The 66,480-nt window shown below is 37.3% G+C and overlaps 3 protein-coding genes across 4 annotated transcripts; 2 read left to right on the forward strand and 1 right to left on the reverse strand.

Moving 5' to 3' along the window:
• Positions 1-588: 588 nt before the first annotated feature.
• On the forward strand, positions 589-39,419 carry hpca (hippocalcin). Its single transcript, XM_084423323.1, has 5 exons — positions 589-921; positions 29,200-29,344; positions 33,311-33,592; positions 35,961-36,066; positions 37,439-39,419. Exons 2-5 carry the CDS (start codon positions 29,249-29,251, stop codon positions 37,534-37,536), a joined length of 582 nt encoding a protein of 193 aa, XP_084279449.1. The 5' UTR covers positions 589-921; positions 29,200-29,248; the 3' UTR covers positions 37,537-39,419.
• A 1,742-nt stretch (positions 39,420-41,161) lies between these two features.
• On the reverse strand, positions 41,162-46,669 carry tmem54b (transmembrane protein 54b). The gene is made up of 6 exons (XM_084423324.1): positions 46,445-46,669; positions 45,563-45,756; positions 45,094-45,153; positions 43,921-44,115; positions 41,914-42,060; positions 41,162-41,642 (listed from the first exon to the last, which is right to left on the reverse strand). The coding sequence occupies exons 1-6, from the start codon at positions 46,455-46,457 to the stop codon at positions 41,427-41,429; spliced, it is 825 nt and encodes a 274-aa protein (XP_084279450.1). The 5' UTR covers positions 46,458-46,669; the 3' UTR covers positions 41,162-41,426.
• Positions 46,670-51,009: 4,340 nt separating this feature from the next.
• Positions 51,010-62,550, forward strand: LOC311300051 (homeobox-containing protein 1). 2 transcript variants are annotated; one of them, XM_084424131.1, is made up of 11 exons: positions 51,023-51,249; positions 51,748-51,859; positions 53,324-53,735; positions 54,112-54,197; positions 55,551-55,661; positions 56,495-56,620; positions 58,024-58,174; positions 58,823-58,905; positions 59,059-59,154; positions 61,048-61,169; positions 61,245-62,550. In XM_084424131.1, exons 2-11 carry the CDS (start codon positions 51,781-51,783, stop codon positions 61,386-61,388), a joined length of 1,410 nt encoding a protein of 469 aa, XP_084280257.1. In that variant the 5' UTR covers positions 51,023-51,249; positions 51,748-51,780; the 3' UTR covers positions 61,389-62,550. The 2 variants fall into 2 exon arrangements, with proteins under 2 accessions (XP_084280258.1, XP_084280257.1); XM_084424132.1 differs by lacking the exon at positions 56,495-56,620 and having other exon boundaries at positions 51,010-51,249.
• The last annotated feature ends 3,930 nt before the right edge of the window (positions 62,551-66,480 follow it).

The following is a 66,480-nucleotide window of genomic DNA, read 5'->3' on the forward strand; positions in this document are numbered from 1 at the left end:
ATCCCTTCAACACGTTAACACAAAATGCCGCAAGTAGCTGCAAGTCATGATGTCAGAAAGAATGGAAGATTTTTGTCTTGATGTTTGCCTTCCTGGTGGGTCATCATGCATCTTGAGCAGATCCTGCTGGGAAGCTGTTAATTAGCTGGATCTCTGTCAAAGCTCTGCTTGGCTGCTATAGCCTTTAAGATCATGCATTAAGAAGTTTTAAAGCTACTTAGTCTCACACCAGAGAGATCTCATGGTTAGGATCCTCCTCGCTTTATTGTGTTTCATAGTCATTTAGTGAAAGGAAAATCTGTTTTCTACATTCTGAAATGTCTAATGACTTAACACTATTAGAGCCTCAGATTCCCAGTATCTTGTCACCGTGTTATTATCCACCTCTCAGCGGTTGTTACGAGATCCCCTCATAGGATCTATCTATCTATCTATCTATCTATCTATCTATCTATCTATCTATCTATCTATCTATCTATCTATCTAATCTGAACCATAATGCACTAGGTTATTGCAACTGCTGAATGTTTACAGTCAGCTATATCATTCATGTTTCCCATGTGAGCTTCTTTTTTTTTCCCAGAAGGTGTTGCTGTACCCCTCTAAAAGGGCCCAGACACAGTAGCAGAGGTCCCATTCGGCGTAGTGACATCTTATTAAAACGGCACCACGTAATCCTACCAACACCCTCCCTTGCTTTAAATCTGCTCGTCCGGTGCAGTTCCGTAGACGCACAGCACAGCCTCCTCCTCCAGCAGAGCAGCGCCGCGGCTCGTGTCTCTACGGTAACATGGTGTGCAGCGCGCGGCAGCAGTAGACAGTATCACTGGACCGTAAGAGAAGGCGCTCGCGCTGCTTATCCTGCTCTCCTTCCACAACATATCAACACATCGAGGGAAACTTCGCGTTTTTTTGGACACGGTAAGATGGCCAATCAACGCGTCCTGCGAATACTTACTGTAAAATATTAATATTTTTTAATTCTTAATGACGGGAACGTTGGCTCTCCTCTTGCAGTGAGTCTGTATTGTCAAATAGCATCCCATCCTAAGCACGCGTGAAATGACGAGGAAGAGATGGGGAACGATCCCAAATAAAGCCTAGTTTTAAAAAGCGACTAAACAAATGTAATTAGAATGGAATGACATAAAATTACGCGATTGCATTCTTTTTTTTGACCCAGTGATTAATAGTTCACAACACAGGATTTGGGTCATTGTACAGCCTCCGTGTCGTGTGAACAGTACTTTATGAATGAATTGATAGTTTTGTGATTATGACGGATGTAAGGAATGTTTTGGATGGGTCAGGGGTCGCGCTCGACGGATGTGCGCGCTTCCAGTAATTCTGTTTTTGGACAGTCACGCGATGCTATTGTTCGAACTGACGAGCTTCTGAAGAGCTCGAGGAAGCGGGACATGAATCCTGCGCAGGCAACACTAGGCTACTGGGATAAATCATTAGCCTGCTCTAAAAGTGACCAATGTAAAATGTATTTCGAAGCAATTATCTACAATGTTTATTGAATCATTATGAGCAGTAGCATACTGTAGCCTACCTGCATAGGCTTCAGTAGACTCCAAAAGCAGTTCGGCGTGCAGTTCGATCTTGGGGAAAAAAAGTGACATATTTACCTTTGTACTGCACAAGTGAGTGACAGAGTGAGTGTATATTTTATGAAGCATTTTTATGATGCTTTTAAAATAACCAGTTTTTTATTTAATCTTTTAGATTAAAGATGCAAAAAAAACATAGGCTATAGCTACCATATCTTTTTGCTTCACTGCTATTGTAGAAATCAATGAAAATAAACACATGGCCATGACATGGTCAATATTTTATTTTAATAGCCTGTTAATATGCACATAAAAATAACTCACACAATCTAAGGTCTTAGGGGTTTATACAAAAAACTCTAGACAAACCAATTAATGTATGCAGTTTTGTTCCTTTTATTAATCTGAGTGACACATCCAAATAGAACTTGCATATGAATGGATCTTCTCCATGCCATTGATGTTGGAGGCGAGGGAGACAGGCTCATCTGTAACAGTCTGTTTGTAATCAGGCTGTTGGTCCCACTGAATCCCTTCAGGACACACTTTATTCAAAGATGCACATTGATCTAGGCCTATGGAAGGGTTATGACATCAGGTCAGGGTGGGGTCAGGGACTTTTCATGCTTAAAGATGTGCTGATAAGTGTGTGAGATTAATGTTTGTGTATGTTCTCATGAGTTAGATGCGGGTGGGGGGCTGAGTTTTTAGAATTTCATTCTAAATTATATTAAACACCCATTTCTATTTTTGTGTTCCATGGAAAAAATAAAACCATATGTATTTGGAACAGTGATCATGGAGCATAATTTAGGTTTTTGGATGAAACATTTATTTCAAGAAAATGCTTTCTTAAGTGTAGGAGAAAATAGAAGATGACAATGACTCGAGTGCTCTGTCGTTTCTGCATGCCATTAAACTCCACCATTTAAAGTGGGATCAGTGCTTGAGACACATGATGCATTGCCTTTGTGAGGCCAGAATCTCCTGTCGGGGCTTTTTCTTGGATTTCTCTTAGAAATCTCGTGGTCTCATTAGCTGTCTTATTAGTTCTCACTGTGCTGTTTTCTTTAGTTCGTCAAATCATGTGATCCTCTTTGGCATTGGTAAAAGGCTCAATAGAACGTGGATCTCATCCACTCAGTATAGGGAAGCTGTGGTTTGCAGCACATAAAATGTAACTTAATGGCACACGTTATGGTGGAAACACTGGTCCATAAAACATCCACTATAGTAGCTGTGAGTTAATGGACATTTGTGATAATATTAGTCATGGCACTTAATCTGAGATAAAGATGACATTCATGGTCATTGTTAAAATACATTAAAGTGCAATTAAGTGCCTTTTGCAATTAAGATAATCAAGATATAAATATGGAAATCAAATCACAGTAAGTGGCATTATTTTCAGTGCAGCATTGAGACTTTTAGTGCTGTTACAATCAAAAAAGCCTACAAAGATTTTTTAGAGGCATTTAAAAATTCTAATAAATTCAGTTTTTCACTTTTTTGCTGTAATATGAGTCAGCGCTATGCCACTCATTTGAACACTGTGAGTAACCAAGCTCTGTGTGTGCCTTACCTGACCACTGCGTTCCACTCAGCCCGATTGTGGCTGCACTGTGGGATGTGATTGTGAGTGTGAGAACCTTTTCAAGGGAGGATATGGCTTTTGCACCCCACTGAGAAGTTCTTGCTTCCTTTTTTTTTATTGCATACCCAGATCCAGCCTTGCACTGAGCCTTCCATTAGACTGCAGAAAGGCAGGCCAATTACTCTCAGCAGCCGCACTGTGGTTGATTCTAAGGAGCTCTCTCAGAACTGCTATGTTGTTCTGCTAGGAAAGTGTGTGGTAGGATGTGAGTATTTGTGCGCTCAAGTGTTTCTAGGTTTGCCTTTGTCTGTGAGTAAATGCAATCGGTGTCATGCAGTTTTTAATGCCCGTTGGCTGCAGAGAAACTTAAGAGCAATAAAAAGTCTGTGGCTATAGCTGGAAATGCATGAGTGCCCTTCTTAAAGTCCCCATGAAATCAAAATAGTCAAAAAAAAAAATGTGTGGGGCTTTTAGTATGAATATGTTAGCCTTAGTGTTAACTATAAGCTAGTGTGCTCCAAACCAATGACAAAATTCGCATTTAGAAGATATAAGCATTTAAAACTAACAATCTCTCACTTCTGCCAATATGGATCAATGATGTTGATGACATCACTTTGCACATCACCGCCCCCTACGCTATAAATAGACGCTGAAGCTGTGGCTGAAATCAGTAACTTGTACATACATTTACTATTTTCTACATGGTGAATGAGACATAGTGCTCTATAGAGGGAATAGGGAATGATTCAGACAGTGTAAATATGGTTTACATTGGGGCGAATGAAGTCTGGTTTCGCATTAGTGTCACGCGAACCACAGCAGCGCGCACACAGGCTGCTCTGGTCCAGAGACACGATAACACAGAGCGGATCATATGTGCGAGCCGGCGCAGACCAGAAAACATATCGGACCCAGAATTCTGCACAGAATGTTATATTTTAAAGCGAGATGGAGGAGATTAGGAGGAGAAATGGTTAGAGATTAGGAGGAAACTACGTCTTTACCGAGCTCAACGGCTCATCACGAGCTGTGTTGTAAACTAAACGCTATTGGCTATTTTTAAAAAGGGTAGGGGCTGTTCGATATGTCCCGCCCTCTATTCCTGTTTCAGTGAAAGCACATTGAATAATGCTGCGCATTTCAAGGCACTTCAGTTTAAGTATAGTAACTTCCATACTTGCAACACTGAGATTAAGCTGCCCAAAATGTGAAGTTGTCTCAAGTACTTCTGTCTCCTTTTCTATGAGGTCATGCTGACCGACAGTGCTTCTGTACGTGGAGTTGAGAGAGCTCTTTCAGTGGATCTTCCCACTGTTCAGATGGGCTGGCTTATTTTCAATATGTACTGAGCCCTGGTGAGTCAGTTCCTTTTGCTGTCATATCTTGGACGACCTTTCATTGACACTGGGGAGTTAAGAGGACCTCTTGAACTTGATGAGAGTTGCACTTGGCATTTAGGGATGACTTTGCTGTAGACAAAGATAAGCAGAGGAAAGCAAATAGAAAGTCAGTTGCGTAGGGTTTTCCTAATTTGAGAAATACTGGTTCTTTGTGCAAACGGAGAAAAAGTAAGCAGTGTAGTGCATTCGACAGAAGAAAAAAAACTTGGTAAACCTTCGATTATTCACCATTTTAGCTTGTGGAATTAATGAATTATTTGTATATTTATTGGCAAAAAGGGTATTTTTACAATGTCATTTGTTACCCTGAAACCTTTTTTTAGGTTAAAAAAGAATCCTCTATTTTTAGGTGATACAGCATCCACTCCACAAGGTGTCAGTAAAAAGTTCAAGCCCAATGTTTTATCAGTTATTTAGGAAGATGAACGAAAGCCAGCGAAGCCAAAAGAAAAAGCGCACTTTAAAAATACACATGACAACTGGAATACTGATAGTAAATTATGCTTGAGCACTTACATATTACTTGCACAGCTGGACGTTTCTAACACTTCTAAAGAGCTTGATTACCTGGTTGAGGTGTGTTTAATTAAGGTTGGAGATAAACTCTGCAGGACGTTGGCCCTCCAGGAGCAGTATTGGGAATCCCTGCTCTAGAGTAAATCATAAGGACTCTAATAACTTTGACATACTATGAGAATCCTCTAAGGATTTGCGGATACTAATATACAAAATGAGAGCAACCGTTGAAGGTCAACGCACACAATTAGTCTTCAGACTCCCTTGGTCTGACACACTGATGTTGAGAGTCATGTCAAGATATGATAGTGGACAAAGGTCAACACAGTTTACACAGACACAACCATTATAGGATCAAAGTAAGCCAACCGCATGGCACATTTGTTCCCAGGCATGGGGATTGTGGGGCTTCTCTTCCTGCTCTGAGACTGTGTGCTGTGCGACATGATAGCGGTTGAAGGAGAAATTCGTGCTGAGGGGGCAATTTGCGTTCTGACGAAAGGGGATGTGTATTTTTAGTCTTGGCCTCATCACAACAGGAAATGGGATAGTAGGCTCCATAATGTCTCAACTAACATACTTTTTAAGACATTTCTGTTTCCCTTTCTCCCAACCCTTAACACAATTTTCCAAGCCCTCCTCCTAAACAATAGGTGGAATAGTTCATCCTTATTTGGGAAAGTCGTGGCAGTAGTGTGAAGTCCTCAAATAGTTTTAGCACATAGATTTGTGTATTGCCAATATGTCTTAGCCAGACTATATACCCTTGTAAATCACTCTGTATATTTATTAATCGAAAAATAATGTTTAATTGAATCCAAATTGGATTTGAATAATCATATTGAGTGATACACTCTCATTAACTCTTTCCCCGCCAGAGTTATATTTTTTTATCAACACTTGAATGTGGGTAAGTTTCATAAAAAAGCAGTAGGCCTATTTTGAACAAAAAGCTGATTTTCAAGACTACAACGTGCATAAGCAATGCTTTTATCGCTTGTTTCTGATTCTTTTTTGTCTTTGTTTTTAAATAATAGCGCCCCCTACCGTATAACAGTGAAAACATGGAAACACCAGAAAATTCTGTCAATGGCGGGAAAGCGTTGTCTCATAAATAACGGAAAATTCTGTAAATGTCGGGGAAAGAGTTCAAATGAATACTTAAGGCACCACCCACACACTACAAGATAATCGGGCCGATTTTGGTCCCAAATTCTCCCCTTCCGACAATCCTATAGGTAAAGTCCTGATTATCTTGATGATTCTGCAAATTATCTTATCAGATTTTCCTGTGGTGTAAGGTGTGTTAAGAGTGTAGTTAAGCACTCTGTAGATTGTCATGTGGAATGAAACGATACCAAATCAGAAAGCGAGAGATTTTGCGAGATTTCCCGTGTTCACAGCCGGGACTCACAGTCGGTTGTTTGTGAATGGAATAAGTTTTTGTGCGGTCTGTGGTGTGCTGTCTTGGTCACATCCCGGCACTCCACACACTACAGAAACAAAGCTGTAAAAACTATTATAATTTTTTCTATCATTAAGTTTGTGGTCTCTAATAATCTGATAAGATCTTTAAAATCTTTTAGTGTTGGCCAGCCTTTAGTCTATTGTACATTGTCGTTTCTCAACCATGAGTTTGCAGAGTTTGAATCCAAATCTCAGGCGTGATAGGAAAGAGTTACTTGTCTTGCTGTCCTGTTATGGGACATGCTGAGGTTGGCATACTGGGCTGATGTGTGGACAAGGGTCAGCACTTTGAAGATCTGGCTGAATCTGGCCGTTTTTGAAGCCTGTTTTGCTCATCGTTGGAGACCTACGAAGTGAGAGATCAGTTCTCCTTGACCTGAATACTATGGTGCCCTGGGCAATTAAGGTGTGGTGAGAATAATTACGATGTGGGATGGAGGGTGTCCTCTGAGTCTGGCACATTTCAGTGTGTAGTGTTAAAAATGGGAATGAGCTGCACTACATTCTGCTTCCAATAATGGAAACTTCCACAAAACCCGTTGCACCCTGTGGCATGAAAAAAAAAAAATTCACAGAACAAATTAAGACCTGATATCTCTGTGAACGTGAGGAGGATTTATTTTTTGCTGTTAATCCACATTATGTATTATTCGATGGGTGATACTTGGAAATCTAAGCCTGAGTTTTTGGCAATACCAATATGATAGTATTGTATATATAATAGTATAGTCAAATGATAGCAAATAAAATATCTTCCAGCATTATCAAATGCTGTTAATTGCTGTCAGTTGATGAATTTAGATGTAGTATTACACATTTCTAATCATAATTTGAAAACACCAATGCACTAGACTTTTTAAAGGCTGTCAGTAGATCAGCTTTTGGCTGATAATCTCAAATCAACCTGGTCAATATATCACTGCTAGATATATAAATAACTACTATTATATCTATATACTATTACTAGTATATACTATTATATACTATTATACGATATCTAAATGATATAGTTTAATGATGGGAAATGATGAAATAAAAAAATTGAAAAATCTGTTAAAATATACAAATATCGTCTGATTAATTGTTATGGATGATAAATTGGTGTATCAATTTCCACAAAAAATATTCTTAATTTTATATTCAAAATGACCAATATTTAACAAAAAAACTTACAAGCTAGCAGTGTTTATATTCTTTCAGCATCTCAAGTTGAAGTTAATGCAGTATGACACTGGACTAAGGGCCTTTATGAATTCTATCCAAAAGGAACAAAAAACAAAGCTAAATAAAGCTCCATAAAGATCACCTAAGCTTGTTCATTTAAACGTGCCAGCCTGAAGAAGTAAACTGAACTCCCCAGCTGAGTCTTGGTTCCTCCCAAGCTTTCTCACGAATCTAACCTAAATATGTTCGGGAGTTTTCCCTTGCTATTGTCACTGCTGTGAGTTTTTCCGCATGTGGATTTTAAGGCACTACTCTGTGTGTAGTTTGCTTTTAATGATTTGCATTGTCAAAATGGTTAAATATAGTTTCAAATGGCGTAAAAACCCTGATACGATGTAGTCGTAGCCTCAGAGACTACAGATGGTGCTCTTCTGCTCACGCTCTCCCCACTGCCTGCTTTCTCATTCCTCATTAGTGGATTCTGCAATGTTGGTAATGGAGGCTTAAGGAACATGTCAGTAGTCTGGCACAATATGGCAATTGGAACAAGCGTCTGTCGGAAGAACAGATGTGATTTGTAAGTCTATAGCAGTTGATGAGTGCCTGAAGACCACCAGAAACCAAGTTAGCAGAATTCACAAGCTCAGACAAGTGACTGCAGGCTGAACTGTAGAGCACAGAGATGTTCTAATCAGAGTTGGTGGTTTTATATGATTGTCAGCAGTAAGAGTTTTTAACCTGTTCTTTTGCCCCTGGGAAAACTGATCAACTTCTGAGCAGAAGGGGGAAAAAGAAAGAAAGAAAAACCCAATTTCATCTCTTTCTTAATACATAATAATAAAAACAACTGAAATTAATGAGCAGCTAAACCCCTTCACTTTAAACCTCTCTCCAATTTGCGTTGGGGTTCTGATCAACCTGTCAAGGTTTATTTTTCCTTGCATAACTAATGTTTTGCTCTTCCCTTGTAAAAAAGAAATGTTCTTAATTGCATTGAATGTGCACTTTCGTTGCGTACTTCAAATCCTAAAAGCATATTTTCACTTGCAGAAAAATAACATTAATGAAATAAAACCTCTCTAAAAGAGAGTACACTTTCACGACTGTTAAAAAGTGCACTTTGTTTGCTTTGTTATTATTATAATTGCTATTATTATTCTTTTATTTAATTATTTTATTTTGTATATACCATTACTGTTAATTAATATAATCTAAGGCAGTTTGTTCTAGGTTGGTGAGGGATTGAAAATGTAAAAAATGCAATCTCTCTACAAACAACAGCATTTGTCTTTGGAATAAAAAATAAAGAGAAAAAACGTGCACTTTCTAATAGATTGTAATATTTACCATGAATGCTTCTCAGTACATTTGGCTGTACACTTTAAGTTAATCATATGTCAAAAACAATAGAAGTTATTATGAAATTACATTTAAAGAGTCCCACTTAAGTGGGTCAAAAAATCACTCTAAAGTTCAACTAATTGCATTGAAAATAAATTCAAACTATAAAACATTTTCATTGAATTGTAAATAGCATGCAATCAAGGGTCAGGTTTACTAACAGCTTGCGCCAGCACAAACCCTCTGAACCCTCTTCAGGGTTTACTAAAGACACGCAGTGAAAAATTAGCGCTGAAAAGGTGTGGACACAGTTATTTTTGTGGCTGTATTGCATATGCATTTGTAGGAGTTTCCCATTCAGATGCCACATTTATGGGCGGAGAGTGTTTAAATTAATCATGCAACGCGATTTACTTGGGTTTGTGCTAGTCAATTTACTGGTATTTACGCCTTAATTAAATGCCCCCAAAAATTTCTTAAACCAGACACTAATTTGTGCTACTCCTGGTAGATTGCCTTGGTCATTATGGAAATGATCCGGCTGCGCCTGTTCTTAATATTTGATGTAGAAGACTTTGATGTGTCTTCCGATATTGACGGGATAATATCTTTGAATACTGAATTGCTCACAGCCCTTATCACCTCCTTCACTAATAAGATCAGACTCTCTGCGAAAAGCTATTTGTGTTCCTCGAGCTAGTACACTGAGAGCTGATGAGTGGGATTTACAGCTGCAGAAGGACTCGTGCAACAGGTAACTCCGCAGGGATGAATGATACGCTGCCTTCGCTTCACTCCACTGCGTTGCACGTCCCAGGGGAAGAATGGGAAATCCTAAGCAAAAAGTTACATTCTAATTACGTTACCTCCATAATTCATGTTCTCCTGAGCTAATGTGCAGACGGCAGAACAGGAAATTACAACAACCCAAACCCTTAAAAACATGGCCGCTGTTTTTAGAGAAACTGTGCCCTGAGTGCCCTGTGTGTTTCTCTACCCTGATCGTGACTAATGACCTTCAGGCACAGTTTGAGGAGACACTGTAGATATCAGGATTGGGCAGCAGCAGGCGGCTCCACAGCCCTTTGAAGTGATTTATGTGTTTGTGTCTTCTCCTGGCTGAACAGTCAGCCAGTGCTGGACTGGTTTGCAGGAGACCGCGAATCTGGCAGTAGGAACTCGATCCCTCAGCAGTTTCAAGCAGGCGGACGTTTGAGGCAAGATTTAATGGATTTGTTAAACATCAGTGGTTTTGCAGAAGTTCTGAAGTAACTCTCTGGGGTGAATCTAAATTGTGCTAATTGCAATATTTTGATAAGCGTTGCCATATATATTTAATCCATCAACGATAACAGAATATTAGATCTTCTGTGTGCGTTTGTGTAAGCAGGCTGTGCAGAGTAAGGTGTTATCTGAATTAATCTGTGCTTGTACAGCTGGGAGATTATCCAGTTGACATATCTCTATGTTGATGTTATGTTGGCATAAAATGCACATGGAGGTTAAACTAGGGTAACTGTGCTGTATTTTTGCCCCCAATTCTGTTATGTCTCTGTTATCTTGTCCACATTCATATTAGGAGCTGATAAGAGTAAAGTGGCATTTCAAATGGCTGAAAGTTATTAAATTGCACTGTGCAGTTTTTTAAAGTCAACATGAAATGACATTCACAAGCCATTTTTCTTATGTAATCTGACCTTTCTGGGTGAAATGGGATTAAAAAATGTTGAGAGAGAGAGTTGATTTAATTCATTGGGAATTTATTGGAAGTTGTGGAGAGGTTTTTATTGGCTGAACTTTAGCAACTTTAAGCAGCCTTGATTTACTGTATGTCAGCTGAATCAGAATCGTAAAAAGAAATGTTTTAGTTGTGAGATTGTAGTCTAAATTGAGAAAAAGGGTGATGTAAAAAAAAAAAAAATTTAAGATGTAAAAAAACTAAGGTACCGTTTTTTTTTTATGTTAAACCAACAATAATTTTTTATAGGGATGCACCGAAATGAAAATTCTGGATACACTTGGCCGAAAACCGATACCGAAACCAATTATATATAAATATTTTTTGTATAATTGTATTATTATAAGACTTTTTAATTAAAGACAAGAATTGAATGAATCTGAATTTAAAACTACAAGCCAATAAAATACAAAAATAAACACATTTATTTGAAGTAACATACAAAAATTGGACAGAAAATAGGCCTATATTAAAATAGTTTCAATATATCAATATATTATTCTTCATTCAGTTCTATGCAACATAACTATTTATGATAGTCAGATTTAACAGGATTATTTTTTGACCAATTATTAAAATAAAGTAGTCCTACAAATCTATTATTATCAGAGCATCAGCCACACACACGGAGCAGAATATTGAGTAGAGAGCGCACACAGAGCGACTGATTTGCTTTCTTAGTGTAGAAAAGGCCGCCTACTGATCTAATGCTTAAAAATGATGGGAAGTGCGCTAACCAGATGGGATTTAAACTTTAAATTTAAAGTTTGCGAGCTAATTTCATCCATTAGATCGAAAGATCTGAAAAGTTCATACATTTACCCAACCATAGGAATGCACAATATATTGGCCACCATCGGCCGATATATGTTCATTTTTAATGTTATCGTTATCGGCCCGATAAGAAAATCTGGCCGATATATTAAACCCGATAAATAATGGATGATTTCCTTCAGCTGAGACACATCAGATGCGCACTGTTTGCCATGATGGTTTTGAATCGCTTCAAAAAGGAAAATACGGTTCAGTGCAACATGTGCAGCGCAAGTCTGTCATATAGGCTATCAAAAATTATATAAACATTTGGATTTAGATTTTTTGGCTATATTGGTTATCGGCTTTCAAATATAAAGAATTATTGGTTATCGATATCTGCATCAGTATGGATGCATACCCTCCCCTAGAAGAAATCAGCACAGAAGTGTTCAAAAGTGGACAAAAGAGATGGATTAAAACACCAGGTGTGAACGGTTATGTGTCTCCCTCATCTACTTGTGATCCTATCGACCAAAATGCATCTTAATACCAGGTATAAACAGGGCCTAATTCACCATTACTCTCAGTCTGTCTTAAAAATTAAAGGTACATTGTGTAGGAAATTCTCCCATCTAGCGGTGAAATTGTAGCCTGGCAAGCCAAGATGTTTAACATCAAGATGTTAGGTCTGGCAACTCAACATAGACACGGCTCAATCCGAGGGGCGGGATAAACGGCTGTCTTTCAGATTCCCTCGGCACGCAATAGGACAGCGCTTCAACCAACCAGAGCGTTTTCCCAACAGCGGAGTTAACGTTAGTTGATAGATTAAACTTTTGAATCTGGCCGGCAAAACTACGAACACATCTTCCTTTTTTTGCCTCTGCGTTCTTTGCTCTTTTCTCAAAGAAAAACTTAACTCCAAGACCCAATTTAGGTTTTTAGAGCTCCGAAAGTCAACGGAGAGTTGCTAGACTACCCTGGCTGCATTTTGCTGCCGCTAGGGTGCGTCTAGATTTCTAGGCTAGTGAAATTGTATTTTGCATTCAAACGAATAGTGCTCTCTAGCGCCTCGCTTTTTCAAATGCGTGTTGCAACTACGGTAGCCGTTATGTACCAAGAAGCTATGACAACATGTCTTCCAATAGCACTTCATCGAGTTTAACTATACATGTTCTACTGTTATGCTGCCTATATAATGAATTACACAAAAAAAGCTTGTAATTTAGACTGTAACATTGACTTACCTGTCGAGAAGAAAGCAGGCAACTTCAGCGTCCCTTTCAAAGTCTTTCTCCTTCATTAGCTCTTTCCACTTAGGAAAAGCTATCCCGATATTTACCCTCATTTTTTTAATTTGCTGGTTTCGTTCGTTTTTTTGGCGAGGAGAATTCCTTCTCCTGTGGCTCGGCATAAGTATGATCCTGCATTATGAAATACCGTGCAGTGCAGCCTTTCAAATTTGCCGGGGCAGTGACAAGCGCCTCTCACTGATCTCCTTGTCAGTTTCAGCTGGCTCTGAGCGAAAACGCGTTGAGGTAGGCTAGTGCTTTTTGGTCCTCTCTGCTATTATAGTTTTTCAAATTGGCGGAACGACATGGAAGCCTCCTTGGACTTACCTGTCCAGTGTAAATAAAGATAAGAAATTCTTTGCTTACGAGGATAAGTCAGATCATTGGCAGAGGTAATTTTATACCAATGACATATATATGAATAAAGACATTGATTTTAGCTAATAAGATACTTAAAGGAATAAGGAATTTTCCATTGCATGAAAATTTCACTTTATGAGGTTTTTTAACCTTAATATGAGTTCCCCTAGCCTGCCTATGTTGCCCCAGTGGCTAGGCGTTTTGATGGGTGTAAACCAAGCCCTGGGTATTTTTGTGAAAATGAAAGCTCAGACGGGCGAATCTTCCCCTTATGTCGTCATAAGGGGAAAGGTTACCTCCCCTTTCTCTGCTGGCCCACCCATGAGAAAATGAGCTGCGCGATATTGGTTTTTCCTCGAGAGACATCATGGCTTGCAAACGAGCGAAGCATGGCAGTTGCTCAGTGTTTGGATGTACAAATGAACACAAAGGTATTGTTTTAGTTCCTTCATCCGAGCCTCTGAAGAACCAGTGGGTTATGTGAATTTCTGATGTGTAATTGTTCAAGTTCAGACAGATAATATTTCTCTCAAAGTCGTTCAATACTGTTTATGCATCAGTAAATCAAGCCAGTGACTAAACGATCAACTTCACGTCGTTTCTCTTAGTAGGATGAAAATAATCTTACTTAAACTGTGATTAATATATACAGAAAGCGATCAAAGAACAATCCCTTTCCAATCGCCCAAGCTGTCAATCACACAGCGCGAGTTTATCTGGACACTTGCCAAAACTCGTTATGAAATCAATGACGCTGTTACGCTGCACAACGAAGCTCTTACTGTACTTACCTCATGTTTGCATTGCTGAAATCATTAGTGAGAGTGCAGAAACTGCGTTGCCGTTACATCTTCATTCAACAGGCTGTCATCTGCTCAATGCTCATCACTGCAACCTTTTATGTGATGGGAATAGATCTAAATACTTAAACTTCTCACGATTCGTTAATCCCGATAGCTGTAATAGTAAAAACGTATAATAGCTGTAATTGTAAAAGTTTTCGAGAGAGTTCCACATGTAATGCTAAATATTTCATATGCGAGCATGTCAGCCAATCACAGCAGTGGATGTTTACACTGAAGTCTCACAGCAGACACGCCCCTTCAAACAGAGCGTTCATATCAGAGGCTAAAATCAGACCAGGAAATATGCCTTTTATTTCTAAATTATAACAACTTTTGATCTAAAAAACATACTAACATTATAAGGGCACCCCAGGAAACATTCTAAAATAATAAAATAATCCATGGAATGGGACCTTTAAAAAACTACACAGTGTACCTTTAATCAAGTTTCAGGTATTGTGTTCACAATGAAACATGGATCAGTATAATAATTGACAGATTGTTCATATGACAGCTTTGAGGGTTTTTTTTTTGTTGCAGTGAACTCTCTTTAAAGAGTCTTTATCATGGCAACATGTTTTTCTTTCACGCTTACTGTAGTTTTAACATCTCTATAGCTTAAAGAAGTCCTTAGGTTACTTTCAGTGCCTGTCGATAATTTAGCCATCATTCATTTGTTGCTTTTGGGCACTCTGCAAGAGATAACACCACTCTATATACCCTTTGGGAAAACAATGGCACGAAATGTAATTAATACTAGTCACTGCCTGAGGGGTCATTAGACAAATGCTAAATCTCTTTGTTGTTTCCCACTCCCTTACACATCAATTCTACTTTGAGAAGGCTGTAAGGTCATTGTCCAAACTGCACATTATAGGTGTGGTTCTCTCTCAGTTCCAGTGGCTTCTGTCTAAGAGCATTTTTTCCATTTGAACGTGATCAACGCTAACTTTACGGCTGAGAGCAAACGCACATCTTATCTGAATTTTAAAATAGAGAGATTTCAGGTCAAGGGGTTGCTCATCTGTGCAGCATTTCAGAACAGTGAAGTAGATAAGCTGACTTTTATGAGCGCTGTTGCAGTGTTGCATGTGTGTATTTGTGTGTGCGTTTGCTGTCTTTACAGACTGTACAGTAAAGTCAGCCTGGGACCCGACTTAACAAAATGAATTATGTTTTGGCCTGAGTATGTGGCAGATGAATAGAGGATTGGTATTGGCACTTGCAGACTCCATATAAAGCTCTATATTGCGACGTAAAACCCACTGCCAAGTACGCATCAATAAGGTGACAGGTAATAAAGCGAAAGACTCGGGTCAACAAGCTCTTAAGAGATCCTATTGTTATCTATTGAATTCCACATCTATAGCGGGGAACTCTAAGGAGGCGAATCTTGATTAGTCCCTGAGAATGAATTTTCATGAATCTCAATGCTCTTGAATTCTTTGAAACTGAATGCCTTTACACAGCTTTTAAACACTGCTTTGCCATCTGGGCTTTTGCTTGCGGCATGAAAGGTATTAAAGTGAATTCAAAAAGGTTGATGTTTGTTTTGAAAAAATACTTTACTTTAAAAGACTTTCGTTTAGAGATGCACTGACAGCTTTTTTTTTGACTCAGTCGCTCTGGTGCATTTCTCAGATCACAACTGAAATTCTTGAAACTTCTTGTTCATCCTCCACACCATCTAGTCACTTGTGCACATCATAAAAGCAATTTCTCATTCTTTTGAACAAGTTGCAAATGCTTTGGTACATTCATGCAGTTGATCATCTACAGTTGTCTGCTGTTTCCTAAATTATCAATTGCTTTTGTCATGTTGCTCTGTTGAATAGTCTTACCCCTCAAAACATATAGCCATTAGTTCATTGCATAAGTAATGTCAAGTATATTTTCTCTACATTCTATTAGACTTTTTTTGTGATTGATGAATTGTGATTGTAATTGACCCTTCGCTAAGCCACGCCCGAAAACCGCCACAGGCCAATCGTGGCTTAGCAACCGTAACTAGGCGCGCGAGGTCTGGCAAGCTTTCGAGTGAGGGAAACATGCTGAAGCGTTTTGCGTATGGATTGTGCAAATCTGATACCCGGTATCCTAAAAGTTTGGACGGGGTGGTGGATTTTGTTCCCTTCCCGAAACCTAAAACCCAAGGGGAGAAATGCCGAGCGTCATCTTCATTTATATAGCGCTTTTAACAATGTAGATTGTTCCAAAGCAGCTTTACATTGATAAAGCTTAAAAATATATTTCAGCATTTTGTTAATCGACGGCCTAACTAGTAACTTAACGTTACCCCAGTGACTCTCCCGGTGTTAGTTCTAGTAAAAGTAAAAGGTAGTTAGTAAAAGGAGGGAACATCATTGGAGAATGTTATCATTGCAAAGTGGTCAGGCTAATGTCTTGTGTTTATTCCACAATACTAAGCTGTTTGATTTATAAATATTAGAATATTTTCAAATTTCACTTTACTGTTACCCTGCTGTGCATGAACATAGCTGTTCCTCAATTTGTGTGTTTCCCATTTGAATGGTCAGCGTGTGAGGCGGCTGCTGCTTGCGCTGGGTCCTAACGTTATAGGCTTTAGCTTCAATTTTGATGAAATTATTCTCTAATCGGTTGCATATTGTGTCGTGGATATATCCCTCGAATGCATACTGCAGTCCCTTTTGTCTTGCTCTCTCAGATTTTCACCTGTTCGCCAAAAATGACTAATTATCTCCTTGGGAATGTCTGACACCGGTGTATTCAGACTGTAATAGACGTGCCAGGCGCAAAAGCTTGACAGGCGTAGCAACAGTAACTAAGGAGGGCGGGGCTTAGCGAAGGGTCAATTGAAATCATTAAATCAACCAATGATCAACCAGTCTAAAATAGCTCAGAGATGCATGTCATTAATCTTCAATCGGAAAGCATATTTAGACAGAGCATAACAAAGAGTTACAGTTTCTTAAAATGGAAGAACAACAAGGAAACAAACAGGTCAACAGCCGGGAAGAAGAAGAGGAGAAGGGATGTGTGGTGGAAGAGTAGGGAGGCAAAACAGAGGAAGAGTTAGATAAGTAAAATGACATTGGCACGTTTCTGATAAGGACCATTATTGTGGACCATGCTCTTAAATTATGACCTTACAATGGCTGAGACGGGTTAAAAGGTGTAGCCCAATGATGAGAGAACAAACGCTTCCTCAGTCATTCAAGCATTTCGTGGACAGAACGGGTATGTATTTCAACAATGTGCACTGCACTCTAAAACTGTATACCGACTGTAATGGTTCATACAGTAGTATTTTTACACTTGCATTTTACAGTATATAGTAAATAAACTTTATACAGATATACACACTTACACATGTATACATACAGTATATATAGTTGTCTTTTTCTTTTATATATCGCAAAGACATTGTACTGTAATTTGTTGACAGACCAACAGTAAATGCATAACTGTGAATCCTGTCCGGTCTCTTGCAATCAATATCCCATATACAGTATTGTGTCTGTCATTTGTACTGTTAAAATTAATATATGCCATACAGAAAAAGTGTAGTTTTGTGCATTTTCAATCATTGTCATCAAAATTGTAGCCATAGTTTACACCTGAAAATACTGACAGGGTACACTGTTATGTTAACAACGTCAATTTTGATGGCACTGATACGCTTATATTATAACTTGCACTGGTTTGCAAATGTTGAGGATGATTCGATAAATGCATTACAGTGACTGAGAATAACTCTTTAAGAATAATTTAAGAAAAATCTTTTGCTTGTATTATTGTATTATCAATGCATTATTAATAATGATAATTGTAACTCAGTCTGTAAGGACTTACATTAGCCTGTAATGTTCTGTTTAAAGTTTGAATGCAAAAAAAACAAAACAAAAAATCATGATATGGCAGATAATTGCTAAATAGATATAAAAAAATGTGTGATTTCACTGTGAATTTAAGTGAGCATTTGACGACAGCAAAGGTGATACAATGTAAAAATACCGTTAAATTTAAACGATTTCGAAAATCAACCAGTAATCGTTATGATACTGATATATTGTGCATTACTACTTTAATTTCATTAAACTGGATGGCATTTGATGCCAGTTCCAGTGCAATGAATTAAACCAATAGTGAGCACGAGTATACAACTGAATATAAACAGCATTCCTTTCCAAAAGGTGGCTGTCTATTTTCTTTCAACGTCATGATCTGTTCCTTGTTTGTGAAATGCTTTAGTTAACCCTCCAGCCTGAATGTTTTATACATTCAGATCTTGATTTCATAGGTCATAGATCTCAGTTACATTAGTAAGTTATGTTGCTACAAATAATCGAAGCAGCGCTTAGCTCATTTAAAGTGGAATGTGAAATAGTCTTTGTGTGCTTTTGTGCGTGTGTCCTTCTGTTATGTCCTCTTGTGCTCTGATGCTGTGCCAATGTTGACGAAGGCCGCTGGTCCCTTTCTGTGACCCACATACTGTAACCATAAGTGCTTCTAAAAGCATGAGTTTTTCTAAGGAGGCGTGCTCGGGGGTGGACCTCGATGTGCCACTTTTTTCAAACACTCCATCTCAATGTCATCTGGCTCAGGCCAGACGACTTGATAACTGGAGGTGTTTACAACAGTGAGAGGTTTTTCCTTCACAATGTAGTGGCACTTACTAATGCAAGCATCACTACTGCACTGTACAATGTCGTTCCAAACTTGTATGACATTCATATACATTCATCGCAGACACTCTTTTGACTTGGACCTGTAAGAAATCACCTAGTTACCACACAGCACACCCTACTGTAGTAAACACCTATTCAAACTGCAATGATTATTAAATAAAAATGAATGTGCGATTATCAAATTGCAATGGCTGTGATTTAATTAAATACATATGTGCGCTGCATGTTTCTTAGTGAAGCTCAGCACTTCCTGATCAGTGTTTTCAGGGTCTCAGGGGCCGTTTACACAACACCATTTTCAACTCAAAACTGGACACTATTTTTGCGTTTTGGCTGTGCATTTACACGGCGACAGCGGCGGCCTGAAAATGCAAACTTTTGAAAACGGGTTTTAAAAGTGCACGTTTTTGAAACCGATACAGTTAATGTCTCAGTTTATAGGTGCGTAGTGTTTCTGAACACCCTCCCATGGATAATGGCCTGGCATGGATAATGCAGCGTTTTTAATAATTTTCGCTGATCTGTAGCAACGGAGATTGCTTTGACAATATAAAAAAATCTGTTTTTAGTACATCGTTGTGTAAACGTGCCCTCAGAGTGGCTCAGTTCACAGTAAATGCTGCTCCACACAAACTTATCTCTGCATCTGCTCTGAGTTTGGGTCGCTTATAATGTGCATTTGGGACCGCAACATTCACCAACCATCTTCCCATTTGTAATGAGAAGTGTTTATAAGCAGACTGTTTTCAACAAAAAAAGAAGCTTTAAGGTTTCTTTCAGTTTTCCACCAAAATAAAAGCTTAATGGAAAACGAAGAAACTAAGACAGCCATAATTATTTTTGTTGTAATTTTACTGTTGTACTGTAAAGTAAAATTATTATTATATTTTTCTTAAATACTCCATTTTTTTTATTTTACAGTGAAATACTACAATAGTGAAATCTCTTATTTTGTTTCTTATTTTAATTGAATAACAATAGGACAGTTTTTTATTTTATTGTTGTTATTATTATTATTATTATTATTATTATTATTTTGTAGTCATATTGATGTATAATTACAAAAAGATATTGGCCAAATTATGTAGCCCTAAAAACAGGCACAGCAACCTTGTGCTTTTTTAAAATAAATAACATTTTAAATTGCTATCACAACTCTTATCAGAAAAATCCCCAAATCGTGCAGCACTGCACTTATTACATAAAATACCCTTTGCAAATGCATATAAATGTGCAAAAAACACTCAGAACACCTTAGCAACTGCGTAGTAAGGTCCTGACAATCACCCACAATACCCTAGCGTAGTGGTACTGATTTTTGCTAAATCTAGAAAATCTAGACAGAGGCTTGTATTCTGTATATGTTCCCACACAACTTACTCATCAAGTCACTGATAGAAAGCAACTTTTGTTGAACAGAATAACCCTCAGTCACTGTATGAAATGAACTGGATTCCTTCTGGAGCCACAGTCTAACCAAATTATTGTTCTTGAAACAATAAACAACAGATGAGCAGTTATTCTCTCTTAGCACCATCTGCAACTCTATCCAGCTTATGACTTAAAACACACACATACATGCACGTGTGGACACATACACATGCACTCACGGACAGGTCACAGAGGTCATCCGCTCTCCAGTGATTATCAGGCTTACACTCTAAGAGCTGGTCCAAGTCTCTTTTGAATATTATGATCAAGTGATCTTCCTACAGTATGCTTGCATGGATGATGAGACTTTCTTTATGCATCTCTTGTGAGGGTTGAGAAGGGATAGTGTAATAACGGCACACTACCACCGATGTGTCAGAAAGCTTGTTAATGGAAGTGTAGGTCATACGCTGGGGGAGATGTTCATAGCGCGTGTCCATCTGTCTGCTGATGCCATGTTTTTCTCACATATAATCTCTTTTCTCTCTCTCTCTCTCTCTCTCTCTCTCTCTCTCTCTCTCTCTCTCTCTCTCTCTCTCTCTCTCTCTCTCTCTCTCTCTCTCTCTCTCCCCCCTCTCTCAGAGTAATATCTATAATGCTCATGCCATCATATGACCCTACTGTAATCAGACTGAGAGATAAGTGTGTGATTCCTGTGTGACCCCCATTAATAGTCATGATTAAAACAGTGCTAGTGTTGTCTTGTGGTTCGCTTACAAACCCTGAGCTAGCTTAAACGCATAAAGTTTGTTGAATTTGATTGTTTGGAGTTTCGGTTATATGATGAGATTTCTACTACGGGCCTGCTTAATGCTTGAATCTGATTGGTTGACGAACGTTCTAATGTGTGCAATTATTTTCAGGGAAACGCATTACATTACAGGTCTTGAACGCATTACAGTTCCTTATCACTACGCCAAATGATTTCAATTATTTCAAAAGTCCTTATAGACTACAACAGCAAAATAACCAAAACCCACAACGACACTGACAAAGCAAATAAGTATAGTAAACAATAGGATAAAAACGACAAATTATTTATATATATTTCCTGCTCTCTCTCCCACTCAAACGCACACATACAGTACGGACACACACTCGCACAGAAACGGGTTGTCAGCGCTGCTGTAACGATTTTTTCAGTAAATTAGTTTCACAACTGAAAAGCTACAAGACATTTCTCACTAGCGAAGTAATAACGGCGTTGTTCTTGAAGATAAACTTACAGTTTCGCTATTAGTAGAGACGCTGCTGCCGAACACTGTTGAGAGACTCAGACTCGGGTAATTCACATACACTTAATCTCTCTTTCTCCAATAACTGCATTCATAACTGCAATAGTCTGCTATCAGATGCTGAAACATCAGTTACTATTTCTTGAATGTTTCTTCAAATGTCTTGAAATACATAATCTGAACAATATTTTGAAATGCGGTAACTAATATAAGCGGAATAACTGACTCCGGGCCGTTTAATTATTGAAAATAATGCACATCCGAGGTACATCACCTCAGGTGTGCATTATTTGTCTAATAATTCAAAGGCCCGTCATCAATTATTCCTTACATATAATTTAATAAGAATTAAAAATGGAAATGGGAGTGATGCTTGACAATGCACAATGAGTCACCACAATCCTGGGGTGTTCCTGGTCGGTTGCCAAGGTGTTGCTATGCTAAGGTTTGGTTTTAGTGCATTGCTTTAAAGTTGCTGGGGGGGGTGTTCTGCATAGTTGCCAGGGAGTTGCTATGCTGTTGCCAAGGTCTTTTGAGTGGTTTTTAGTGCATTGCTATACAGTTACTAGGGTGTTATGCATGGTTGCCAGGGAACTACTATGCTGTTGCCAAGGTTGTCAGAGTGTTTTATTGTGCTGCTATAAAGTTACTAGGGTGTTCTTTGTGTTTTCCAATGTGTTGCTATGCTGTTGCCAAGGTGTATTAAGTGTTTTCAGTGTGATGCTATACAGTTTCCAGGATGTTCTGCGTGGTTTCCAGGGCATTACTATGTTGTTGCTGATATGTTCTGAGTGTTTTTTAGTTGATAAGCTGTTGCTAAGGTGTTCGGAGTGGTTTTTTGTGTGTTGCTGTACAGTTGGAAGGGTGTTCTCTGTGGTTGCTAGGGCCAGTAACAAGCAACATTCAGGCACCAAATGCTCAAAAATATTCTTTTAGCCCGTGGAATCTTCCATTCGAGGAGGCAGGGATTATGACAGAGACTTGGATTTGGTACAACAGCGGTTTGCGTCATTTCCTGATACCATTCTCCCCTCTTCTCCTCATAATTTCCTGTCCTCTCTCTACTGTCCCATCTAAAAAAAAAAAAGGCCAAGCTTCTCTCTATCCGCTTCTAGCCAGCTGATATCAGCTGAAGTCCCTGTTGGCAAGAGGTATGAAATGATGTCTACAATGTGAGCTGACTGAAGGGACCTCACTCACCGAGGACACAGCCTCATTCTTATTTTTACCTCCTTCATTAGCGTCCTTTCTTCATCTTCCTCTTTCTCTTTCTCTCACTCTTTCTCTCTGTCTGTTCTTGTTATTATGTCCTCTAGCCCCTCCCTCTCTCTTGAGTAATGTGAATTAGATTCATTGATTCAGGTCAGGGCTCAACCCCTACTGTCTTCATTAAATCCATACCTAACATAACAGCTGGATGAACCGAGTGCTGCTGTGTAATGCTACGCTCAAATGTTAAACCAAACATCTAGAAATGGCTTTAAAGTCTTTTCAGACACCAATGTAACGTCACATTGTTCAGCAGCTAATCCGTGATTTGAAATCTGCGTTTAGATATAGCGATTTACCGTGTTGTTGTACACTTGAGGAATGAGATTGGCAGGCACCCTTTAGCCTCAGTAATCTTAAAATTGGGGATTTCAGCACAGTGTTTTTAAGGAGAAGGTCTCTCCTTTATAGACAGACTCATAGGTGTTCTTGTATGTCATCAAAATGTCAGCACAAGAATTCATTTTGTGTACGTGGTGCAAAAACAGGTTGTAATTTCTTTCCTTACTCCCACACAGAAAGGGGGAAAAGTCTCTCTGTCTACTGCCTACATAAGCAGCTGCCTTCTAAGAAAGTATATATCCATCAGAGAACCTCAGAAGTGACTGAATTTGGAACACAAAGGCAGATACTCATATAGCCACACAAATAGACTTTGGCATTATCGTGTTACTAAGCTAACAGTGCTCCACTCAATAAGCATAAAAACATGCATGAATATTTTTTCCACACAAGTTAAGCATGAACCCTGTTCCACAGCCGATTTCATTGGGCAACTCGATGCAGTTACCTATCAAGAACAGTTAAGATTTCATGGATTCAGTTCAGAGCTCAGAAAAAAACATGATGGATTAAATTGTGACAAACAGTATGCTATCTATCAGGATATGCTACAGATGCTATAGGTTAGTTTTGGGGATTAGGGTTTTACTTTATTTTGATGGTCCCTTTAAAGGTGCTCTAAGCGATGTTGGGTGACGTCACTTCTTGTTGACGTTCGAAGTATTGTCAAATAAAACGGAGGCTAGCTCGACGTGCACGCGCACTAACCCCCCAACCCCCACCCCCAAATCATTCTTATCGGTTATTGTCTGGAACACTGTTTGTTATGTTTCGTGGTCCAGGTTGGCCCAGTTTGTTTTTGTTGCCGTTTGTGGAGCCTGGGCTGTCTACAGAGACCGCGTTTTTTTACAGTGTGTTCAGGGGACAGGCAGCTAGCGGATAGTGAGGAGATGTTTGCTGTATGTGACAAAAAATGGTTCAGCCTAAAAAACGCGTGACATCGCTTAGAGCACCTTTTACAGTTTCTGTTGACTATAAGTAACGTTGCACCTACATGTCTACTAACTTTCAGAGTTTAAGTAGAGTATTAGTAGACTTTTAGGGTTCGATTAAGTTGACATGTAGTTGCAAAATTACTTATAGTCAATAGAATGTCTGTTTGGGGAGCATCACAATAAAGAGTTAGCAGATATTCAGCTGACAGTCTACTAATACTCTAATGAGAGTTAGTTGATATAAAGTTGAAAAGTTACTTATAGTTAACAGCACGTTCAAAAGGGAACATCAAAATAAAGTGTTACCGGGATTAGTATGTTTCAGCATTACTGTATGTCGGCAATCAGCATAGAAATGTTTAGAATTGGCTACGACGCTGGGTTTGCGCTTAACTGGTTTGGAGCGAAAAATCACGTTAAAAATACACAGCATCCACAAATATTTTAAATTAGACAGTTTTAAATTATATTGTACTATTTTAAATGGAACGTTTTCATTGTTGAATAAAATATATTTATAATCAACAATTCTCTTACTTTATCCATCAATTTATTTGTCCTTGGTTTGTTCTTTAACGTTAATTTGTATAAAAGTCCCCCTTGAACAGATTGACAAACTCATCTGTAGCTTGTACAATGAACTAGTAATAGACTACTTAAACAAACAGTATAAAGACTTCAAAAGCTACTTTATAATTTATTCTATCATTTTGATCATCTTTTTTAATGTATTGTCTTTTAATTTATCTTGATTGAGGATCTTTTCTCAGCAAATATTGAAATGGTGTATGTAGCATGCTATTAATTTGATTAAAACTGTTAATCAATAAGCCTTGATTTTAATTTTTTTTTTTCTTGTTTTTTTTTTGTGGAGCTTTACACAATGCATTATGGGATTGCCTTCCCCACCAGGGATACATCCCAAAATGGTGGTATAGTAAAAGGCAGCTTAATTATGCTATCTTCTTTTTGGAACAGCTGGGTGGGTGCCTATGATTTCTTAAAATGCTCAATAGGGGTTGGGGGAAAAAAAGGGAGAGAATATGAAAGGGAGATTGTTCATGGAAAGGTTGCGCAATTAGAATTAAACTTTAGAGGAATTAAAAGGGTCTTAAGCAAACGAAATGAAGGATAGAGCTGGCGGATTAAAAAGGAAGAGGCAGAGAAAGAGATGGCGTCTGATTTAGAGAGATCAAAAGTCGCTTGTCGGGTTAGATTGATTCTCTGATTACCTCTGTTTCTCATAAATGGATGAGAGATAGAAACACAGGAGTGGGGAAAAAAAAATCAATTCTGTCATCCTCTTTCCTCTGCCTTTTTATAGATGCAGGAATAAGATACTTTTGTTGTGAGATTCATCTTTTGGCTCTTTCTCCCCTCCTCTGATGCACTCTCTAACTCCCTCCCTTCATTTCTCTTTTCTCCTTTCGGCCTTACACTTTTATTTCACTGGTGTGCAGTGGCTCATTCACTCTCCACTCTCTTGCTGGCAGGGATTTTAATGAGGCTCTTGTGTTTCAGATATTCAGCCTCCTCAGCCCTCAGGCTTTCCCACACAGCAACAACAACAACAACAACAACTCTGAGGCGATTTCACTGAACAGTTGTGGCACTTTTGAATGTGGTACACTAACCGCCCGCAAACTGGTTTAAACAGGCAACAAATGCGCTGAAGTCTCTCTTGTCAGCGCAAACATGCCTACTACTCATGACCGTGCTTAAATAATTTTTTGTTTATGTTGTGCTGAATGATACTGCAGTTGGCACTATAGTGACTCCTTGTGGTGCGGATGCAGCATAGTGTAAACGCGAAAACAAACAGTGCAGTCCTTGGTGAATTTTCACAGCATTTCCCTTCATTACTCTTCATTCATCCATCCCTACAGCTGGATTAGCAGTCCAGATGTTGCTGACCCACATAGAGGAGAGGAACAGCTGTCTGCAGGACGGGGTGGGAAGGCTGTCCTGGATTTTAACAGTCAGAACAACCACTAACACATGTGGGACACTGTGGAGATAGAGAGGATTACCCCTTAAGCCCAAACATCCAAAGGGAGGAACAAGAGAAACTGCACAGAACAAGAAAAGGAGAATTTTTTTTTGAGGTTGTGCGTGAGCGTGCTTCGGCACATCTGACTTTCTTGTATTTGCTGTCATCTGGGTTTTTAAGAGCACTTGTCCCACTCATAAATAAGCTCTGTTTGTAATTTGTTTTGGTGCACTTTTGTATTTGCAGGCTTTACCAGGTGAACATTTTATTGCTCAGAGGTTGCTCGTTCATAACTCAGGAGGCTTAAAGTCCACATGAAAACAGAAATGGTTTTATTTTATTTACTTTCTTCATGCACTTGCATGTTAGTACTCTGAATGAGTCGTCTCTGTCATACAGACCCCAAACATTTGAACATTATATGCTATAATAAGATTGTGTATCACATACAAGATAGTATGTATTGCAATCTGAGTTTGGACTTTGGTATTTTGGCTAATCAGTTTGTTGAAAACCATAGAGGAGACTATGATGGGTTTTTTCGTAGGAGAAAATTCTAAGAGGGAGGATATTTAATCTACTTTCTAGGAGAAACAAGATATTTAAAAGATCTCACTTGTGATTTTCCCTTTGGAATTGGCCATGGGACAGTGTGAGAGAATGTAAGTGGATGAAGTCACTACATTCTTCATACAGTATATTGCCCTCGCCTTCCTCCAGATGTCTTTTGCTCCACTCGTCTTGGCTGGAGCTACTTTTTTTCTTCTTTTAACCAGGATCAGTTCAGCCTTCTTTTATAAAGTCTAATGAGTGTGTAGAGTGCTAAAACTAACGTGACATATCTCAGTGTGAGTGATGACATTCAAGCCCTGGGGAACGGCACTCCTTTCAGTATATCAGCAAGGTGTCTGCTACGCATAGAGAGACATGTCACTTGACGTTGCACTGCTAGCCAGTTGGAGTTTTTCCAGCCGCAGATGCAGACATAATTACTGCGTCCTGCAGTTTCAGTTTTACATTGTCTCTCCATTTTCTGGTTCTTGTAGAAGGGCAACATAGAGCGCATATTCTGTAGAAATCCGGCAAATGTCCACAGGGCTGGTCAAGGCACAAAAGCAGACGAAAGCAGTGAAAACACAGAGCCATTTGCTCATCTGCTGGTCAGTCCAACACCAACACTTGGCGGTGATGCTCTTTCATCATCACTGGGCCACCCGCCAGTGTAAGCTGCTCCTGCTCTGCATTCTTGCCATTGTTGTTATTTTTTTCTCTCAACCACATCCCCCCTCCCCCCACTCCCTCGTTGGCCATGTTGTGATCTCTGTGCTAAATCATTTACTGTAGCTTCGACCCTAAATGGCTTAGTCTGGAGATCAGCCTCTAGCTATAAGCATAAAGTGTTTGGGACATATAATCACAGGACTAGGCTGAGGTTAAAGACGTTTTGAACCTCAGAGCCTGACGGGGGGTGGGCGGATGGTTGACAAAATGGATGGTTAGCAAGGATTTTGCAAGGAATGGCACAAATTTTAAATGTATGAACACTATCATCTAAATTTGGGCTGCACGATTTAGGGAAAACCCTTTTAAAAATGAAAACATTTATTTAAGAAAAAAACAGGTTTCTTGTGTTTATTTGTAGGACTTCAGAATTTGGTCAAATATTTTTTTATATAATAATAATACATAAATAATAATAACTATGATAACTATAACTATTGTAATATTTCACTGTAAAATATAAATTTTAAATAATATTATAATAATACCTTTATTTGACAGAATTTATAATTATTTAGTTAAAAAAAAAAAATTCTTTAACAAAACAATCAAGCTTTTATTTTATATTTCACCCAAAAAGGAAAATTATCTCATCATTTACTCACCCTCATGTTGTCATAAACCTACTGTACATTACGGACGTTCTTCTATGGAACACAAAACAAGATATTTTGAACGACTGCTTTTGGCATACAACGAAAGTCAATGGTGTCTAAAATTAATGAACAACAGCAAAACATTGACAAAAGCGCATTTTGACAAAATATCGTCTTTTGTGTTACGTAGAAAAAAGAAAGTCAAACAGATTTGGAACAACGTGATGGTAAATAATGAATGAATTTTCTTTGAATGTTCCTGATCATGCCTCTTCTAAATGCAAACGTTTGAATGCATACAAAATGTACAAGCTGAAACTTTATTGGCTGTTTTTATTGCAGACCCACCCCTAGCCACGCCCCTGGACTAATCTAAACTTGATCTGTGGTGTGGTCTCCTCCCCCAGATCATGTGTAATACAGAGCTAAAACAGTAGCTTTAAATTAGGTTTTCCTCATCTGATCTCTCTCCGCTGGGGTTTATTTCTCTCCCGAGAATACACACACTCAGCATGGGGGGTAGAAAATCAAATCAGACAGGCTGCTATCATCCGTAATCGCGCAAAAAATTAGCATCCCTGAAAGTGATACAGTTTGGAGGATGTTCTTTTTCTCAATGCTTATGTAAGGTAATTTAGCTTAAACTCAAACCAGGCTTTTGCTTCTATCACATACTGTCAGATAATCTTTCTTCATTGAGCTCTCACCGATCCCTTAGCTTTTAAGATAAATGTTCCTAGTGCTCAGTGCTGGATGCTTTCATATATCTGTGAAGAAATCTTGTTTGTGTGTAGGCTACTGATCCTCCTCCAGTGTTTTTGTCGCGATGCACCACTTGGCCTCGGATCGCTTCCCATCTCGCAGTAATTGTGGGCGACTCTGCTATTAATTAGCGCAGGTTCCTAACTGTGCTCTCAAAACATCCTGAGAGAACGGCTGTTTTCCTGCCTCACATTCGGACCAATTAATTTGTACATTTCCTTTTGCAGCGTTTATTGGCAGCATAAGATGTATTTTTATCAGAGCACTTTTTGTACCCAGGATGTGAGAATGAGTCAGCTCAGAAGGGTGTTATTAATTCACTAATGGATATGTTCATACACACACTTATAGGAACACACACTCACACACATTGGCTCTAATTATCCATGTAATGTCAGGGGAGACATTAAAGTTCACTGAGCTCTGATGGGTGTCACACCAGAGCAAGAGAGTTCAAACACACGTTAGGATTTGGAAGAAGCTTGTGGTTTTTAATTAGCTTAAATTTCATGTTCACAATATCGTGACGGCCTCTAATCACTTGACCCTTGGCCTCGTAAACTAAGACTCCTTCTTATTATCACTTGAACTCGTAATCTACTCTAAAATGTTTTCAGGTATCACCTCATTGACCCTCATGTCATTTTTGTCGACAGGTCTGACCCGGGGCCTCGGTGTTGTCACTGCGCACAGAGACGTATCATCATGGGAAAACAGAACAGCAAACTCAGGCCCGAGATGCTACAGGACCTGAGGGAGAACACGGAGTTCACTGACCACGAGCTGCAGGAGTGGTACAAGGTCGGAACCTCTTGAAATATGCACAGGGGCCCCTAAAAGTATCTAGGCACTTAAGCCACACAAAATGTATGAGGTTCATTGCATTACAAACAATATCAAACCAAGCGCCATCATGGAAACAAATGATGCTAGATCTTTTCTCAGAAATAATTACACTTTTCCGATACATGTTGAACGTGTATTTGTTTTATAATTTAAAGGGATTATTATCTTTTATTTATTTAATTTTTTTGCTTGACATTTTTCTTTTGTCAATCTTTTGTCACTATCTGATGTAGTGACATTAATAAATTATTAAGTGCACTGCACAACATTTCTTTTTTGTATTTTTGTCTTGTTTTCCAGTACAAATGTCTAAACATTCTTAAAGATATTAAGTCGGTAACACTTTACAATAAAGTCTCATTTGTTAACATTAGTTAATGAACATGTATTAAAGGAACACTCCACCGTTTTTTTAAATAGGGCTTATTCACCTTCTTTCCTACATTTAGATAGGTGGGCAAATGCATTTTTGTCTCAGTGCATGGATTGTTTTAGTCTGATAGGGTCGGCCCCACCTAATTACTTCTTGTGGCCTGCGTATTCACAACGAGTACAAATAGCGATGCAGATTAACACTAGGCGATTTCCTAGGCAGATATTGACTTGGGACTATATTAGGGGGAAGCACAGGCGAAGCACTGCTACTTGGGCGCAGAGATATCACGCAACACATGAAATCCCACGACTTCCGTGAATAGTAGCGGGCCATTTTTTCCTACAGTACATGAATGGCGATGAACATGGCTGATTTTGTGAGAGACGAAGAGGGTGACTTCTCAGACAGTCAAGATCCAGAACCATACCTCTATGAACCAGAGTTTTCAGAAGAGGAGCTGCGTGCTTTGGAAATAGAACGACAGGAGGAGGAGTTTGCGAGTTTGAGGATGAGAGCCAACACGAACTGGTGGTGTGAATGTGGGGGAATATGCCAATCTATGCCGACTGAAATAGAGTGTCTGTGCTGTGGCGAGTGGGACAAGTTACTGCCATCGATGACCAGGCTCAACGCGTCAGATCAAGATGAGCATGCCCGCAGTTGAGTCACAGCTAACGTTACCGAGAATTTCACGGCGTTGATCCATCCTGCAGTACTCGATTTTTTTTTCCGGTGTGATAAAGTGAACTGGAAAAAACGCCCCACGCCAAATGGACCAAATGGACCGCTGTCCACAGAGTAAGTGATTATTTAAAACGTGACGCATGTATAGATCGACCCATATTATACCTGTATTCACAAGTTGTGGGATTTCATGTGTTGCGTGATATCTCTGCGCCCAAGTAGCAGTGCTTCGCCTGTGCTTCCCCCTAATATAGTCCCAAGTCAATATCTGCCTAGGAAATCGCCTAGTGTTAATCTGCATCGCTATTTGTACTCGTTGTGAATACGCAAGCCACAAGAAGTAATTAGGTGTTTTTTTATCACTTTTACTCAGGACATGCTAGCTGGCAACAAAGGATTCCATTCATTAAGCTAAGCTAAGCTCGCGCCAACCCTGTCAAACTAAAACAATCCATGCACTGAGACAAAAATGCATTTGCCCACCTATCTAAATGTAGGAAAGAAGGTGAATAAGCCCTATTTCAAAAAACGGTGGAGTGTTTCTTTAACTAACATGAACTATCAATGAGCAATACATTTATAACAGTGTTTATTAATCTTTGTTAATATTACTTAATTAAAATCCAGCTGTTCATTGATTGTTTATTTTAGTTCACAGTGCATTAACTAATTGTTTTTTAATTTCAATGATTGCTTGAAATTAACAAAGATTAATAAATACTGTAGAAGTATTGCTAATTCATGTTAACTAAAGTAGTTAACTAATGTTAACTAATTAAACATTATTATAAAGTGTTACCATTAAGTCAGAATTAAGTGAGTTTATGCGTAAAACAAGAAAAAAATATCTGCCAAATGGGGTAAGAAAAAAACTGAATTAGTTTTCCCTTTGAATTAAGTTTATTTTATGACTCCATTGGCGAATATTATTTCTTGTTTTATGCATTAACTCACTAAACTTTGGGGAAAAAAATTCAGAAAACTAAACTTAATATCCTAAATCATTTTGCTTCTCAAGTAAATGTATCTTGATAGATATTTGTACTGGAGAACAAGACAAAAAAAAAAAAACCCTAAGGAAAATCAATTTTGCAGTGTGTGACTTTGGTTCCAAACACTCAGTTTACTCTACATGGAGGGTAAATTATTGGACTTCGTTAACGGAAATATTATCTCAGGTAAAGAAACAAAAAGTGCAGTTGTCACTGGAGCAGTACACTTATAGGAACTTTGAACCTTATTTACCCCTAAAATGTGCATATTAGTGCCTTGGAATAGTAATATTATGGTAACCTTAAGGTAGTACTATGAACCTTTTAGTGGTAAATTAGTGGCAAAGTTGTTGCACTTTTTTTCTGAGAGTGTATGGGATTTTTCCATATGCATATTTGAACATGAAAACAGTAACCCTTTCCCAAAAAGATGGTTAAATATAGCATTTAGTGTATGTCTCTATAAGTGGTGTTCATGGGAAATGACTTACAGTGAATATGTATCCCAGGGTTGGTTGCCCCTTGTGCCAGAAGGTTAAGGGCATTTGTATGTAAATTTAAGCTATGTATCATCATGAGCCATGGAGTCCCTGGGGCTGAAAAAGCTCAGATCATTTTGTGCATTTAAGTACTGTCGGAAATGGCTGTAACATTTAGTTTGTACGCATTTTGTGTAGTGTAGATATACTGTAGTTTATGGTCTGACAGGCTTGTGCAATTAAACTATATTTCCAATCACTCTGAGGCACAAGATTGATAAAATATACAGATTATACAATTACACAACTAATGTGCATCCTTTGCTTTTCATTATGCACTTAAAGGGATACTCCACTTTAAAATGAAAATTCTGTCATCATATACTCACCCTCATATTGTTTCAATCCTTTATGAATTTCTTTCTTCTGCTGAACAGAAAGGAAGATATTTAGAAGAATATCAGTAACCAGACAGTTTCTGGTCTCACTGACTTCCATTGTAGGAAAATAATATACTATGGAAGTCAATGAGACCAGAAACTGTCTGGTTACTGATATTCTTCTAAATATCTTCCTTTCTGTTCAGCAGAAGAAAGAAATTCATACAGGTTTGAAACAACATTAGGGTGAGTATATGATGACAGAATTTTCATTTTAAAGTGGAGTATCCCTTTAAAATGCTTCCCGTCTTTATTGGGAATTTACAAACGAAAGAAATACTGAATTGTCCAGTTAGTTTATTGTAGTATTCAAAAAAAATGACTTGAACACACATCATGTCACATCATGAAATCAATTATGATTTCCAAACCTGCGAGTAGGAACTTCCCAGGAGGACGTGATTGCAGCAATAGACCTTCTATGGCGTTATTATACTGCCAAATGTCAAAAACCACTTATTGTAACATAAGAGTACATCCATGTAATTCACAAGTGTGATTCTCTTGGCTTACATGCAGATTTTCTTCGCCCTCGCACAAAACTGGACACATGCTCTCAAATATGCAGTGCCTCTCAAACATTCTTCCTGTGCACTCGTGAATTTCTCAATCCGCGTGCGCTATAATTTAATTCTCTTTGCTACCGTATTAAACAGTCATTGTGGATTTAACGCACCTGGCTGTATCAAACCAGTCAGAATAGGCTTCCATGACTGACAGATGAAATTGATGAAAAAAATGCGCATTTGACATTTGGCAGTATAATAACGCTAAACCTTCCGTCTTGGAATTAAGCTCACAATCCCCTTGAATGTTTGTGAAGGATAAAGACATACATGAAAATTGCAGCATCATCACGAGAAATCATTTATGCTGAAATGTCATATTCTTATAAAGGAGCCTCTTAAAGCATGCCACTAATGGCGATATATGTTGTTCACTCTAAACAGGGGTTCCTCAAAGACTGTCCCACTGGGCATTTGAACGTTGAAGAGTTTAAGAAGATCTATGCCAACTTCTTCCCATACGGTGATGCCTCAAAGTTCGCTGAGCACGTCTTCCGTACGTTTGACACCAACAACGATGGGACCATCGACTTCCGGGAGTTCATCATTGCTCTGAGCGTGACATCACGGGGAAAACTGGAGCAGAAGCTGAAGTGGGCCTTCAGCATGTACGATCTGGACGGCAACGGTTACATCAGCCGTGATGAAATGCTAGAGATTGTGCAGGTCAGAGTCATTCTGCGATGGTTGTGCAACTTGTGCTTTAATCTGCACTATGAATCCACTCTTAATAAAGCAAATGTACATTATATTGCATCCATACACTGATTTTCTCAGTGCTGTGATGATTTTGATAAACAAATGTGGATTATTTGGAGATTAAAAGTTTGATGCTAAATGCTAAAATGCTAACTGTCAAGGCTAGTGTGCGCAATAATCCTGAAATTTTGGTTAGCCCATCTCTATTTTCAATAGGGTAACCATACGTCACGTTTTTTTGTGTCCTCTAGAGTTGTCCTCGGAAATGTCTGTGTTTCACGACATGTTTAAAACACCCTGCAAATACACTAAAATAAAGCGTTCTGGATTGTTTCGCACACAATTTTAAACGTCAGCCATCAAAATGCAGTTATGTGTGATATAATAGGTAGACAGTGATATGAATACAATACATATTTGTGCTCAAAATTCTAAATAATAAGCCAAAGGATCCATTTCCAAAAGCACAAACATAAGATAACATTTAAAAATGACTGAATCACAGTATATTCACAACTTGTGAAAATATTAAATACATTTAGAAAATGTTAAAACAGTTTTATTTATCGTATGTTGTGATATTTATTTTGTTTAATTTTTGTAATGTTTTTTTTGTAAAGTCATCATTTTATATATAATATAACAATGTTATTTGCAGTGGTTATTATTTACTATTTTTCATAGTGTGATTTTTGGTGAATTGTGTTAAAATCAGTTAGGGTCTGTTTCACCTGCAAATATCATAATAATTATTCGTTATAATTATGATAATTCATGTATATAGAAAAAACTACAAAATATCATCCCCATGTTTTAATTCATAGATAATAAGTGATATTTCAATTATATTTTGCCCACGTGAACTAAAAAATGTCCCCGGTTTCCATTTCAGGAATCTGTTTGCCTGATTCAGAAATAAGTTTAGGCTTATTGAGCACATTAGTCTTATGACGGTTCGAATTTAGCAGATAACATCTCACAAATTATGGATCAAGAAATCCTCCTGTTTGTTGACTTGTTGAGTGACTTTGTGTCCTTTATGTTGGATGAAAGAAAAACATTTGCTTTTATCTTTCATGAAATGAAAGTATGAAAATACTTGAAGGAAACAGATGTAATATTTAATTTATGTTGAGTAGTTTTTCCCACCTAATATGTTACTTATTATCAGTGCTCATATTTCATGATCCTTTTACTACAGCCTCAATATTGTGTCTCCTTTGTTGTTTCTCAAAGTGATTAAAATTGACCAGCATCATTGATCATAAACCGACATAGACAATGTTCAGGATAGCATACTACCATAAAATATTACTATTTCCACATGGTATAGACTGTACAGTATACTGTGTATATACTACACCATCTGGTTCTAAAAACAAATAGCACTGTATTCTGACAAAATTACGTTTTTTTACAAAAACAAAATTAAATAGCTTTTTTTTTAAATAGCAATCTATATACTGCATAATATTCAGCAAGTACGATTCCATTTCAATCTATACATTAACTATACAACAATTCCATTTCAAACTAAACTTACATTCTCCTTCTAAACCAGCACTGACTTCATGTACAGTACAAGTCTTCATAATTTGCAGAAAGCACAGAGATGAGAAGCCTGACCCCTGGCGGAGAGATCAAGCACAGACATTAGCGAGCTGTCCCAGATGAATGCTCCCCTGTCAGCCTGTGCTGTGGGAGTAGAGAAGCTATTAGCATGTGCTTAGCATGCTCAGTTGGTACCAGTCTCCCTCAACCAGGCTTGGCAAAGCTCAGTTCTGTGCGATGCCTGACTGGCGAAGCCTGTGGGGAAGATCGCGGCGATGGTGGTGGGGGGGGCGTAGGTAGCACCCACGTTGGATCTCTTCTCTGTTGGATTAACAAGTTAAATTTAACCGGGGTTTATCCCTGTGTGTGCAGAACGGTAGGATTATCCGCAAGCTCATGGAGGTTACAGTTGGCTGGCACTCTGAGATTGCAGCGTGTTGCATATTTTATCCCAGCGGCTGCTTTTAAAAGGTGCAGGGCTAAGCCGAGAGTATGGCTCTAGCAGTCTGCCCAACTGTGAAAATCATTTTCCCTCAAAAACATAATTACATAATTGATTGATTTAAACCGTCTTCTCAGATTTAGTGGATATGGCAAGTAAATGATTTAAAAAAATCACATAAAAGTGTGCTTTCTACTTAATGGCTCATGGTGAATCTCGGTGCAGCATGAAATGCTAATGGAACAGAGTTTTGGCTGAACCTGTGAAGGCCAGATAAAGGTGGTCTACTGATATTCTATCTTTATTATTTTTATTTACCTGGTTCATTCATATCTCTTACAGGCCATTTATAAGATGGTGTCATCGGTGATGAAAATGCCTGAGGACGAATCCACACCAGAGAAGAGGACGGATAAGATATTCAGACAAATGGACCTGAACAATGATGGTAAGATGTGGACCAATTCTTCGAGTAGTGGTCAAATTTGACCGATTTTTTTTAATTTCAATAAAATGAATGTACTATATTTTAGTTCGATAATGTTCTTTATTTAATATTTCGTATTTTTAGGGGATTTTACTAAATTATATTTATGCGATAGTTATAATCCATTTATTCACTTTTTGAGCAAATTTAATTTCCAGCTTAAACTGTCGTGAATCTTGAATGCTTTAGAGCACAGACTTAAGTTTGATCTCTTTTCAAAGACGACACTTGGCAAATTATTGCTGAAATGACAACTTAAAAAAAAAGTGAACTTAATTTTTTTTTTACATGAATTTGTTTATTGTAATGAAAAATGCACAAAAATACTATTTTCAATTTTTATGAAATATATATATTTTCAAAAAAACGTTTCACTCCAAAATAGCAAGGAAATGAAAGCCATATATCTAAACAAGTTGTGTTCCAAATTTAAGCTTGATATCTCAAAAAATTAGCTTTCAGTAAGATTTTGTTTGGCCGCAGTACCAAACGTTTCCACTAGATGAAATTGATTTCTCATTCGTTTCCAATTTTTTACCAAGAGGAGCAAGTGTGACTGTTTTTTTCAGGATCATTTAACCTTTTCGAATCATGTCCATGATATATATATATATATATATATATTTTTTTTTTTTACCAAGTTTCATACCATTCCGATGAAGTACAAAATTCAGGAAAAAATATTTAAAAAAAATTAAAACATTACATTTTCCTTATTCTTAACTTGTATTACAGTTTCCGCTAAAATATTAAGCACAACTTTTTCAACATTGATAATAAGCAATGTTTCTTGAGCATCAAATCAGCATATTAGAATTATTTCTGAAGGATCATGTGAAAAAGAAGACTGGAGTAATGATGTTAAAAGCCTGAATATTCAGCTTTGCCGTCATAGGAATAAATTACATTTTTAAATATATTAAAAAGCTCAAGTTATTTTAAATTGTTATAATATTTCACAATATTACTGTTTTTACTGTATAAAATCCTTAGTTAATAAAGTGAGGAGTAGGGTTTGGTTTAGGGTTAGTTACTTGTAATTATGTATAATTTACTGTAGTAAGTACATGTAACGTGTAATAAAGATACTGTAAGATAAAGTGTTACCCAATAATATAGTCACCTTGACTGCATTCTAAATTCCAAGTTGAACTTCTATCATATCGCAATTCAAATTTCAATTATCATTTAATTTTTTATTATATATTACTTATTTTTTTTACTAAAACAAACCCAGTTGTTAGCAAATGCAAAGAACCCAGGTTTTTAACCCAGGTCAGGTCAGTGTCTTCTCTCAACTTTTCCCCTCACCCTTTCCGTCTTCTCTTTCTAGGCAAGTTGTCTTTGGAAGAGTTCATTAAAGGTGCCAAAAGCGATCCCTCCATTGTGCGGCTACTGCAGTGTGACCCCAGCAGCGCTTCGCAGTTTTGAGTCACTCCAGACAACCGGCACTCAATGCATGAAAGCTCTTATATCTCATTCTTTGTGTTCCAGACGGAAGAGTTTTAAGAAAGAAAAAAAAAAGTGCAACAATTTTACTTTCAGTTTTTTTTCCCAGAAAGGACATGCGTACATCTGAAGAACAAAGACAACACCTGTCAAGACATCCAAGTCTGCTGCGTGTCATCGGTCCTTGTCTCTGCTAGTGGAGTGCTTGACTCCACACACACACACACACACACACACACACACAAAAAAGGGTCCAGATTTGGGAAAGGAATGTTCCTTTTTAGGAATCGTGCATGCATGCGCTCCCCACTCCTTACAGACCTTTTGTGTTTAATATCTGTGCTGTTTTGTTTCTCTTCCCCTTTGTTTTGTGAGGGCACAGTTCCCCATCTACTTTTTATATTGATATTTATGTGTATATACAGTATAAATGCATATTAGAACTACAAAGGAAGGCAGTTATAGACGTCTTTTTACTCACGTGCATCTTACGGCAGTATTATGTAGCTTCAGGCAGTATCCAAATCTTAGTCTCTAATTGACCCAGTGGACTGATGGACTGAATGTTGGGATTTTTCTGCTCTGGCGCTCATGATCTTTATTTTACAAAGAGAAGGCTGAGGATCCCATTCTTGAATTCTGTTCATTTGAACTTTTTGTTGTTGTTGTTGTAAATATGTGGTTTGCCTCCATATCTCTTTTATTTATTTTTGCATTTTTATGGTGTTTATTTGACCAAGGGTGACTTTATTACTGTTTAACCGAGACGTGAGTCACTTGGTGATGTATTATGAGCAAGTTGTTATTAATTCAAGGCTTTTCAATGCATCGTGGGTAATGTTTGCATCAGGGGATACATTCCGTTGTGTTTTGAATGGAATACACTATAGCACATATCATTTGAAGCGCTTCATCTGTGTGTGTGCGGTTATATGCGTGTTTGTATGTACGCAAGAGTGAAGGTTTGCACGTTCTGGTGTATGTATGCGTCTGTGCTAACTTTATAGTATCACTTTGTGTTGTGCAATACGATATCTTTGTATGCAAGCAAGTTTTGAACCCCGATTTGAAGCAGCTCGTGACAACTTTATCCTGCATTGCATGGTACTCAAAATCACCTGCTTAGGTTTCCATCAACAACATAGACAGGAATGTACAACTCTATCATTTATGATCATGTCTCACCTTTAGATAAAAAGTTTGAATACTGAAAGCGATCACTAAGGGCTTATTTTCACTCTTGAATGAACAGGTGTAAAGAGAACGCCACTGCTTTGATTTTTCTTTTCTTTTTATGCAACGACTGACATTCCATGACCTGAATTCTCCAGGTGCTCCTGCTTTGTACAAACCCATCAGCTCATGAACTCAACACTCTCTATACATGTGTAGCTTCCATGTTGCTTCCATATTTGTACCGAGGCCATATTTGATGCTGCACCCTCTATGGCAACTTTCCTCTATTATGTTGCATGAAAACCTCATGCGAGGACATAATGATTGTCCCCTTTTACTGACGTTGAAAAATATACTTCTGTGTTTAGAATGTCGCCTGAGAGTGATTCTTACGCAACGCTGACCTGCAGTTAATGTTAGGAACTTATTGGTCAAGCTGGTCATGTGATCACAAAGTGCAAAGGTATTTAGCGGGGTTGTGCGCCATTCAGAATTTAGAATGCCTTTAATATTCCAATACGATTCCTGAATTTTGATTGTCAGTAGCAAACAGGATGCAACATTTTATTTGAATAGGAATGTAAGGAACTTGAAAATGATCGTTAAAATGAAATTTTAGAAAAGCGATAAATAGATATATTTGCATGACACTTCATAATCTATTCCTCTATGAACACACACAAACACACTTTCACTGTAAAAACAAAAAACAAAAACGTTTGTGATTTTACCGGTAAAAGACTGCTATGGTAAAACCTGTTATTTGGTTAACAGTACGTTTTTGGAAGTGAAAAAGTCATTGTATAATTTACAGTGAAACCCGTAAATTGACATTCCCAGAATTCCCTGCATGCCGCTTCACATTTGATGTATTTTCATTGAAATAACTATGTTTCTTAGTTTTTTTCTTATCAGTTATGTACATTATGGTTTTATGTTACATCTAATGTTGTTAAATTAATGTTTACTGCATTACTTTAGTGTCATGTGTGTGTTACCATGATGGTGTTTTGTGTTTGTGTGAATGACATTGTGCACCTTTTATATTTATATATTTCTTTTCAACTTGTGGAAAAGCTGCTTGTGATGAGCTTTGATTCATCATATTACTTTCTCATCACCACCTGTGTTTGTCAGTGTATTACAAAGATACAAAACAACAGACATTAGTACTTCAGAAGATTGACATTAGTGATATTAGTTAATTAGATGTTTTTTTACTGTAAAATTTTAGTTTAAATCTGTAACTACCGTATTATTACGGTACATTTCTGGCAACCACAGCTGCTTGGTTTTTTTACCGTAAACTTCACAGATTATTATTTTTTTTTTACAGTGTAGAGACTTTTTATTGACTTATAGTGAGCTATAGTTTTTCACTGTAAAAACTGATGCTGCCTTAAAATTTTTAAGTACAATTAACTTAAATTAGCCTAAACTGACTTTAAAAATAAGTGTTAGAGAGTTAAAGCAATGCAAAAAAATGTTGTCATAACATTGATCACACATTTTTTTTAACAGTGTAATGATAACTAACGCTCTCAGAAACCTTTCTAAAAAAAATCCATTTTGTGTTTAGTAGGCCTACAGGCCTAGGTTGTTGGTGATTTCAGCTTTTAAAGGGATAGTTCACTTTGAAAATAATTTTTGATATGTTTTAGCTTACCTCAAGGGCATCCAAGATGTAGGTGTCTTTGTTTCCGCAGTAGTTTCAATTTTGATATTTTTAGGTCAAACCGTTCTTTTCTGTCAGTCATATAATGCAGGTCTATGGTCACTGGCTCAAAACACAAGCACAGAGTCCAAATTAAAACAATTCCCCATCGTCCAAATGAAACAATTCCCCATCATAAGTACACATTGATGGCCTAAGACATGAAACGAGCGGTTTGTGTGAGAAAACGAACAGTATTTATATCGTTGTTATCTCTTGAAAACAGCACACGTCCAAATGATCTGACGGCGCTGGCGGGTATAGATGTATACACTAGATGTCGCCTTCGCTACTGCAGTTCATTGGAACGAAACTGTAGCCAAGGCGACATCTATGTATATATCTATACCCGCCCGCCCGCGCCGTCAGATCATTTGGACGTGTGCTGTTTTCAAGAGATAACAACGATATAAATACTGTTCGTTTTCTCACAAAACCGCTCGTTTCGTGTCTTAGGCCATCAATGTGTACTTATGATGGGGAATTGTTTCATTTGGACGTGGGGAATTGTTTTAATTTGGACTCTGTGCTTGTGTTTTGAGACAGTGACCATAGACCTGCATTATATGACTGACAGACAAGAACGGTTTGACCTAAAAATATCAAAATTGAAACTACTAGGGAAACAAAGACACCTACATCTTGGATGCCCTTGAGGTAAACTAAAACATATCAAAAAATAATTTCAAAGTGAACTATCCCTTTAAGGCATAAAGCTATGACCCTCCAAAGTATGCAAAACCTGACACACTCACTTTTTTTTTTTTTTTTATCTTTCTAGTCTCTAGACTATATTGGATATAGACTATATTAAATATATCTATATTGTATTGAGACAACACACGAAAAGTGATGATCCATGAGTCACAAAACATTAGATGCGACATGGGCTACTACAATCATGTAACATTCGTCTGTCTTCGAAAGAGTTTAAATTGCCCTTGATCCCCGAATGAAGCCAGAGCCATGGCCCGGTTCAAAATCAGATCCAGATGCTGGACCGTTCCAGCGCCGCCCGGTTGAACGGTGATGCGGAGGGGTGTTGACGGTATCCGGAGGACGCGGAGCGGTGCGGGTGAGAGTTGCAGGGTGGCTTGTACAGCTTTGGGGGTCTAACGGGCAACCTCCGCTCCTCGTCTCCTTCACAACGACTGGGTGAGGGTGCGTAGCGGGGCTCGGGCGCTCCCGGGGTTTTCATCTGAAAAAGAACACAGTGATGCCGCTTTACAGTAGGACTGCAGTAGTCACCGAATTGACTCAAATATGCGTGCATGGGGGCCATGTGTCAGTCACACATGTGTTAGTATTCTCTCAAGCATCTATTAGGAGGACCGCATGAGTTGTCAGATGTACTGGAAACTTAAAGGATGAGTCCTCCTACGCTGCTAAAGCGCTGATTATTTTTAATAGAGCAAATTTGATCTCTCTTGAGTATCAGTGCAGATTTGGCCAGGCGGGCCAGCACATACCAATCTGCTCTCATCTTGTAAATGTTGTTTGCGGAGGCAGCAGGGCTGACCAAGGGAGGAGATGGAGACTTTAAATAAGCGGCATGAGAACACCATCTCCACTGCACTCATTAGTATCAATGGGATCCACAGGACTATCGTGGTGCCCTGAGGGAGAGAGAGAGTGAAAAAAAAAAAAAAATTAACCTTCATTTACTATTGCGAGTGCATATTTAGGCTACTGTAAGTGGCCTTGTATTTAGGCCACTTTTTTTAATTGTTTTCTCCTTTTCTGAATCTGTTCATTATACTTGTTCATTATATTCCTTTTTTTTTTATTTGAGATTGTACAAGTGTGCATAATAAAACACGTCAGGGTATATAGAAAGAAAGAAAAAAAAATACAGAAAAGTATCTTAAAAATGTGCATATTTGAATTGCATTCAAGTTTTTATCCCAAATACATTTTAATGTCAGTTTTTAATTATTCAAACAGGATTTTTTTCAAACCATTTAACTTTGTGAATAATTAGCAAATAGGCTTAGTAATTACATACAAAATAAATTCTAGATTTTTCAACATCCAATTAAAAAAACACCTTAACATCACCTACAAAATTACCAACATTCTTATCCTCTTTTTGTAAATAATACTGTATACTCACCACATACCATACTGTACATATCATAAAGTATTTTATTTTATGTTGTATACTGGGCCAACTACAGTCTATCACCTTGACACCTGGTGTGGATGCAGCATCATGCAAAAGCAAAAGTTTACAGCTAACAATGCCATTGAAATGGGTTATTTACACTTTAATTAGTTGATTCCATTAATTAAAATGTCCAATAACAATGGGGTTACTGAGATAAAACGAGTACTTTTTGGCTGTGTATGTGATCTCAGCTCCAATTAGGCCATTGATATGAAGACTACATCATTTTGAAAATTCACATTACTATTCATTTCTCTATCTGTAAAACTTTTTAATGAGGAAGAAATGAAGTGCACTTTTAATGAGTAGAGAGTCTCATTGTGAACAAAATGATCAGATCCAATGTGCACATTTAAATATCTTGTCTAAAAACATGGATTATGACAGAAGAAAAGGTTATTTCTACAACTATAATTGTGCACATTTATGATTTTTAAGTTAATTAGCACAATATAATGAAATCCAATGTAATAAAACTGGGTCAGAAAAGCAGCAGTTTAATACTGACATCAACATTGGCAATTCAAACCAAATTTAGCCATAAAAGTTAAAGGCACACTATGTAACTTTTGGTCCTCTAGCAGTTAAAAAACAAAACTGCATGCATTGTGCGGAAGAACATATTTTTAGTTGTGCTTTGGCTCTGCGTGACTGTGCGAATGAATATGACCCTTCACAATAGATAATAAACTCTGTTAGAGAGAGCTACATATGGCAATTTATCTGTTCAATAAAATACCTTACTCATCTGTTGAGTAATAAAAACGCCATCTTCACATCGCTTTTACATTTCAAATCCCTCAGTTCTCGCCGCATCTCTGAAAAGCCAGGCCAATGTTGATTCTGGTTTTATTACAAGCTCTGCATGTTCCCTTTTTGCCCGCAGACTCTCCTCTGTTCTGCTTTTTATTTATTTTATAAAACGGATGATTCCTCAGAGGTTCGAGATTTGGCGTGCTCCATGTAAAACTTGTTTGCTTATGCAAGTGTGAGTGACATATGTACGCAATTTCCTGCGAAAACCATCCCAACAGGTCTAAAATAAACACTTATAATAGGCTTACTATAGTAAATCAGGGTAAGACAAAAACACATTTTGGAGGAAGGATTGATAATATCTAATAATTTACATTTAGTTAATTTTTGAACAAAAAAAAATTACATAGTGTACCTTTAATGTAGAAGTTTCAATATTTAAGCACCCAGAAAATAATTACTGGTGAACCAGAATCCTATTTGCAACTTTAAACTACACATATTCCTTTTACAGCCATTCAACATTTTCTCTCATTTGTCCTTTGGTACTTACAAAAATACGAGTGGGGTCAAAAGGACACTCATTGGCCATGGTAAGATGACTCCTGCCATCATCACTATAGCCACAGTAAACCAGTAGTCCCTTGTCCCCTTGAATTATGGTCTTTACCAAGGACACCGTCAGACCGGTGACTGAGGCGGCAGCCACTAAACCAGCTAGAGCACTTAACATGAGCAGTGACAAGGTCTGCAACACAAGAGAGATGTTTTAACAGTATTAGCAAAGAACAATTAAACTCAAGCGCCAGGCAAAGGACTTTCCTTGCAGGCTTTTCTAAATCACAGGAGGTTTTTGTACATTGAGCTCTGAAGGCACAAGCTCTCTGACAAGCCAGTGATCAAACGCTAGTGAGTTCGACACAAGCCCTGATGAATGAGAGAGGAAGCAGGTGTGTGTCACTGAGGCAGAAAGAAGAAAGAGGGAGAAAAAAAACGTACAGAGAAAACTGACAGAGAAAGCACAAACATAAATCAATGGCAACACTTTCATGGGTTTCTTTCCTGAAAAAAACTCAGGTTCCCTCAGGTAGTTGTGCAATCATTGTGGAACAACAGCGGAAGAAACAAAATCCCTCTTTTATCTAAAGAACAGGTCTATGCTATTAGAACATGATGAGAAGGTGAATATATGCAAATATAATATTCAATGTCACATTTAACCCCAAAATCAAAAGAAGAAGAATACAGTAAGAATATAAAGTTTATTTTTTATGTCAAGTAATATCAAATAGCCTATTGACAATTAAGCACATTTCCCCTCAAATTTCATTATCATAATATGTCTGAGCATATTTAGGTATATCGTAACTCCCATTAGACTCAATTGATTTATGGTGAAATATAATAATGATAATTTACCATTTAAATTATATAATTACACACCATTGTCACAATTATGCATTACCGTTATGAGAAAGATATTTTTTGTTATTATTCTCATATTTTTATGAGAATATGAGGTGGAAATTAGCTTAATTGTCTTTTGTAAACACTAATGAACTTAAATAGACTTCTTACTTTTGATTATGATGTGAAATATGAAGGTTGACCTGAGGTTACATAGATTTAGTCTTTTAGGCATTACAAGAGAATCTGTGTGGTTTTAATTCCAAAATGTAAATTACACTTATAACCGAGACACATAATTTGTTATTATCTTACTTACCAGTACCCTGTTCTTCTCATTTTTGGACAGAACTATAGTCAATATCCCAGTAACGACACCCTAGGTAAATAGAACAGCACATTATTATGATTTCTTCTCAGCCTCCAAAATATATGAATGCAAATATACTTAAAAATAAATGAATGCCGTCGCTCTAAATACACACAATGAAAACAATGGGAAATTTATTTGAAAGAAAAATACCACAAGGACATATTTCAAGCAAGATATTTCACAAAAAGGAGTTTGTTAGGTTTTAAATGAAAAATAGATTACAATAGAAAGTATTTGGACAGTTGGCTGTCAAACATTAACGGGTCATGTTGATGAACTACACCTGTAGTCATTTTACTAGTTAAATATACTCTGTAAACAAATGGCTTGTCTTGCAGTATGCAAAAGACAGGACAAAATATTCCTCTGGTTGATAAGATCAAATTGCCCGTTTTACAGTTCTGTCATGCCTCACCAGCAGGCCCGCTGTCAGGGCTATGACGTTAGAGATGGCGCTTTCCATGGCCTGTCCCCGCTGGAGGCTGAAGTGTCTCAGCACCACACCATGGACCAGAGCGCCCAGCAGGAAGTTCACATGCCCCACTAACACCATACTGAGGCCCATCTTCATCAGCCCCTTCTGCTCCTCCAGACTGCCACAACACACCCCTGAGAGAGAGAGAGAGAGAGAGAGCTGATGGGATACCAAATGTAGCCAAGAGCTCTGTGCTGACTTTACTGTCATTCAATGAATTTACAGCCTCCAGTACTTTCCTCTCAACTACATAAACACTAAGTTAAGACTCGGAGAGGAGACAAGGGTCGTATCTTATTTCACATGGCTGTGCTGACAAGCGTTACAGATATTCTGCTGGTGTGCTCTGGGAAGGACAGTGAAAGCTGAAGGAAAGATTAGAAGTGGAGCGGAGCGGTGTGGGTGGACATTACTTCACAGCAAACACAAAGGCTTCACTGAGGACAGAGTTTGGGCTGCAAGAGAGATGTCACCTCAGTTAATCATTACACACTTTGTACACTTGGCACAGCAATCTCAACAGAAAATGTCTCGTTGGACTTTTGGGAAATTAAAAAATGTTTGCGATATAGTGATGGGGAATACATTTTAACATGATTTCCTAATGATTTCCTGCGGACTGGCATTTGCTTGGTACAACCATAAACAGAACTTCAATAAAGCATATATTTCTGATATATGAAGTGAAATTTTTTCACATAATGACAACAAATATTGTACGGCTTTTCTCAGTATTGCAAACAGAACGAAAACCACCTGTCAACTTCAACTCAGATTCAAAATCATTTATGAACTTTTAGTTTGGTTGTCTCAGTAACTCACCTGAATTACTCATTGAACAGTGTCCTCAATAGTTTAAGCCCTCGGTTAGGTCATGACACTTCGGTATATATTCCAGGAGAGAGGAGTTTCACCTCCTGTCTGTACTGTCCTGATCACACATGTGTTTGTGTGCAGGAATGTGCCCCGGATATTCCCTTACAGGTCAGCCTTTGAGGGTGGTAAGTTTATAAATCATTTGTTAAATGTTCTGATATTCTGAAAAATATTCCAGCAACTGGATTCAGAGTGTCTTTAATGCCATGTATAATTGCATAGATTATGTAGATTCTCTCCACAAGAGGGACACAAACACAAAGGGGAAGAGAACTGCAAGTTCTGCCATTAAAACATTTTCTGTTGGAGAACATGTTTGAATACATGATTAAATACTGTATAGGCCTATGCTTTCTTGTTGGTAATTTATATAAAAGTGCTCATGTTTAGGCTACTTTATAATTATTTATTACTATAGCCTACTAGGCTATACCTCTTTTATATTATTATCATCGCAATAAGTAAAGCATAGTAAGAGTGCAAAAGTGCCACTAGCTGAAGGGGGAACAAAACCAAAGCACATGATACTGTATATGGCAATAAATTGCAAGATGACAATGAAATGGTTAATAGGTGTAATGAAGGCATGATTTTGAATCAATTTGAATTTTATTTTAAATGTGGGGGATGTCAAAGTTATGGCATAAAATACGGTGCAGGTATACTAGAGGAAGAGAACCTGAGCCTTGAAAAACAGGCTGAGCATATGAGCCCATCACAGATACACTGTAAAAAATTTCTAACCTCCCTAACTCAAAATTTTCTAGTGACTTATAACATCTAAAATTTTCAATTGGCCCAAGTGAAATTCTGTAAATTTAATTTACAGAATTTCACTTGGGCCAATTGAAAAATTTTGATGTTATCAGTCACTAGAAATTTTTTACAGTGTATGTAGCGCCCTCTCTGTTTTCGCGGCGGTACTTCGGCTCTCTTTTCACACGGTATACCGCACGCGGCATCATTAGAAAATAATACACCACCACACCAATGTATTACCGGTAAATAGATCAGATCAGAAAGTCTTAAAATATTTATATCTAAAATAAGATGTTTAAGAATAACATAATTCCTGTTATAATTGGTAATTTAATATTTTGATGGATTCAACATGCTCATATTTAAAAACTGCTGCTACTGACATTCACCATGCACTCTTGGGGTTCTATATATAACATTATGGTTCTTGTCTCAATTTTAAAGAACACTTTATGACAAAAGGTTTCTATATAACGAAAAAAATTATAGCATAATACTTTCATGTTTAACGGGTTATTTCAATTAGAGATAAAGTTTACAACTTCTGTTTAATTCATGAAATTGAATCAAAAATAAATAATGAATTAAAAAAAATAATTATGACAACTTAAGTCAGGATTTTTTCGCTATGTGTTTTAATTGCTCTTAAATCATGAAAAACAAGATTTTAAATGATTTACATTTAAGAGATTTTCAAATGTCCACTTGACGATTTTGGTTTTAACTGAAGATATACTGTATTAAACATATAGGCCTATGTAATGACACAGCAATATTGTGTATGTTTAACATGTTTTTGTTTTTTTTAACAAACCAATGAATACTTTTTTTTTTTTTTTTTTTATGATTTAAAATCCTGTGAAAACCATAAAATATATACAAAAAAAACATAAACGCAAAATATTCAAATGCATATGTGTTTATTCCCGTCTAGTCTAGATGAAGAACTTCATACAAGTTGAACTTCGCGTGTCTTTAATATCAGAACATGAGGACGTGATTCCATTAAAGATCAACCGTCGAAGGTATAGGACTCTAGAAAGAGTATGTCGATTTACCCTTATTAGCTGGTCATTCTGATTATGTTCAAGATGGACACGTATAGCTCTCCTCAGAAAATTCAGACTGAAATATATTAATCTATTGATGTTTTCAGATTGTGGAAAAATACGAGTTTTACGTAATCAGATTACTTTTTTGATGTAACGAGTAAAGTAATGCATTACAATGTACAAGTAATCACATTACTTTTTGATGTTGGCTACATGCAAATTACATTCTAATAACACAAATACATTTATTATACAACCAAAAAAAGTTACTGCAGACAAAGTATTTTCAAGAACAGTCACAGTAATAATATGCAGCCTTTTTTCTCTGTTTTCTATAGTCACTTAGCACCAATTCGAATTTTTTTTTGGTTGCCTTTACTGTATAGGCAGCCAAGTTTTATTGAATTCCCATTTTGTATCCCAAGTACACATTTAAGTGTGGGTTTTCAGTACAGTCTACAAAGTGCTATTTCACGTCACATCAGAAACTGTAATGACCGTCTCGTTGGACTGCATAGATCTAGTAATGTTTCTTCTGGCAGATAAGGGCTGTTTTCTATTTTCTGTATGGCCAATTTAAAAAAATAAAAAAATAAATGAAGAATATTAAAGTGAAATCTGAAGAAAAGTTCAAGGTGCTTCATTTTAAGTAGCCTACTTGTTCTTTGTGATGTCCTTTTGGCATTCATTTCTGATATATGACTGTATTTTTAGAATGAGTAACTCAGTATCCTATGTGATTAAGGTTAATTGGAACCATTGGTTCGTCTTTGATTTGTAAACAATAAGCATTTGTTGTATGTTAATTTGGAGAAGAAAGGAAGTCCAGTTCAGGAGATAGCCAGCAAGCACTAATATCATCCGAGGGAGGATGGTCAGCAGACTACTCTAATATTATTGTCTCCTGGATATTATCTTGATTGTCTTTGCAGGCCGGAGTTGCTAGATGGATCATCCGTTTACGTCTGTGTAAGCTGGCTCACTCATATCAGCCTTTCAAAATGAGATACAGCATTTTCCAGAGGGGCATCGAGATGCACACCAGGCTGGTGATCACCAGTAATACAGCTGAGATGGATTTCTCTGTAGGCTGTGTCTCCTGAGGACTGGACTTTTCATTAAGAAGATGAAAATGAACTGACATCTAAAGGTGAACTGACCCTGCAGTAAAGTTCATAACCTTTTTAAAGACCATGCACCCTATTGCGGTTTATTACGAATGAGATGTCTTTTTAAACTTGTTGTATCACTCATGTAATGCAGCACCTTTTGAACTATATGAAACATTCAAAAAATGAAAATGGTGATGTTACAGTTGCCTAGAATGCATAAAAGGAATGCGAATTGACCCGGCATACTGTGATTTTTGAAATGTTTATCAAAAACAGGTATTTATTTGACATTCTTCATGGGGAAAATATATATTTTTGTACCACAACCCCAAGAATGCATAAAGCGAGTCAAATTGACCTGTATTCATTTCCTATGGAATTTTTAATCAACACAGTATTTTTGGATATATTTTTGTCAATAATACTTATTTTGTTGAAACTTTATGGATTACTTAAAAATCAGTTGACTTTTTTGCACCAACCCTGTGTTTGAATATGCATATCTCCACTATATAGTGGGTGAAAAACAGTAGGCCTATGTGAAAAGACAGTTGAAGGGCACAAAAAAAAAAAAAAAAAAGGAAGAGGTGCAAACTCTGGCCAAAAGTTATGCCTATAGGTGCACATCTTATGTGGAAAGTTCTGTCTCTGTCTGGAAAGATCATTTTCACATGTTCTGTGAGAAATGTGGTGAAGGTTCAGACTAATATACTTTACATTAGATCTAAATTAGTTAGAGTTTGTTAAGAACAACTGTATTTTAAATAGAATAAATTTAATCTTTTGTGATGCATAAAGGAAAGTGGACAAATAAACATGTTTGAAAACATTTTTGTATCATCAATTATTTTAATTATTTAATTAAAATGCCTCTTTGTGCATTTATGTAGGTTTTTTGGGTTCATGCATTCTAGGGTTAAAAAAATATTTCCATAAAAGAGAACACATTGTTAGTTGTTAGTTCATGTTAGCTAATGCTTTAATGTTAACAAATGGGACTCTTGTAATAATTTTTTTTATAAAAATGCATTTTATCCAATAGGCTATAATAAAATATTACATTGCTCACTATAATAAAGGCGTCTAAATGATTTTGTTGATAATTAAATATTTTAGTAATTATGTGGATTTGTTTATTTGTATTTAGGCTAATTTTATTGTTTAGTCTATGTCTTGATTTATGTTTTTGTTTTTCATTCCTCTTGTAGAAGCCTCAATTTGATTGTGCTGGATGAAGGACTAGTGACTCATCTTGCACATTGCAATAACTAAATGATACAGGATTAATATAAATAAAAAAACAAAGATTTATTTGTGGTCAGCAGTATGAACCTCATGTCGACAGTGCAAGTAACATTCCTGGTGCATTATAAACATTCACATTGCTGTGTGCAAAAGAGGAACGCATAAATCCATACAGAATAGCAGTCCTGCGAAATCTGACAAACGTAAACAAACTTGACAAAAAGTACATACATTTTATATTTCACATCTACTCCCGAAAATTTGCCCAAAGAACTTGCAAAATCTTTTTACATGTCATTAAAGATAGTATGGGAGTCTCTTCTGGCATCAACTTCCTGCATCCACATGGGACTGTCGCTGCGGGTTGAGAGGTCAATTGTTGACTTCCATATATCCAGTAATATTATGCTGCGGCATCCCAGGACAATGTGACCCTCCTCGGATCACCTTCATTAGCTAGTTGAAGCTCCTCGGAGTGCAAGTGAGCGCACGGGAGGGCCAGGATTACACCCAGGGTGTGCACCGACCGCTCTCCAGCGGCACCAGCTCAACTCCGGCTGCAGTTTGACGGTAGCGCGGGGAGGTAAGGCGGATAACTGCGTGATGGGCATAGGCTATATAGCTTTTCATGCTAGCGGCATTACAGTTACTTTAGCGCTCTGTGCATCAAAGCTGTGCTACTATGAAGGCATCTCATACCCGCACTCATAAGTGATATTGTGAGACGCGAATCCGTTACAAAAACTGAAGCAGCGCATTTGTTTGTAGTAGTGCATGACTTTTACGCGTTGTCTGCCAGAAGTAAAAGCCGTGCCAAAGTCAGTGGGTTCAGCTGCAAGTGTGAAAACAAAGGCGAAGATAATTCATTTTTGTATGCAGTTGCACAGCAGCGCGTGCCCGCTGGGGCTAGCCAGTTAGCGCGAGCCTGACACAAAATAAAACCATGATTACAAACGTGCTTTATCTGTTATTGAAGGTCTTTATTAAAGCAGACGTAGTCGAGTTGTTTGTATCGTTACTCTAGCGTGAATAACCGACACATGCTGACTGGCTGTTAGTAGTTATTGTGATGTTTTGACAGCCCCCCTTGTCCCCTGCGGGTGACTCCTCGACCATGCGACAGTGGTGCCTTCCTGCTGTGGCTCCACGCGCAGAACCGCTCCCAACGGGCCGATTATCACCTCAAATATCAGGTAGGGCAACAAATATGATGTGAAGCATTTTTTTTAAATGAAGATAATCAAGCTAGATTTGCATTTCCTGAAGGAATGTCAGTGTTTGCAACTGCAAGGTATAATAATTGTAAAGTAGGCTACAAGGATAGATAGATAAGATTAAGAAAGATATATGAGATTGGCAGTAATGATAAATATAGAAGAATAACTAGATGTGTCCAGTGTACCTTTTGGAATTCACCAATATAAAAAAGTAAATGATGTCAATATTTTTTCACTTTCATGTTATTTCACACCTTTGACTGTTTATTCTGTGGAACAAAAAAAGTGCTTTTTTTATTATCCTGCTCACTGTATTACTTAATGAAAGTTAATGGGGACTGGGGCTGTCAGGCTCCAAAATGAGAAAAAAGTACCATAAAATTAAAGCTTGTGTGATGTAGGCTATTCCAAGTCTTATGGAATAGCTTTGTGTTATTCAGTTCAATTCAATGTACATTTAATGTACATTGTAGTGCTTTTACAATCCATAGTTTCAAAGTGTAAGGAACATAGTTCAACATACTAAACTTTAAGTAAAAAAAAAAATCCACATTATTATTATTATTATGCTCTTTTTCTTCTTTTTTCCTGTGCAAAAAAGACCACAAGCCCCTTCTCCATTCATAATGCGCTCTGTTTGTTTGAGCATTCCAACCAGCCTGACACAGCAACACTGGCTCAACCAATGGCATGAGTTTAATATCTGTTTTCCTGACCAATAGCAGATTTTTTGCTGTTCTATAGTGCCCACCCACATTTCAGCGGCTTTGGTTTTGAAAGTATTTTTCTTACACATTTTTCCCATAGGGATTTTAAAAAAGTCTTAGTTTAAGACTCATAAGCCACTAACCAAACCAGCTATGAGGTGATTGTGAACTTTTAAAAACAAATTCTAAAACCGTGAAATTTTTGTCCAATTTTTAAATACTTTTTTGGCTTCAAATCAAAGTACAAGACTGTGTAACAGCTTTAATGAAGGAAATATTAATGCAAACATTAAAATATTTTAGTTGTTTAAGAGTGTTGGGAAATTGACTTCTACATTTGAAGTGCTTCATGAGAGTGGGCGGCACAATTTGCTTGTCTCAATTCTCTGATTGGTGGAGATTTCTCTGGGTAATGTAGATGTTCACTAGGTATTCTGCTGTTAAATGCGATTCTTTTTATAAAGTTCAAATTAAGCGAGCTGTTGGCTTCAACAATATTACACACCATTGATTTAACAACTTTGTAGTTCACAGTAACTCCGTCTTTAAAGGTTTATAAGTTGTCATAAGAAATCAATACATTTTTACTCCCAGAACCCCACTGTTCTGCTATTTTTGTTGTTGTGATGACATAAATGGTACAGAAACTACACACTTCTCAATTGAGTGATGTTTAATATAAAATCAAAACAACATAATTTGCTTATTTTTTTTGTCTTTTCTTCTCCTGCAGATGTCAGGATGGAGTGTTGTGATGTGGAGCCGCGCTATACCATTGAACAGATCGACTTGCTCCAGCGTTTAAGGCTGTCAGGGATGACCAAACCTCAGATCATTCAAGCCCTTGAGTCTTTAGAGAGGCTTGATCCAGACCATCGAGCCCCATGCTGCAACAATCACTCGGCCCCACCCAGCGCCCCTACCTCCGCAACCCCCGCTGCCCCCTCGTCCTCCTCCTCTTCCTCCTCCTCTCTTACCTCAGCCACCACACAGACCCCTGTCATAGATGCTGCATTATCACCCAGCAACAGCTACGATGCCTCGCCTCCACCCCTGTACCCACCCAGCGGAGTTCAGAGGTCGTTTAGTTACGACTTGGCGGAAGAGGACTGGGATCTGGAGGAGAAGGTGGAGGAATACATGAGGTATTTTTTATGAGAGCACTCTATCAGCTGCTTCTGTGGGATTCTCTTCTCAGGTCTACTGAGAGGTAGAGATTAATATAACAGCTGATAATGACAGTGAACGTCCCTGAGCAACAGTGTAATTTTCCTAGAACAAGAGCCCTTTCTGAATCAGGTCAGGTGGACAGTTGGCTCAGATGGATGCTTTTTGTAGCTTTTCTTGTAACTGCTTTGGATCTGCCACATAATATTTTCCCCATTTAAACATATATATATAATGCAAAACCCCACTTTTATAAAATCTTTTGAAGCAGCTGACGTTTTTAATGCTTAATGAAAATTAAAACCTAATGTTTTGACTTTGTCAATGTTATGCTTGTCTTTGTTTGGACTGTAGGAGAGACAGTAACCTTGTGAAAGAAGAGATAAAGGCTTTTCTCAATAACAGAAGGATCTCACAGGCAATTGTTGGACAAGTCACAGGTACTCTGAATGCTTTCAGTCTCGCAATGGAAAAAAGAGTGTACATGCTAATTTTCTAATCATTTTTATACTAAAACCATTTAACCTAGGCTATATTCACAAAGTATGAATTATTTCCTGTGCTGAACAGGAGAAATATATTAGTAATGTTTTTATTTACTTGCACATCAAGAATGTCAGACAGGGAAAATCTAGGCCAACCACAACTTCGATAACCAAAACATTGACATGGAGGAAAAAATCAGCAAGCATGTGAAACTGATAATATCTTGCTGTAAAGAGGTCAGAGCTGATGAAACATGCGCATAGAGAAGATGGATATCGAACATGACTGCACAACAAACTTGCTTTAGTCTGTGGAAGCAACTGATTGCAAGTTCAGTTTGCATTTTCATCCCTTAGTTAATACATTTCCCATTACTTTACACAGACTGTCTATTACACAGATTATACTATACAGTGAAAGATCAACACTGGATCTTATAAGTTACACAGAGTAAAAAGGCTTTTACTATCAATAATCAGATTATTTTGAGGACATATGCTTTTTTTACTCATAATAGTGTGTTTGTTTGAAATTAAAGTTAGTTGGAAGTCAATATTACATCAATCACATGCAGGACTTTTATTTAATTTTACTTCAACAATATTTTAAAAATGGCTTGCGCCTGTATATTTATATAAAACCACACCAATAGAACGAAGCAATGCCATTTTAGTAATATGTATACTATTATAGTTTTTATTAGTATTTTGAATTAGCTTTTATATTTTCAGGTTTCATTTTTTTTTTTTTTTTGCTTTTGTCAGTTTTTGGAAACCTGTTGCAGCAAGGTTCCATTTGTTCATTAGTTAACATAATCTAACAATGAAAAAATATTGTAAAGAATTTATTAATATCATTTAATGTTAATTGCAACATTTTATTAATACATTATTCATTTCAAAAGTTGTATTTGTTAATGTTATGTAACGGACCTGAGCTAACATGAGTTGTATTTTTATTAACTACCATTAAAATAGATAAATAAATACTGTAACAAATAAATTGCTCATTGTTAATGTTTTGACTTGCGTTAACTCTTTCTGTAATATCACTTTTTAATTTTTTTTTGTTTTAGTTCAGTTTTATTTATTTCCAGCTAGTAATTTTAGTGCATCAACTTAAACTTATTTTAGTTAGTTGCCAAACCAACATAATTTTAGGTTTTTCATCTAATATTTCTATTTTATTTTATTTAAATGAACAAAAATGTCTTTAATAGTGTTAGTTTTTGTTTACCCTGGCATCTTTGGTTTTATTCTGATCTTTTCCTGTCATTTCCTTTTGTATGACTGTGTGATCTTCTGCAGGTATCAGTCAGAGCTACATCTCCCAGTGGCTTCTGCAGCAGGGGCTTGAGATGAGCGACTCCAAACGCAGGGCGTTCTATCGCTGGTACCTGCTGGAGCGTAACAGCCCAGGTGAGTTGTGCTTCCTCAGCAGGGAGACGACTTTCCAAAAACAAGGGCGTGGCCTGAATTTTAGGCTTGGGGCTGGCTTATGTTCAGTTTTTTTGGGGGGGGGTCTTCACCTGCCATTCTGCCATATCTTCCCTATATAGTTTGCACGGTCCTTGAGGGCTTTACATTTGAAAATTCAGTGTTTGATAAAGACCATATATTGGAAGGACATGCTATGTCGCCGCACCGAATTGAAATGAAATCAACTGGTGTCATTTCCCATCAGTTATGCGCTTAAGTTAATGCTGTTCTTGGCACATCCAAGAAGTGTAGGTTGTTGCAATCAGAAATTAGCTTTAAAGCCTTTAAGGCTGTAACACCGCCAACACTCACATCATCTTGCATTTATAATACAGAAAACATGTTGATGCTTGAAGGAGCTAATTAAGTAATGTGACGCCCTCCAGGACCACTTCTGCTCTTCATCTCCCAGGTTTGACCCTCTTCTGTAGCTCTCAGTCCTGATCCTGGGTTTGTCAAATGCTGGTTTTCATGTCCTCTTTGCACTGAAGTGCAATTAACACCCGACCCTACTAACAAAGCCCTGAGCATGACGCTTTTACATTCTCTGCGGCGCTAGAGAATTGAGCATGGCTCCAAGAACCTAATCACGTTGAATGTCTATTAACGCTGCTATCTACAATTAATTTTTACTTACTTTAACGATCTACAAGGATTTTCATTGAGCACTATGTTAATATTTGTTTTACGGTCATCACCATTAATTGCAAGTTTTCGGCCTCTTGAAGGGGCCCTAGTTAACACAGTTTTCTGATTGCCAAAATGGGTTAAAGGAATCAGATGGAGTGAAAACCAGCATGCTCAGGTCCCCAGGAGCAGGACTGACACTCCCTGGAATAGGCAGAGAGAACTGCTGATGCACCTCCTCCCCTGGTACTCTGCTCACCAAGCCCAGTCAGGTAACGTCCACGCAGCAGGGAAACACTGCTTAAGTTTACTTCAGTACAAATGGTTTGGGAAATTAATATTTGTTCTCTTCGAGTCTTAAATCACCTTTTCACTATCTCCAACAAACATTACACCAGAAGTCATTCATTTCCAATGGAGAGTAGTATGGGAGCTGCTTTAGAGTTCCGATTAAATGCAATTTTTGGATCCTATTTGCGCATTAAAATATTTTAACTTTTGTGGCTAGACCTGGCCATATGTGATGTATTCTAATCAGAACCTTTTTGAGTGCAAGGTGAGAGTTACAGTACCAATAGTTTTGCACTAAAATGCTATTCTTTAAATCATTTTCTGAAATAATTATTATATAATGATGATTATTTAGTTGATTAACCCTCAGCTATTAACCCTAGAATACCTACTATGCTTCAGTGTTTTTTTTTAGTATCATTTGAGATACTATTATAGTTTTAATACAATTTTGAATTTGGTTTTATTTATATATTTTCCAGTTTCAATTCCATTTTTTTTGGTCAATGGTTTAGAAATTTTATGTTTTTGACTTCTTAAACTAAAAATAACCTTGTCTATATATATTTTTTTATTCATTTGTTTGTTTACTTTTTTTTCACTTTTTTTTTTCTTCTTACCATAAACAGAATTTTTTTTTTTTTTTTTTTTTTTTAAACTATTTTAGTAAACTAAATTAAAATAAGAAATATTATGCGTTGGCAACTAGCTGAAATAAAATAAGTTTAAGTTTTTGTATTTATTGATTCTTTTTACGTTTTTTTTTCTTCTCTTTTTTTTTTTTTTTCAAGAACCTTTTTTTATGGTTTTAGTTTACAATAATAACCATGCTATGCTTTTCTTTTAGACGTATTGGCAGTCATTTTTGCGTTGTATGGAAAATAATCAAACACTTTTATTCTTCCCGTTCTGTGCGAATGGCACTAAATGTGACAATTCTATGCGAATGTCAGAAATAGTGGAAAGATGGCTTTAAAGTCTTTTAGAATGGCTCTTTAGACTTAAAGGGATAGTTCATCAAAAATAACACCTTTGTGTCATTCTAAACCTTTATGATTTTCTTTCTTGTGTGGAACACAAACTTAACAGAAATTTAACAGAAAATGAAATGCAATGAAAATGGATGGGGACCAGGAACAGCTATGGCCACGATTCACTTTCATTGCATTGAGAAAAGAGCAGCATGGACATCCTTCTATAAGTATCTCCTTTTGTGTTCTATGAAAGGAAGACAGTCATGCCGGTTTGGAACAACTTTAGGGTTAGTAAATGACACAATTTGTATTTTCTGGTGAACCATCCCTTTAGTTTGTATTTAGCTACATGTGCAGTGAATTCATATTCTACTGCTATTTTGGTTTGTGTGCAATAATGTTCATAACAGGCACCACGTTGTCCATGCGTTCACTGGTTAAAGAGGAGCCCGACTGGAGGTTGGCTGCAAGCCCCGCAGACAGGGCAGCGGTTGGGCCTTTTAGACTGCGCAGAGGTAGTCGCTTCACCTGGAGAAAAGAGTGCCAGTCAATCATGGAGAGGTAAATGACAGAGCATTACTGTCTTTGGCACTATTCGGATTGTAATAGTTTCTCAGGGTGACATCTGTAAAAGAACATATGCGTGGCTCCTTTAAGATAAAACTCACAAAGACAAATACATGCTGCAGTTAAATACGGTCCTCGCTCTTCTTCCAAGTGCTTAATCACCCCTTTTACACACAAGAGACTATTTATGGGAGTGATAACTGCATAGTACAGTGAATTTACTCCAATTTTGACATGTTATCAATTAATATAAAAAAATAAAAAAATAACCATCCATCCGAACAGGATTTTTGATTTACCGTTGGAATTCTGAATTTATTGTGATGGCACAATCATCATATTGTCGTCTTTTTAATTTGATTGTGAGGTATGGTGACTGTTCCCTTAAAAGTGGAACATTTTCTCCATTCGCAAGCATTTTTCCACTTAATGTGATTGTCATAAATGTTGTGAATAAAAGTAGCCTATTTAATTAATCATTTACTTTACATTTATTCATTTAGCAGACGCTTTTATCCAAAGCGACTTACAAATGAGAACAATAGAAGCAGTTAAACTAACGATCAGTGTTCTAAGGCCGTTACTGTTTCCTATTGGTTGGTTTCCGAGTCTTGTTCTGATTCACTGCGTTTGTTCTCATAGTTTCTTTATAGAGAATCAGTATCCTGATGAGGCCAAAAGAGAGGAAATTGCCAATGCCTGTAATGCTGTCATTCAAAAACCTGGTAAGTGATTGCAATCGGTATCTAGGCCGCCTCAGAACCAGACCAGTCATATCATAGCCATGCCATATTTGTTGCAGATGTACCCCTGCCTCACTGAATGCCAATTGACTTATTGATTTAAATGATGAATTTCTTGCATACATGTTGTTTCAGGATGCAAACTGTCAGAATTTGAACGAGTCACTGCGCTCAAAGTGTACAACTGGTTTGCCAATCGGAGGAAGGAGATGAAGAGACGTGCCAACATAGGTGAGACTGTAACAATCGTAGTCTGACACTCGCTGATTTAAGTGACACAAGAATCAGAAGTTTATCTAGGATGCCTAAAGTTTTAGTTTTTTCCTCAGTACTCCATGTGGAATATTTCACACATTAAGCCTCCAAAACGAATATTTCAGTAACAAAATCACATAGTGCCTGTCTGTGGGCTGTCTATTTGTGTGATTATGAAGTACCGTTCAAAAGTTTTCAATTCAATTTTTAATGTTTTTTATAAAACCAAGGTTAAAACTACGGAAGAGGATTAGGGCCAATCAATAATAAAAAAATAAAACCATCTCGAGATTAAAGTCATTATAATGCGAGATTAAACTCGTTATATTTCGAGAAAAAAAGTCGAAATACAATCTTGAGAATAAACTCATTACATTTCGAGAATAAAGTCGTTGTGTTTCGAGAATAAAGTCGTTGTGTTTCGAGAAAAAAAACCTCGAAATACAATTTTGAGAATAACGCATTCGATCAGTGTTCATTGCATAGCCTACTGATAGAGGACATGGCAGAGTTGGATCACTTAGTCAAGCTATATTTTAGACTTTCTTTCAGTAACAAAGAATAGAACATTCTTAGGTCTAGGTCAGCTAGGTCTTTTTAGAAGAAAAAATCAGTCCAATTTGCGCGATGTACTCGCTTTTGTCCAACATGAAATTCATCGAGGTTTCGTGGTTTCCCAGGATACCATAAGACGCATTATTTAACTTGTTGATCCTCAAGGTGTGGAATTTCGACGAAGGAGACGCTTGAGAAGACGCCAGTACACTTACGCTGGCCCAAATGCACTCTGGCATATGGACAGCTATGATAAATTAAAACCGTACGGCATTGGCATTAATGGCTGTATAGATGGTTACAGTCGTTACATTCTGTGGATGGAGGCATACACAACCAACAACGATTAATGCGTCTTATGGTATCCTGGGAAACCATGAAACCTCGATGAGGTTGATATCAGTAGGCTATGCAATGAACACTGATCGAATGCGTTATTCTCTACATTTCATTTCGACTTTTTATCTCGAAACACAACGACTTATTCTCGAAATTTAATGAGTTTATTCTCAAGTTTGTATTTCGAGTTTTTTTTTCTCGAAATTTAACGAGTTTTTTCTCGAAACACAACGACTTTATTCTCTAAATGTAATGAGTTTATTCTCAAGGTTGTATTTCGACTTTTTTCTCGAAATTTAACGAGTTTAATCTCACATTATAATGACTTTAATATCGAGATGGTTTTATTTTTTTATTATTGCTTGGCCCTAATCCTCTTCCGTATAAAACGCATAACAAACAAGCAATACAGTAAAAACAGTAAAGCATTGTTACAATTTAAAAATATCTTTTATATTGGAATACATTTTAAATGCATTTTATTCCTATGATGGCAAAGCTGAATTTTCAGCATCATCATCACTCTTGACAGTCTTCAGTGTCACATGAAGCTTCAAAAATCATTCTAATATGCTGATTTGTTGTTCAAGAAACATTTCCAATCAGTTGTGCTGCTTAATATTTTTGTAGAAACCATGATGCATTTTTTCTGGATTCTTTGAATAGAAAGTTTAAAAGAGCAGCATTTATTTGAAGTAGACATCTATACATGTTTTTACTGTAACTTAATGAATTTATTGCATCCTTGCTAAATTAAAGTTCATTTCTATAAAAAAAAGAAAAAAAAGTTAGTGTATAATCCCGTGATTTGTGGACAGGCAATTAGATGTTTATTTTTATTTTTATTGGAAGCATTCATTTCAGTTTGAGACATTCTTTATGTTTCTTGACAGGAAAGCCTTTGCAGGATTTTTAAACTGTCATCGTTATCTCTTTATACTATTATACTAAACACTTTCTCTCTGTTTCACTCAGAGGCCGCCATACTCGAGAGCCATGGGATAGAGGTGCCGAGCCCCAGCTGCCACTCCAACAGCGAAGAGGTTGAGACTCAGGAGTTTGGAGATCAAGTCATGAGTCAGCGTTTCTCTGAGCAGGTTGTTGTAAATGCACTATTCGGACTGCTTTTGTGGTCAGGATTGTTTGTTTGAATGTGATGGGTTTGTTTCCAGGAGGATCTCTCCCAGAGAAAAGACATTGAGCCAGAAGGTGCCATGCTACCTCCTGTGGAAGTGGTGTCTCTTCCAAGCCCGGCCTCTCAACTCATGGAGCGGAAACTGGATGAATCGAAAAGAGAGGCTATTGATGACGATTAAGCGATGAGCCGAGTCATACTTTTGTTCCAAAGTGGCTTGACGTGGCTGTTTCCAGCCAAGCCTGACACACTCAATTCTCTGGTGCCTCTAGTGGTAGGGAGGCCACTCTATGTATCTACAGTAATCACGCTTGTAGTAACGGCAATATTTACTCTATATAGTATATTGTGCATTCCAAGACCGTCTTAACGCTTCCTGCGAAAGGGAAAGATGCATAAGGTGCAAACTAGTAACTTTCTTATCACGCTAAAACTGTTTTCTTTCATTTCTCATATACAGCAGTTTCACCTGGTATTATCTCGAGCGAGCAGTCTAGAGAAACCTGCAGGACAGGTGTTTAATTTGACAGAAGGGGTGCACTGAACCCAGTTAGGAGTCTGTGTGAATTTTAGGAGCTGAACAGTCTCTTAGTTGTCATATGCAATAGTTAAAGGACAAGACGGGACATATACACCCCTGATAGATACACAAACTCAGGTAGAACCAAACTTGGCAGTTGAATGAGAAGATCCGTTTTCACCATCATGGAAATCAAAAAGTGTTTCTCACAATAATGGTTCATTGTGTAGAAATGTGACTTGTCAAGCTTACCAAACTGTACATATTATTTTTCACTTCTTTTTTTCAGGTGTAATCTGAAAGTAATATTCAGATGATCATGGCTCTCTTTTTGTATACTCAAAGCTCTTTGTATCCAGCCACTTAAGCTATACTGACCCTGACTAGTGTGAGGGGTCTAAAATGCTTCAGAAGTTTCCCCCCCTTAAGTATTATTTGCTATAAGCATTATTTACTTGCCTATTTAATAAGGTAATGCAGTATGTAAAACTACAAGTATAATATCAGCATCTAATGCAACAAGCTGCTTTTCAATGAATTGATATATACAGTTTGATTTTTACGAAAGCCAAAGCTCGGCCAAGTTGTAAAACAATGCATTTTACATGAACATAGTCAAATGGACTAAACGATTGCTTACGGCACATCAACGTGCCACGGTGAGAAATGCTTTGAGCGTGTAAAGGCTTTAAGCTGCCCAGTATGATTATTCTGGCCTATCAGCTTTGTACACACACAGGATATGATGCTGCACGCTGTCAAGGCCCCCTTACTGTGTGCTTTTTTCCTAATGACAAAACAATAAAATGAATAGACAAATGTAGTGTTGAGTTTGAGTTCAATTTATAAATTGTGACCCTGGATCACAAAACCAGTCACATGTCCCACGGCAATAGCCGTCAAAATTATCATTTTTTTTTTTTATGCCAAAAATCATTAGGATATTAAGCAAAGATCATGTTCCATGAAGATATTTTGTAAATTTCCTGCCGTAAATATATAAAACACTTATTTTTGTGAGTGAATGCAGCACAATCGCGAACATAAATGGACAACTTTAAAGGCGATTTTCTCAATGATTAGATTTTTTTTTGCACCCTCAGATTCCAGATTTTCAAATAGTTGTATCTCTGGCCAAATATTGTCCTATCCTAACAAACCACTCATCAATGGAAATATTATTTATTCAGCTTTCAGATGAAATCTCAATTTCAAAAAATGTATGTGACTGGTTTTGTGGTCCAGGGTCACAATTATTTTTTTTAAGGTAAAACTTGCATTACTGGGCATGATGTTTGGGGTCGGTAAGATTTTTTTTGTTTGTTTGTTTCTGAAAGAAGAGTCTCGTGCTATTGGGCCACCGTATTATGCTCAACAAATTTGAATTTATTTGATATAAAATTCAGTAAAAACAGTAATATTGTGAAATGTAATAATACATCACAATATTACTATTTAAAAGAACTGTTTTCTATTTTAATATATTTTAAAATGTAATTTACTCCTATGATGGCAAAGCTGAATTTTCTCAAGTTGAAATGACTTTACTGTCACTTTTGATCAATTTAAAGCATTCTTCCTAAATAAATGCATTCAAAAATATTTGTTTAAAAATCAATCCAAGATATGAATACTCTCCTACTGACTTCCACTTTCTTCAAAATGTAATCCAAAGTAAAAATGTATGATGTATACTTTGCCGACCTACATAATCCTGTCGAATAAATTGCGCTTAGTCTGTTTTAAATTTGTTTTTATTGTGACTGCAGCCTTTTACAGTGATATTTACTGTTGTTTACCTTGTATTAAAGGTACATTTGATTTAGCTTTTCATTTTAGGCTCAAATGTGATTGGCTTTTGAAAATCTTGTATAGCAGTAATACAGCTTGTGTGTACGTGCTTAACTATATTTTGGGGACAAATTTGTACCCAGAAGTGACCAAAACCTAATTTGTAAATCAAATGACGTCCTCATTTGTAAATCTGGTATAAAAATAAAGTAATTAAACTTTTTTTTAAATGCAGAAAGTTTTGTGTGATGGGTAGGTTTAGGGGTAGGGTTTAGTGTAATATACAGTTTGTACAGTATAAAAACCATTACGTCTATGGAATGTCCCCATTTAGATAGCCAAGTAAACGTGTGTGTGTGTGTGTGTATGTGTGTGTGGACGACACCCAGCTGTACAGTGGGATGTTGATTGTGCTGCAGTAGGCTACTTGTTTTTTAACGGTTTTCATACCAGACGCCTTCACTAAAGGTATGTTTCATGTTGAGTAGGCTATATCACTTCTTTCTCTTCAGACTTTTTATTCCAAACAAACAATACGCTAAATGGGTGGTCGGCGGTTCAGCTATGTTATAAACTGCGTTTTTTACCGTTAAATGCTATATCCTGTTGTGTGTTATCCAGTTTATCCAAGACTGCGGGTTGACTGGTTAATGCCAGTTTAACTTTCTTGATGTCGACCGCTGTCAGCCGTCCTGTTTTCTCTTTACATTCTTCTCAGCTAACAGCTGCAGTTGTTCCCACAACTTACACTAGCCTAATGTTTTGTAACGGTTATGTAAATATTATTAACTTAATATTTACATAACCGTTACAAATCATTGGCGAACATAAATAAATAACATTTATACAACGTTCTTAAAATGAGCCTAATATACTATGAGATGTTGATTGGTTGTGTTGCTGTCCATGGTACTGCAGGTGCACGTGCGTCAGAGCAACACTGTATAATAGACACTGTACATTTGGAGGGGAGTCATAAATCACGTCAAATATTACAGGAACTTGATCTCGAAAAATGAGCTGAAAACTCTAACAGAGTCTCGAAAAATATAATCATTCTGAATGGTTGTTTGTCACAGGGAAGATGGATTGTGGAAAATTACACGACTTCACAATCAAGGCGTTAGGAGTGTTTACACAAGAACGGCTAAATTGCCTCGCCAAGCATTATTGTGGCGAATCCATCATCGCAAACAAGTGGCAAGTAGTCTGCAGCTCACTGTCTCTCCCTTTAAATACACTCACAAATATAACAAAAGTATTTTGCTATAGCTAGTCAAGATAATTTTTTCACATTATTGTAAACTAAATAGCCTAATAAACAAACAGCGTATGTGTCCGCTGCTTCATGATAAATAGGTTACTGTCACTTTAAGGACAATTTTGTTATTTTCAACCTAATGTGCTACATAGCCTATATGTGGAAAGCTTATGCGTGTCGGTTGTCAACTATAATCATTAATTGTTGTAAATAAATGTTTATTACTGGTCATTTCTTTGTTCTAATGGGTCTGTTAGGTCTAAGTGTATTTAGAGCTGATGGCAACATCACAGTTGCTTTTCTTTTTTTCTCTGGACTGGTGTGTGAGGCACACTGGGGATTGGGCTGAGAAGAACCTAACAAGTCATGTATTTTACACGCGCATTTCTCAATATCTTGACTGGATTAAGAGCCCCATGGCCAATTAATCTGTGGTATCAACAATATTATATTCGGTGAAATTAAAAACTATTAAGTTATTAAATTGACTTTTTTTTTTATTGTTAGTATTAAAATTATCTTAATTTGTCATGACAAAGAAACTCAGGTCTTATTAATGATAGAACTGCTTTTCATTTGAGTTAAAGGGGACATATCATGCCAAATGCACTTTTTTAGCCCTTAAATGCATTTTGTTGTATATTTGGAGTGTTTAGAAGTACAGAAAATATGAAATTATTCTCTTCAGGTGCTTCGTTGATATCTTTATATTCTGGTTTGGTCATATTTTTCAACCTGTTACGTTTTTTGAACTATTACGTCACAGTATTTGCAGCGGAACTGCCAAATAAGGACATTGACTTCCGGCCCAACACTTCGAGCAATCCGCCATTTTTATTTCTCGCTGCAATTTTGTAGTCCAAGCTAAAGGATGCAGAAGTTACGAGAGGGTAAGTTAAAATGTTCGGTTGTTGGATGTAGTAACCCACACTTTTCATTACACCGTCTAATGTAGATAAACTGCCGCGCTTGTGTGACAAGGGCGCATGTTTAACTGAAAGAACGAGCAGAGAGAGAGACCCGGTCGCGCGCGCGCTCACTCTCTCTCTTCAGAGCCAGGCGAAAGTGTAAACAAGACTTCACAGTCTCCAAACTAGACGCTGTCTTGCTCTCTCTCCCTCGCACATATTAATCGAAATAAATCGACACGGTGGTAAAAGGTCGGAAGACCAAAGTTTCATGTGTAAATACAGTACACACCAGTGCGATACATCCATATGAATACGTTGTTCTACAGGTTCGTCGTCTTCATTTTCATCTCGCTCCGGCTCCGACTCTGGCTCGACAAGTCTTCCGTTGTTGACATTTTGTTAATAACGTGTGAATAAGAAGTTTCTGTGCCGCTAGATAATCGTATCTCTGCTATCAAACTACAAAAATGGCCGAACGGGTGGAGTTGAACCTCTGCAACCTGGAAGGGGGCGGGGTATGAAGTGTCTCAATTGTATTTAAAGAGACCGCACCAAAACGAGTTGCTCTCAGACGCACATCAGAAAAGGGGTAGAAAAGGGGCCTGTGGAGCTATAATAATGAGGAATTCAGACCCAAGCATTGCAGTTCCGCTTTATATAGACGACAAATGTATGATTTATATGTAAAAAGGAACAATTTAAAAGCATGATATGTCTCCTTTAAAGTTAAGGTGATTTTTGTGTAGGCCTTTGTTTCTCTCAATGAAAGTAAAATTACAATTCCATTTCG

The sequence above is a fragment of the Rutilus rutilus genome, assembly GCF_951802725.1.
Source record: "Rutilus rutilus genome assembly, chromosome: 11".
In the NCBI taxonomy this organism is placed as follows: domain Eukaryota; kingdom Metazoa; phylum Chordata; class Actinopteri; order Cypriniformes; family Leuciscidae; genus Rutilus; species Rutilus rutilus.

What these genes read in the sequence shown, in the direction of transcription:
- tmem54b (XM_084423324.1), bottom strand. An exon ending in ATGAGAAGAACAGGGTACTG is followed by an intron (nt 44,116 to 45,093) that starts GTAAGTAAGATA and finishes CTTGTGTTGCAG; the next exon opens with ACCTTGTCACTGCTCATGTT. An exon ending in TACAAGATGAGAGCAGATTG is followed by an intron (nt 41,643 to 41,913) that starts GTATGTGCTGGC and finishes GTTCTTTTTCAG; the next exon opens with ATGAAAACCCCGGGAGCGCC.
- hpca (XM_084423323.1), top strand. Translation starts at nt 29,249, where the DNA reads ATGGGAAAACAGAACAGCAAACTCAGGCCCGAGATGCTACAGGACCTG. An exon ending in AGCTGCAGGAGTGGTACAAG is followed by an intron (nt 29,345 to 33,310) that starts GTCGGAACCTCT and finishes CACTCTAAACAG; the next exon opens with GGGTTCCTCAAAGACTGTCC. An exon ending in AAATGCTAGAGATTGTGCAG is followed by an intron (nt 33,593 to 35,960) that starts GTCAGAGTCATT and finishes TATCTCTTACAG; the next exon opens with GCCATTTATAAGATGGTGTC.
- LOC311300051 (XM_084424131.1), top strand. Translation starts at nt 51,781, where the DNA reads ATGCGACAGTGGTGCCTTCCTGCTGTGGCTCCACGCGCAGAACCGCTC. An exon ending in AATTGTTGGACAAGTCACAG is followed by an intron (nt 54,198 to 55,550) that starts GTACTCTGAATG and finishes GATCTTCTGCAG; the next exon opens with GTATCAGTCAGAGCTACATC. An exon ending in GCTGGAGCGTAACAGCCCAG is followed by an intron (nt 55,662 to 56,494) that starts GTGAGTTGTGCT and finishes AATGGGTTAAAG; the next exon opens with GAATCAGATGGAGTGAAAAC.